Source organism: Brienomyrus brachyistius, chromosome 25 (assembly GCF_023856365.1).
Source record: "Brienomyrus brachyistius isolate T26 chromosome 25, BBRACH_0.4, whole genome shotgun sequence".
In the NCBI taxonomy this organism is placed as follows: Eukaryota; Metazoa; Chordata; class Actinopteri; order Osteoglossiformes; family Mormyridae; genus Brienomyrus; species Brienomyrus brachyistius.
The window spans coordinates 7,574,150-7,646,238 of NC_064557.1; the positions used below are offsets into that span (position 1 = coordinate 7,574,150).

Genomic DNA, 72,089 nt, shown 5'->3' on the forward strand with positions numbered 1-72,089 from the left:
CTGGAGTGCACACTGTGGACCGTTGCAGTGTGTTGCATCATGCACAGAACTCTTTCATGGCTTCGCTGCAGTGCCACCACTTCATACGCCTTCTCCTTTGTGAATCGAGCGATACCTCACAGCATTCATTGTTTCTCTTTTGCTTGTTTAATAAAACATTGCGTATGTGTTCCCTTCATATAACGTCTGCATAATTAATTAGGAAATAAGCAAAATAAATCAGCCTTAAATTTATCCCAACCATCAAAGGACTTTTAAAAAAACCGCAACGTATCATCCATGCATTTATTAGACAAGGAATTTACCTGGGCCTATGCTGAATTATGAATGATTTGTTTATTTCCTATATTTAAATCCAGGAAGTTGATAGGCCTGCAATGGACTGGCATCCCCTCAGAGATGCTTCCTGCATTGTACTTCCCGGATAAATGGATGAATATCCAGAATATTAGATGATCCACACATGCATTTGTGTACTGCGCAATGAAGGTCATTCTGCTCCCATAATCAAACGCTCGACACTTACCAACCTGCCTCAGTGCTAGACTCCACACCCTGTCCTCCCTGGGCTTTTGTCAGGATTCATAAACTGCAGGAAGCAGTACTTTAATTCTACGGATAGATCAATAGGCGAGCTCACGGTCTCTAGTGAAGACAGTCGCACTTCAGTAGAATTTTCCCCACATTTGTCAATAATAATTGCACTCTCTCCACACGCATCAGACTCCACAGCCATATCATGTGGGTGGCTGTATTATTTTTATATATATATATTTCCTGCAATGTCAGCTCTGGTTATTACTCAGGTACATCAAGCGCACAGGGCGGTCAAAGCTATGCTGCTAAACACCAGATCGATGACAATTTAGCCAAAGGAGTCACTTGCTGGGCACATAGGTAAAGGTGCAAAATAGCATTTGCATGATCTTGTGCCACTGTGTGGTGAGAGATGGGAGACCGGTGTGCTGTCTGTCTGGGCATAAAGGGATAAGTTTAAGGATTAAAACTCTGACAGAGGATGCAGAAACTGTGGAAATGTAGTCGAGTGTTTTAACATTATATTCAAAGTACTAATAATATTTCTAACTCATGCACGAAAAATGTTTTGTATTTTGCTTTCAGATTGGTACGACAAGTTAAGTTAATAGGCTGGGAATCAATAACAAATAACAAGAAGATACAATATAATTTAAAAATATAAAGCAGTTTTCTAATAACAACTTGTCTTTTTAGTTAAAAAAAGACATTTTTTCATCCGTTACATTGTTACATGCTATATTATTATATGTTAAGCACAGAATAGCACCAACTTTAAGATACTTTTCATCTTCGTATATAAATAAAAGTAAAGCACTGAATGACAGGGCCTTAGAACTCACTTAATCCTTTGCCAATACCCTGACTGTAAAAGGAAGGAATGAATTTAGGGCATGAATTTACTGCACAGTAAATGCAGTCTGGTAATTCATAGCCCTAATATAATGCGAGTTCTCCTTAACACAGATTATAAAGTATGAATGGGCTTTTGGATGACTGATTGGTACCATGGTACAGTCCAAAATGTTCTGCATCCTGCTGCTTCCAAGTTAAGAAAAACTGTTGATGCTCAGTTTCTGAATACAGGACGGATTAGTAAAAAATAAATGTTTATGTTGTGCATACAGTAATTGTATGTCGTTATTGATTTCAGTCATTGCCCATCATTTCACTTTTTCATATTGTCTTTTGGTACGTTATTAAAGGGTAATCGTGCTTTGTGGCACACTGTTTTCACATTTCGTTTCAAGAGTCTGGAAATGGCGGAAATATCGGAGGCTCTGAAGACCATGAGAGCTTCTCTCTGAAGATAATCAGATGTGCTGGCGTACAGAGAAAAGCCACACCTGGCATTTTAGCTTGTCAGTTCATGTTACACATAAAAATTGACAACTGACCCAGTGGCCTTAAATGACTTGCAAGTTTGCTATGCATTTCATTTGAATCACATGCTTTCTGTCAGCCATAAAGCAATATACGATGGAGAGTCATTTGTAGTCTTTAACTACGGTGCTTTTTGAAGTTTTTGTGTAGCATCCTTGGCAGATTCGCTTTGTCGATCTTAAGTGGCTATGAAATCACTCTGGTCCCTTTGTGTGGGATCACTTACATTGTTTGTTGGGAAAAGTCCTATCAGCTTCTACATGGTCCTGCTCTCAGTTGAAACTCCCTTATTTACTACTGAATGATGGCCAGGGCACCAATAGCTGTCATTACAGCAGAATGTGGGGGTAGAATGGATGAAGCAAATAGAAAGATAAGCAAACATACAGCCGATGGTGAAGGAGAGTAATAAGCAATGCCTGAGTAGGCTAGTCAGAGACAGATATAATGAAAGAAATAATGACTAGTGGAGTGAAACATCATGAATATTGTGCAAAGAGATTAAAGGGGCCTAATATACTGTAGCATTTAGTACATATAGCTGGAGGCTGCAGTAAATGCAATAGGTAACCATGCTCTAAATATACAAGTTGACTTACGGAGAGTGACACTGGAAGTACACTGACCAAGGATGTGCTGAATCCTGGCGTAAAGGATGTGCTGAATCCTGGTGTAAAGGATGTGCTGAATTCCAGAGTGAAGGATGTGCAGAATGCCAGAGTGAGTGATGTGCTATATTCCACACTGTGGTCACCCATGGAAGCAGAATCCACCGATTACTAAAGACAGTCGTTACATTACTGGGTAAAATTAGCAAGGCCAATGTGAAAATAAAAAAAAAAAATAATAATAATAATAAAAAAAAATATATATATATATATATATATACATTTTTCTATGTCCTTGAAATTCCTGACCTTGCAGCCCAAGGCAGATTTTTAAGTTTATAACATGCAGGTAATTTGTACATTGTATATACGAGAAATTAATCAGGGAAGTATAGATTTTCAAGAAAATCCACACAAGCACATAAAAAAATAAAAGCACTAGACTCTTGCTACTTTCTGACATTTTGGATTCTGTTTTAATAGTATTTATTAATTGTCCATTTCTTGCTTTTCTTGCTTATCAGTCATCCTGCACTTCTGAAAATGTATCAGTCATTGTACTTTAGCACATGTATCAGTCACCCCGTATTTGAGCACATGTATCAGTCACCCCGTATTTGAGCAAATGTATCAGTTACACTGTACTGTAGCACACATACTGTATAAGTTACCTTGTATTTTAGCAGATGTATCAGTTACACTGTACTTTAGCACATGTATCAGTTACCCCATATTTGAGCACATGTATCAGTCATCCTGCACTTTTGCACATTATACAAAACCCTTTTTACACCTCTCGCACCAGGACACTCTCACATACCTCATGCGCAGTTTCCACGTTCTTCCTGGTTCTGTGAGTGCTTGTGCAGTTTACATGTTCTTCCTGGTTCTGTGAGTGCTTGTGTAGTTTCCATGTTCTTCCTGGTTCTGTGAGTGCTTGTGCAGTTTCCACGTTCTTCCTGGTTCTGTGAGTGCTTGTGCAGTTTCCACGTTCTTCCTGGTTCTGTGAGTGCTTGTGCAGTTTCCATGGTCTTCCTGGTTCTGTGAGTGCTTGTGCAGTTTCCATGTTCTTCCTGGTTCTGTGAGTGCTTGTGTAGTTTCCACGTTCTTCCTGGTTCTGTGAGTGCTTGTGCAGTTTCCGCATGTGTGTGTTTGTCTCTATTGTGTGATGGATTGGAATCTCATCCTGTCTCATCACTGCGCTCTTACTGAGTACATTTATTGAATATATGATTATGGAAAATTAATGGATGAGACTGAATCACATTTTAGGTCAAGATAATATGAAAGAGAGACATTTCTAAAGGGTTCACAGTACTTAAATGAGTTACAGTTATGTTATTATATTGTGACATTTTCAGAGATCAAAATGCTGGATGCAGTTTATAATAAGGAAATGTTTTAAATTCCAAATACTTTAAATTATTATTCTTGCTGATCAGGATATTATTTATCATTAGTAATGTCTCCACTCGCAATGTTTGATGATGTTACTCAATTTGTCAGCATCTCAGTGGCTGTGCTTCATATACATTACAGTATATTGACAAAAGTATTGGGACACCTGGCCATTACACCTACAGTACAGGAACATTTATGACATCACACTCTAAATCCATAGGCATCCATATGGAGTTGGACCCCCTTTTGCAGCCATACCAGCTTCCACTCTTGCGGGAAGGCTTTCCACGAGATTTTGGAGTGTGTCAGTGGGAATTTTTCCCCATTGATCCCAAAGAGCATTTCTGAGGTCAGTCACTGATGTTGGACATGAAGGCCTGGATTGCAATCTCTGTTCTAGTTAATCCCAAAGGTGTTTACTGAGGTTGAGGTCAGAGCTATTTGTGGGACAGTCAAGTTCTTCCACCATGTCTATATGGACCTTGCTTTGTGCACTGGGGCACAGTCATACTGGATCAGAAAAGGGCCTTCCTTCCCCAAACTGTTCCTACAAAGTTGGAAGCACAGAATTGTCCAAAATGTCTCAGTATACTGTGAAGCGTTAAGAGTTACCTTTACTTGAACTAAGGGGTCTAGCCCAACCCCTGAAAAACACCCCCATACCATTATCCCTCCTCCGCCAAAATTTACAGTTGGCACAGTGCAGGCAGACAGGGAACGTTCTCCTGGCATCCGCCAAACCCAGAGTCATCCATCAGACTGGCAGACAGAGAAGCGTGATTCGTCACTCCACAGCACACATTTCCACAGCTCCAGAGTCCAGTGGTGGTGTGGTCTACTCCACTCCATCCGACGTTTGGCATTGCGTGATGTGAGGCTTGCATGCTCAGCCATGAAAGCCAATTCCATGAAGCTCCTAGTGCACGGATTTTCTGCTGGGGTTAATGCCAGAGCAAGTTTGGAATTCTGCAGTTATTGAGTCTACAGAGCATTGGCGACTTTTATACACTACGCATCTCAGCTCTCTGTGATCTCGTCTGTTACTTTACATGGTCTGCAACTTCATGGATGAGTTTCTGTTGCTCCTAAACGCTTTCCCTTTGTAATAATGCCACTTACAGTTGACAGTGAAAGATCAAGCAGGGAAAAAAATCAAAGGAACTGCCTTATTGCAAAGGTGGCATCCAATGAAAGTACCACACTTGAGTTCTTCAGAAACAACCCGTTCTTTCACCACTGTTTGTAAATCTGACTGCATGGCTGGGTGCTTGATTTTATACACCTGTGGCAAAGGGTCTGAATGAAATATCTGAATTCAGTGATTAAGAGGTATATTCACACATCCTGGGGAAAAACAAAAAGTCTGTTAGGAGAATCAGAATCTCCAAATTAGTTATTGTTCATGTGTGCATGTGTCCTGTGATGGAAAGTGATGGATGGATAGATGGAAAAATGGAAAATCCATCCATTTTGCAAAACCACTTAATCCCACAGGGGATTCAGAGCCTTTTCTGGAGGCTGTGGACACAAAACAGGGAACAACCCAGGATGGGGTGCCAACCCCTCGCAGGGCACACTCACAGCTACAGGCACAAGACAGGGAACAACCCAGGATGGGGTGCCAACCCCTCGCAGGGCGCACTCACAGCTACAGGCACAAGGCAGGGAACAACCCAGTATGGGGTGCCAACCCATCACAGGACACACTCACAGCTACAGGCACAAGGCAGGGAACAACCTAGGATGGGGTGCCAACCCCTCACAGGGCACACTCACAGCTACAGGTTCAAGGCAGGGAACAACCCAGGATGGGGTGCCAACCCATCGCAGGGCGTACTCACACACCATTTACTCACAGAAGCACACCAATGGGAAATTGGGAAAGGCATGGTTTTGGACTGGAGTACCTGGAGGAAACCCCACGACAACATGGGGAAACCATGCAGGTTCCACACTCAGAAGCCCAGAGGAGACTCAAACCCAGGTCCAAGAGAGGTGAGGCGAGAGAGCTAACCACTGCACCATCTGCCCCTAGACAGAAAATATTGCATTTAATTGAGTTTAGGTCATATGTATTCTATCTATTCTAATAAACATAAATTACCATATAGTAAAGTCATATATAATATTCATATATGCTATTTTGGTCTTGAGTTGTATAGGTCACGAATACATAGAGGTGAACTAAAACAATTTAACATTCACAACCTCATGATTTGCTTGAAAATGCTATCTATGAGTTAGTGTACATCTCAACAAAGTTTTACCTTATATTGGTGCCAAAATCAATACCATGTTTTTGAGCAATCTGTGTTTCTCGAGCAGAACTCTTACTGCTTCATGTTTCACAAACACATACTGTGGTACTCATGACCAAACACGTTTGGAAAGGTCTGGGAATGTATTACTATGCTAGTTATTCTTAGGATCAGCTAGTATTTCTGTTCCTCTAAAGAGCCATAATTTAAAAGAAAAAAAAAATGATTTCCATGAGTGGATCAGTGGTAAACTTCAGTCATTGTGTAAAGAAAACCTTTATTTATATACTCTGATTTGGTGGAAATTGCATTGTGAAAACGTTTAAATAATTCTATGGAATCTCTTCTCCCTCATGATTAGTCGGGATGAAAATAAATAAGCAAACATAAAATAAATAAACGTGTAAGTGAGTGAGTGAATGAATAAATGAATAAATAAATCAACATTTGACCTTTGGCCCTGAGAGAGTTGACTGTGAATTAATATCCTCTTTAGAGTCTGCCAACGAGATGAAAGGGTGTCATGAAATAGGAAAACTGTTAAATCAGACATGAATAATTTCTCAGGGCTTCACTTTCTTCCCCATCGGATTACTTTTCTCTTTTTTTTTAATCCATGTTACAATTATCCCTACCTAAAGTCTGAGAACTTCTTTATAAATTGAAATTTTTTATTTGAATTAACAGCTGTATTACTACATGTGCTCAGAGTAGATATGTATTGCAGCCGATAACTCGGGCTGTTCTTTGGCGGAAAAGGGCAGCACTGTCGGGGATTCCTCAGGAGAGGCCCGGATTCTTAAAAGAAGGTTCTGTTAAAACTGACGAACCCCATGGACTCTAGTGCGCTACATCTCAAAGAAGTCCAGCCGGCCGGCACGCGAGGACTGGGGAAACAGAGTGAATGCACGCTGTCGTTACAGAGGAGACCGGGAGGCGGGTTTTGGTTTTGCACATTTTTGAATAAACTCGATCAGATCGAGGGAGACACCGCAATTGTGTTTCAAAAAGAATCTCCACATTACAGTGTTCTTCAGCTTCCCTTTAAACCTTGTGTCCTTCAACCTTCCTGCACAAAACTGCAAGGCAGCTTCGCTCACGACCGCCATACCACAGCATGCTGCGCTCTCGCCATTATTTCACACCATTGCATGTTTAAGTACTTTCACTTGCAATCCCGTATCCCCCTCCAGTGTAAAATAGGTCACCGATTCTTAATGCAACTTTTAACCTCCTTCCTCAAAGGCTTGGAAGCATAATCCACAATAATGCATTGTCTACAAGCATAATTTTAACAATACTTATTTTAGAGTTTCACATAAGACATACTTTTCTTAGCGTTTGATGTATCATGAAAATTCATGCGATTTGTCTTCAGGTTATTGTAATAATTTTAGCCTTACGGGAGTGTGCGCGGGAACAGCACATCCTAATGGGAAACATGACAAATAACTTTTTGAACAAAGCACCACGTATCATAGATTTCCTTTTTTTTTACGTTTCAGGCATGTAATTGTAGGCTCCTCCGCAAATTAAAAGCTGTAAAACTTTAGATTAGTGCTGATGAATTAAATGTTGGGATTTGACCCAAATCCAAATGCGCACCTCGTCTTCATTTTTAGGTGGTATATTTTTGGGTGATAGGATTTCTTAGTTGGTAGCACTGTTACTGTACCTCACACCTCCCAGTTTGTGGGTTTTGATCATGTGTGGGGGTTGCATACTCCCCCCGTGACATGTGATCTGTATTGCTTGGGATGCTTGGTCTTCCATCCATCCATCCATCCATCCATCCATCATCACTTTCCATCACAGGACACGCACACATTCATGAACAATAACGTTGGCTAATTTGGAGATTATGATTCTCCTAACAGCCTGTTTGTTTTTCCTCAGGATGTGTGAACACACAAACATATACACGATATGGATGGTTAACCAGCTCTCAAACTTTACTGTTCATGTTCTGAATATGTTGTTTGTTTAAGTGTGTTTAAGTTAGACGGCAGTGTGACTTATTGGATTGTTTACGGCTGTAGAGTTTTCAGACTCAAATTCTTAATAATGTCCGTCACAGCGACTGCATGTATTTTTGGTCTGTTGTACATATGACGACTATAACTCCAGCACTTGAATTGCCATATTGCTTGAATTGCTGTTTTACATATGAGGTGGTTTCTATGGAAACCGAAGAAAAGAAGCAGCATTTTAAAATTCAGCCGCATTATAATGTAATAAAGACATACACGAATGTCCAGGTATTTCACCTTTTCACTAAATGTCAAACAAACTTTAACGAATAAGACGATGCAAAATATATAATGCTTAACTTTTTCAGTACATGTGCCCTTGGGTGGAGGTTAATTAATCGAGTATGAGATCCGGTAATGAAAGGTTTTATGAAACAGTTACACAGTTGTGAAACACGTGGCTTTTCCTATATTGTGTCATGCATGCCACTGTCACTGCATATGGTGTATACAATTTACACAGTTATAAGTTCTAATAGGCCACAAACTGAAAGTTACAGGGCAGATTAATGACTGAACACAACGGTACACATTTGCAAATTGATCCTCGCCACCGTAAATGTCAACAAGTTCAGCAGAGTTGGGCAGAGATGCAACACTGCGAACTGGAGTTTACCGTTTCAAATGGAAATTAAACGTCAAGTTAATACATTCTTAACCCAATGCAAAATGCAACATGTCAACAGAATCACATTTGCAGACTCTAGAATAGCCTGCTTATAGATTCTTTTGAGTACCTAAAGCAATGTGGTATTTCAGGGATGATATGTTCCTCTTTAAGAACCTCCCAGTGGAGTGAGATGGTTTGTTATGTGATTAGCATTGTGCATTGGTAGATACCTGTGTGAATCTCAAGCAAATGAATTAGATAAGGAGTCTAACAACCTATATAATAAAAGATGCTTTATGATTATTACACAATTACACTGTTGCAGGCATTTTAATATAAGATACTTATATTAGATAATAGAGCTTTTTAATTTAGAAATCTGGGACTGGTGGAAGATAGAGAGTAAGACACATTACATAGAAATAATATATGTGCAGGGTGTGTGTGTGTGTTTTAATACCATACTTAATGAAAAGGTACGGTGAATTCAGTTTAATAACACGCAGAATGAAAAGCTAGGATCCAATTGGACATAGAGCAGATATGGTCAAATCCCATAATTCTACGGAACCTATTGAACATTTGCAGGAAGGAACCAGCCTGGAGATTTAAGGGCTGGAAGAGCCAAATTTAGAATGCAACCCCCTTCAATGTCTGAATCCCACCAATACATCTTGACACTGAATCCTTGCTACAGAATTGAAAAAGCTTCATATACACTCAATACCAGCTTGCACTTCCTTTGTGATGTGCAGTGTATGTGACTAGGTAACTACATTAAAGTAAAAATCTTATATAGATATATGTTATACACTGAGTTGCCATACTTGGTACAAGATGCATTAAGAAAGTCAATAAATGATCACGTTTCTAGGGTTTGCATGTACAACAGATTTTGTGGGTCTTGTAGCCTCCACATAACTTGATTATGGATTTTGGTGGCTGTGATGAAAATACATGCACACAAATCACCTGTAAGGTCTGTTTTTACGTTTTGCAGATTACTCAGACGCAGCTGTGAATATTAAATATTTTTGAATATGCTGTTATTTTGCCTGCTCCCCTCAGATAAAATGGCACGCTCCAATTGAGCACAATGTTGGTAAAAATTATGACGTTTTGTTTGAAGAAGACTCAGATCCTCTTAATCGTTCGCATATTTGTATTTTTTATGACCCCTAGCAATTAAAGAGTAGATGTTTTTAAACTGCATTTGAATTTTTTTTTTCTATAATCCATATATTTTATCGAGAAAACACATTATTTATATAAAATGATTACCTCCTACCACTCAGCAAAGCAGAGCAATAAGCATGTTCAGATATGTCAAACACACTGTGGATTTTATTAATAAAAAACAGCTTTAGGGTCATGCCTTCTGACATTTTTGACCTCTTGTGGGCAGGGGTGCAGATCTGACCCCTAGCCCTTATTCCGTGTGTGGAGAGTTTGCATTCTCGTGTGCATTGTTTTTAATTACTACATTTTCCTCGCGAATTGCAAATTCATATGCCTTAGATGAACTGAAATCCTCTGCCACTGGATATGCTATTATTGAAAATGGGTAGGTAGCTTCTCCATTCAGAAAGCTAAATCGGCCACATGTGATAATATATGACGGTAAACTATTGTACATAATGACTCCAGAAACACAAGGTACCTTAATAACGCATTGTAATAAAGAGCATATTGTACTGACTGTCACCCATCTTGTGTAGTATTCCTGTAAGCTTATAGACAAGGAACAGAAGCAAGCGTTGCGGGTAGTTTGAAAGCTAGACTGTGTGATGCGTATGAACACTATGGATAGTGTGGAAAGACACTGGTGCTGATGTCTTATGGGAAACTTTACCTCTATCAATATACAAAAAAAGTGCCTTAGCTGGAAGAATCCTACCACCTGGAATCATGAAACTCATGTCAATGTTTTAAAGAAGAAAAAAAAACAAACATTACTTTCAGGAAACTTTTCTCTAGCGAGATGAATGTCACGGCTGATGTCTCAACCCGTTGACTAAGCGATGCTGCAGCGTTCTCTCCTTCCTTCCGGCGTACTTCACGCCATCTTCTCATTATCTCACGGTCCTGCAAGCATTGCTTGGTAACTCCACGGCGCGTACCATCGATACAAATTATCACAGTGTGTCTGAAAAGCTGACGCCACAAGATATAAGATTCGGGAAGCGGGGACCCAGGTAACAGGTAACATGAATTGATGGGGCAGTGGGTTTTATCGATTACGCAGGTAGGGCTCAAATATGCACACAAATAAATCTGTTATCATTAAAAGCAGGAGCATAAAAAATGTCTCTGTAAATGAGGTGAGAATGGTAACCCAAAGGTCTCCAAAAGGGTTAAAAATGATGGCAGTTTCTACCTTGGTAAATGAAAGTGACAAATGATATTTAGTAAAAGGGACTGATAGAAAATGTCCTTCATTCCCACACATACGTATAGATGACTGTGTTCTGTTTAATTTTATCTCATTCCGTCAGTTCTGCACTTCCTTATGTGAAATTCACATGTAATTATTTACCATGTGCTGAATGTCCTGTCAACACAGAATGCTGCCGAAAAATAAATGCAAGTTCTCTACGTTAATTACCCCTGTTGGCACCAATGACGCCTATCTGACTTTGCCAAATATAAAATCTAGGAAAGATTAATGTCACGAAACCACTGGTCGTCAGAATGCTTCACAGATTTAACGTTAACGAGTTTGAGGCAGTATTTTCTTTTAAAGATACTGTTTTTTTTTTCATTATCTCAGCCTAGCGTAGCAGTAAATGTTCTGTGTTGCGTTGCCCTTTCTCCTTGTGACTATCTATAGGCTTTAGATGATTCTTTTCCTGGTTTCTGCACACATGCAGTTGTCAGCACTGGAAGGATGATAATTATACGGCATCTTCCTTTGGGATTATCTTCGGTCCATATTGGCAAAAGCTCCTCGGCCTTTTGACTTTGTTTAAAAGGCAACCGGTCCTGCTCATTACCGTGATCACACTCTTGACTTTGCCGTAACATACGAGATTTACCACATGCTTTTCTCCCCTCAACATTACTCTGATCTCAGATGTCACAATATTTACAGGTGTGATTTCTGATGCCTGCTGCTGGAACAATTCAGCCGTTACTTAGCTGGCAGACAGTTTCCACCAACAATAGACAAAACACGGCTAAAGGTATTGTAGAACCCAAGAAACCGTATTGTCCTGTGATTTTAGATGGAACACAATGTCCGTTATATATATATATATTTAAAATTTGGATTCTATCCATCCATCCATCCATCCATTCATCCATTTTCCAAACCGCTTATCCTACTGGGTCGTGGGGGGTCCGGAGCCTATCCCGGAAGCAATGGGCACGAGGCAGGGAACAACGTTGGATGGGGGGGCACCCCATCGCAGGGCACACTCACACACCATTCACTCTCACACGCACACCTACGGGCAATTTAGCAACTCCAATTAGCCTCAGCATGTTTTTGGACTGTGGGGGGGAAACCGGAGTACCCGGAGGAAACCCCACGACGACATGGGGAGAACATGCAAACTCCACACACATGTGACCCAGGCGGAGACTTGAACCCGGGTCCCAGAAGTGTGAGGCAACAGTGCTAACCACTGCACCACCATGCCGCCCCCAATTCAAAATTATGTAATATATTGACCAGAAAATATGAGTAATGCTGAGAAGCAAACAGGAGTATTTTATAAATGTTAACCCATTACATGAAACAGCATGAAACAGACTGTGGCAGTGACAACCATGCACGACTGCTGTAATAGACTATGTGTAGCAAATGAGCCTTATAACAAAGAGTTCAGCTAAAGTTGACACATTATGTATTTACTTTTAGGGATAATTATTGAGTTGAGAGTTACAAATTCGGTATATGATACAAATAAAGAAATAATATCAAGGAGGTAGGTACATGGAAAGCTGAATAGGTTAAAGGTTAAAAATGACAAATATAGACAATGTAGTAGACTGCAAGAATGTAGAAGTTTATATCGCAAAACCAAGTCCTCCAATTCCGCCAACTTATCCCCTATACATACTCAAGAAAAGCTCTGCTACACATTGCTAGAAAATCACAGTAGTTCCACCAAACAACTGTTGACAACGCATGCAGCCTTGTTGAGAAGCAGGACAAAAATGTGCTTTGCTATTTCGGAAGGATCTCACCTTACCTGCGAAGAGAGTCAAGCGAACTGTGCGAAATTACTTTTTTTTGGCAACGTGAAATCTGCGGAACGATGTCGACTCTAAGTGCCTTTTTAATCAAAGAACGGAAGATACAAACACGATGACTTCATAAAACCCTTAAATTTCTTACATAAAGAAAGACAAGATATAAGATCCGCCTCATGCCTGTTGCTTCCGGGATAGGCTCCAGACCCCCCGCGGCCCAGTAGGATAAGCGGTTTGGAAAATGGATGGATGGAAGATGTAAGATCCACCATATATTGCCAGGGTCCTACAGCAAACAGCTGGTCTGTGACACATGCTGTTAATGATGCTTCTATTATTATTCAGAATTTCAAGCAATTTCCTATTATTACCCTAAAAAAGAAACTACTTTAGATACAAGATCTATATCATCTGCTCACTTATAGTCTCTAAGCTAAAACATAAATCTGTATACAAATTGACTCACATTTCAATCAGTTTAGAAGTATGTTGGATTTAAAACATTAATGTTAATTTATAACATTAAATGTAAAACTTGGCCAAGGTTATTCAAAGGCATCATGCGGAAAACTTGGTCATATATTAATAACCTTCAACTCTGGAGTGTCTTTAACTGGTTTGTAGAAAAAAAAATCTGTTAATTCTCTGTATCAGTGTGGCTGACTTAAATTTTCATAAATATTTTTTTTATTTTGCCTTTGGGCCTTAAAACTACTAGCTTTAATGTGTTTTAAGAATTTACTATTTTTGCAAGAATCCAGATATCCAGTTCAAAAAATGATTAGCTTTCTCGCGTCCCATCTGATCGTCATCTGCATTCCACTCGTCCAGCCCCCCGCCCCGATGGCTATCCGCCTGGCCAGATCCCTCGGCCATCTGTGGGGGGGGGAGGCGGGGTGCTGTAACACCTACATGTGATCAGCCCCAGCCACACCCACTTTCACCCAAACCGCCATCCCTCCAACGATCACCCTCCCCAGGCTACTAACAGCTATGATGCATCGCCAGTAATTACAGTCTGAATATACAACCAGCACTTCCCTTAATAAGTTGTGTAGTATTGAGTACCTGCACCTCACAGAGCTTTTCTTATGTCAACTGAGCACAATTTGTGTCTCTGACTTCCTGTTTTTCCTGGTTTTGGTTGCTTCACTGATTTCCTCGTCCTCCATTCTCCCCTTCGGATCACGCCTTTGGATTGCTTTGCTCCTCTGCCTTACTGGCTTTGACCCTGCCTGTCTCTGACTTCGATTTCAGCTCCCGAATTAAACATCCACACCTCTCTGTCTGATCGGTGCACAGTTTAAAAGGCAGCGAAGACTTATCTTACATCATCTACCTGATTATGTCACAATCTATAATTACGTCTGTACTTACAGTACAGTACAAACTTGTTTATTCCTGTTTAGCCACAGATGCTAAATGGAGTATGGATCCATAGCACAGAGCTGTTTATTAATAAATAAATTCCGTCCCTTTTACATTATATACGATTGATGTTAATTAATCAAACTTATGTGTTATATAGCTAACATTTTACGTGATGGGGACACAATGTAGTAGTGCATGCTTAATTAATGCATTTATTAACCATTAACAAAGTGTTACTGATCCCATGTTTGTTCATCATTAATAAATCATGATGGCACATGTATTCCATGCAGGAACTACAGTATATTAGTTAATTATTAGCTAATTAGTTAAATGTTAATTAAAACAGTTCCTGAACAGAATACATGAACTGTCATGATTGATAAATCGTGGAACAATCCCTCAAGTAAAGTGTGACCATTTTTTCAATTTCGTTATTGATTTCTATGTTAGACATATTGTTCAAGTCTCAGTTCTGACTTCTATACCATTTTCAAGTTAATTGCAAAATTAGAATTAAGTGGTTAAACTTCTTTTCAAGGAAATGCCATCTGTGCTCACATGTGTAGCGGTGAGCACTGCAATAAGTTAGGTGCCGTAGACAATCTGTATAAACACAAAGCATGGTGCTCCTAAAATAACAGCAGACACAGATTGTTTCACCACAATTTTCCCACGTATATGGAAAGATCAAGCAAACCTCTGTGTAAATTGCTTCAAATGTAATGGAAAATGCTAAATCATTGACCACATGTTTCTAAAACATTTTCATCCAATTTAATTTAAGCATACAGATAGAAATAAAACAGAAATGATACTGTAGACCTGTGAAAATGATATGAATGTTTAGACTCTTCAAATGAATTGTCACAATACTCCCAGGACACCTGCAGGAACACCGAAATCTGTAAATATATAATGCAGGTTAACTTTCTCATTTTCCTGTAATAGAATATTTATAAACATTTGATTTTTAATATTAAATGCTTAATCAAGTCCAATCATATGTGACGTATTTTGATTTGTCATGAAATTATATTTGCTATGAAATAATATTAAACCTCACAACTTGATACAATACTATTTCTTTTTTCTTGGTAATTTTTGTTTGCTACCTGTTTTGGAGTTTCTAACACCTCGTACACAGATGAGATTTAGGTGATTTCAGATTCCTCAGATCGCTTTGTAATTGTTGACGTTTAACTGTTATTTTTGTGAGGCAGAAAACGTCGCTCTATTCATCCACTCATCCTTCTGCCGGCCACATTTACAGCGGAGGGTCACTGTGTTTCTGGAGCCGATCCCTGGCAACAGAGAGTAACACCAGAGAACCAGGGAACACCCAGCACTGGATGCCAATCCTTTGTTGAGGAATATAATAGAAAACAGATTTATGTTTTCCTCTATGAAAACTTTTTTGCACAAGAGCTTAAACGGGCGGGGTGAATACCGAGGCTGCCGACCACTCTGCGCACTCCTTTGGCGTGGATCCTGAATTGGCTTTGAGCTGATGCAAGGCAGTGGAAACTCTTTAATTAAGACCCTGCATTGTGAGACACTATTGTGATGTGATTGTTGACCTTATTCTGAATGTCAAAGTTCAATACAACTCAGTCAAAGATGGATAGACATAAAGTAACTATGTCTCTCTTATTAATCTGCCATTGGGGTCGGATTGAATTGAACGACAAGGGAGTAGGAATACATCTCGGAAAATGGACTCCTTTTATGCGACTTAAATTTGGAATGCTCAGGCTAAATGGCCATACGGGAGGGTATCCTGTAATCCTTGTTTTTGTAATATGTCATTTAGGTCATATTATACTTTATTTGAGGTCTCACTAATATGGAGTGAGGATGATTAAGAGGAAAAGGGGAATGTGAGAGTTCAGCCACTAACAACCTCCCAACAAGGAATTATGTCAGAAATATTGGTGAGTTTGCCCCAGAATGACTCAGAAACACCTTTACTTGAACTGGACGATTGAACCAGCTTCTTATGAAAATACTTTAATGTTTAATCTCACTCAAGGAATTTACTTGCTTAGGTGATGTATTCATTAGCTGGACTGGAGTAGCTAAGAGACAGTCTAGGCCTTTTGTAGGTCGGCAAAATTTATTGTGAGGGAATGGAAAGTCCAGGGCCGATTTTTAATCACTGTTGGGTCTTGCCCTTTAGGCTTTAAGATCCTACTGCAACACTGTGTGTTTTTAAATTAGAAACTGTACACCATCCCTTGCAAAAGAGACAAAGAAAGTATGCTCATTCATAATTGCTAGGCCAGAATTGTGATTAGAAGGACTTATGTGAGAATCACTTGTTTCCAACACAACATCACATACTGTCAAACTGGTTTAGTTTAGAAACTAACTAGATTGCGTATTGTCAGACAAATAATTCAATATACAGCCAGGCAATTATTTCATTTCACAGTATCACAGACTGAAATAAAAAAAATACTTACTACATGAGTAATATGTCTCTGGATCTGTATTTATATATTTTCAACAGAAACAAAAATGTTTACTATAATAATAATAGGGGTGGCTTGGTGGTGCAGTGGTTAGCCCTGTTGCCTCACCTCTGGGACCCGGGTTCGAGTCTCCGCCTGGGTCACATGTGTGTGGAGTTTGCATGTTCTCCCCATGTCATTGTGGGGTTTCCTCCGGATACTCCGGTTTCCCCGCACAGTCCAAAAACACGCTGAGGCTAATTGGAGTTGCTAAATTGCCTGTAGGAGTGCATGTGTGAGTGCATGGTGTGTGAGTGTGCCCTGCGATGGGCTGGCCCCCATCCTGGGTTGTTCCCTGCCTCGTGCCCATTGCTTCCGGGATAGGCTCCAGACCCCCCGCGACCCAGAAGGATAAGCGGTTTGGAAAATGGATGGATGGATAGTAATAATATTCAATATTGTTAGTATTAGAATTCAATTGGTATAGAATACAGTGAAGTTTCTAGTGAGCCATCATATTCCGAAGCTAATACAAATGGTAAAAAATACATTGTCTTTTGTCTAAGATGCAAAAAACATAATTGATAGCCCTGTTATTGTTGGAGAGCTCTTCCTGCAAAGAGGTATGGATTCATTTAAAATAGACACCATGTTGATTTGCCATTGCTTGTGACATTGGCAACAACGATCTGTAGAACAGGACTTTAAAAAAGAGTGAGCTACCTTGACTGATTGATTTGCTGAGGATTTATATTTATAATGGGATTTTTGCCTGCTCTCATGTTACAAGTCTACCTCCTTAGATATATCCTGTACTGCCCTGATTCTACCCAGGAGAATGCCCTGGGATAGCACTAATACCAAACGTAAGTGATGGAGGATAAACACTAACTGCTCTAGTGAATCGGTAAACAGTTAGTTATAAAGTGTAACACAGCCAATAACCCATTAGCCCATTATAGTTTAGAATAGTGAGTGCAGTTATTGAGGCTTTTATTGCACATTTTGATTGGCACACGCAACTACTACTGTTTGATTTATAGAATTGGATGTTTATTAGCGACATTGTTATTACGATGCAGCAGCGTTAGGATGACCTGAATGCAGACTGGGAGCAAGTGCAACCCTTCGCAGGGGAGTTTATTGGAGAGGACAGGCTAAGCAACATATGCGAACAGAGAACAATGACTGAACAGGAAGCACAGAACTAGGAGACAGTTTTATACATTTTATACATAATTAACAGAATGGTGAACACGAGGCAGCTGGGGCTGGTTAACAAGAGGGCAGGAACAAGAGGAAAGACTAACAAGCTTCAGGAGCACCTGATTAGCGGCCAAGCCCAAGGGAAATACTGGGAACAGACAACCAGAGTGGGGCTGGATGTGATAATATCCTCCCCCTCCAATTGGCACACTCCGGGCGCGCCAAGTAAATCAGGATGGAACCCAAGCGATCGGACGAGAGGACAGGCCAGGACATGGGGCAGGACCATGAACATTGGACAGAGTTAGACATCAGATGCTTAGACCCAGGACTGGAGATCTAGGGAGACAAAATATAATCAAAAACATGACCGGACAGACTATACTTACGAAGATGACGGCGGACAACATTGGGGGCCAGTCAGGACATTATTTGCAGCAGGGGACTGACAGAAGCAGGGTGAGGGACAGTAGGGCTGACAGACTGGACAAATAGGCCGAGACAGGGACAGGACTGACATGTGGAGGGATCACCAGGATAGGGACTGAGACACCAGTGCAGAGGGGGGCATGGACCAGGGCAAGATGACAGGACAGTGGAAAGACTAGGGAAAATGCAAAACCACATGGGAGAAAAGGGAAGAGTACAAGGTGGGAGAGGGAGTGAGGCTAGGCTGGAGAACCTGGCCGATTCAAAGACACTAGGCATTGGTTTCACAGCACGTTTCCCCTTTGGCGTTGGTGGATCCATACGGCCGGGCGGCACCATGCAGTCAGTAGAGTAGGGTGACATCCTGGGAGTCTTGAGGCTGGAATCGGGACAGGAACCAAGGCAGGAGGCTAGGCAAGGACTGGAATGGGAGCAGGAGGATGCTGAGGGGACAGTTTCCACAAGACCTTCTCAGCCAGGGCAAGCTGCTTGCAAAAGCAGCGACGGGAGCAGGAAGGGGAACAAGAGGATCTTAGGGGGGCCAGAAGTGAAGGAGTCAGAACTGGCCCATCTGCCATGGATGGTGTCTCCCCATCTCCCTCGTCAGGAGACAGATACTTGACCCACCCCTTTTCAGAACCTTCCCCAGTACCGGGGAGTCAGGGACTGATGTGAAACAAGTTCTGTACAGGGGTCCATGACTCATAATTCAGATCAGTGCCCAGAGGGTCCCATTCAAGTTCTGATCCTGACTCCTCCAGGTCGTGAGAGGGTGGCATGCTGGTCACAGATTGTTGGCTGCTGGCATGTCAGATCCAGGGCTGGTGTTAGCCAGCAGAAGATGTTGATAATGTGGCTACCAGGCATCTTGCGAAGGGTTTCAGGAGAGAACCCAGTTACGACATGGCAGACTCTGGTGAGAGGCCCAGTGACGGAGAAGGCTCCTTCTCTCCAAATCCCACCGTACCTGTCTCCCCATGACCTCCTCCAGGACAGCCCTAGTACAAGCTATTGGGGGGTATAGGGAGGAGGTGCTAATCTGGTGGGAGCCTAAGGAGCATTGACCACATCCTGGGTGGCTGATAGCAGGCAAGTGACCGCTGGTGAGTAGGTAGGAGCCAATGAAGTGGCGACAGCCACAGGAGAGCAGGCAGGAGTTAACGAGGTGGTGAGGCGATGGCATGTGAGCAGGGGGGAGCCGTTTGGGGCATGGCGATTGCTGAGTAGGCAGGCGAGCAGATGGGAGCCATCTAGGCAATGACTGCACCCGGATCAGGGACTTGCAAAGCAGTGGCCTTGTCTGGGCCGGACAACAGTGGAGAAGCTGCCTTGTCTGGGCGGGACACCAGCAGAGAAGCAGCCTCTTCAAAGCCGGCGGCCTTTTCGGATGCTTGTGGAGTGGTGACGGACTTTTCTGGCAGAATGCCAGTGAAGATGAACTTGGCATGGGAGGCACTGGTTTGGTTCTCTGGGGGGCTGTGCTCCCTTTTTTGTTGCTGCATCCCTTGCCTAGAAGTTGGGACTTGTATGTCCTCCTGTTGTACGTCCCCTCTCTTATGGGAGGTGGAATGGGAAGAGGCGGTAGGAAAGTGAGCAAAGGATTGGGTTGCTCGCTCGCATAGCACCTCCCTCAGGTCTTCCACTATCTGCTACAACTCCTGGGAGGACAAGCGTGGGGAAAAGGCTGCCATCCCCTGACTAATTTGATCCAGCAGCTGGATCGCCTTTGGACAAGTCCATGTGTGGAGGTCCTCTACCAACCACCAGTATAGCTCCTTCAAGGTGAAGACCTCAGTGGCCGAGACACACGAGGTAGAGCCGGTCTGTCCCGGGGCTCAGGAGAGGCAGACAAAGCAGCTCAGTGCGACGCTGCAGTGCCTGGCTGCATCGTTCTCTGTAGTCTGCAGTCAGCAGACAAGATGTCGGATTCATCCTCTCCAGAGTCACTCCTCTTCCAAAAGTAGTTGGCCTCTTTACCAAACGAACTTTCCACAGGGCTCTTCCGGGTTATTGTCCGATGTTGAGTCATGGAGCAAGCCATCATCCAGGAGTGAACCCATTATAGGTGAAGTCCCTGGTGGGTCCAGGTCGCTTTCTTCACGATAGTACAAGCATCTGTAGCATTTCAGGGACGAGCCAGGGAACTAAGGGTATTCAAATCCTTTCGAAGAACAGTTACGGGGTCGTCGTTGCAGTTTGGTCATTCTGTGACAAAGCAGCAGGGAAACAACGACCCAATTGCAGATTGGGAGCAAGTGCAACCTCTCGCAGGGGAGTTTATTGGGGAAAACAGGCTAGGCAACATACACAGACAGAAAGCAATGACGAAACAGGGAGCACAGGACTAGCAGACACTTTTATACACAATTAACAGAGAAGCAAACATGAGGCAGCTGTGACTGATTAACAAGAGGGAAGGAATGAGAGGTAAGACTAACAAGCAGTCACGCCCAAGGGAAATGCAGGGAACAGACACGCAGGGCGGGGCTTGACGTGACAATTGTCGATTTTATCATTTTGCTTAGGGTTGTAATAGAGATACTTAGCTCAAGATTTAAGTTCAGGTAAGAAATTAACCATTTAACTACTACTTTCTTTTGTATTGTGTCTACTGGAGCGGTGAGGGAGACCTACTTAGTCCAGATAGGCATCGATAAGTTCAGTTTTTGGCTGCCTCTGCCCCATATAACTCAATCATTTTTAGTATATAGTTTAGCTCAAGTAACCTCCATACCAACCCTGAGTACCGTCTTATTACCTCGACCCACACTCATAAAGGTCACTATGAGTATCTTGTATTGGCACTTGGTCTGATGAATGCCCCTTCTGTTTTCCACATCTAAGAGTCTGCCACACTATCCATTCCTACTTTCTGAAATGACTGTCAGTGCAATTTGCTCTCTTGCTCTCCTACTTCCTGCATCCAGGATTATCGATGGCAGCTGTCTATGTGGTTCATCGTCTACTGAACTCCCACAATTTTCCCCTCACTATGCGTACTGTTTTTATCGATGTAAAGCACTTGGTCAGCCACTGGTTGTTTTTAATAGTGCTATATAAATAGAATGACTTGACTTGACAAACTCGAGTACCTTGTCGACTATGAGGATTATGATGCCAAGGAATGTATCTGGGTTAAAGTCCAGGGTATTCTAGATCCAAACCTTCATTACCAGTATCTGAAAACCAGCTACCAGGCCTTAGAGCTGACCTATTGATTCCTCTGGGGGCACTGTTGTACCATAGTCTGCAAACCCCTTAAAGTATCCTTCTGGTGTTTCAGGGAAGAGCACAAATGTCTGACATCTGAAAGAACTAGCACTTAACAAGCTGTAACGAATGTATATGAACAACTAAGCACTGGAGCTTGCCATTCAGAACTGACTGAGTCGCTGTACAGGATATACCAGTATGAATCAAACAAAAAAAAATCATTTAACTGGCAAAGAAAAACAAGTGTTTACAGTTTTGTTGTATTTTTCTAATATTTTTAGGTCTAGATAGCAAGATAATCACAACACAAGGACAATCTATGGACAAAAAGTATTGAAAATTATTAATAGTATGTGACAGGATGAGGTCCTCCCCAATTATTGTAGCATAGATATAGTTTGGCTGTAGAGAGCAGTCAGCTAGATAACCTTTATATACCAGAAAAACAACAGCAGATGCCCGGCTGCTGTGCTCACCGCAGCAGACAAGGCAGAATCCCTTTCCTGAGGGTAGCCTTCCCCTGGTGGTAAGGAACATACTTCAGCTGGAAATTCATCCATGTGAGTGGGACGTTACTGCGTGGAGAAGTTGTCGGCGATGTCTGTTGGGTGCTGTGCAGAAGGAGAAATAAAGACAGTGGAAGTGAGATGAAAACAGGGATGTTTTGCTGTTTGTTGGGGTTTGCCGGCTAACCCCCGCAAGATCGAGAGATTCCTGCTTAGCCTGCAGTGACAGTCATGTCTTCCGATTGTTTATTTATTTATTTATTTGTTCAGTTATTTGTTTGTTCGTTTATTTGTTTATTTATTTAGTTATTTGTTTGTTCGTTTGGTTGTTTGTTTGTTTATTTATTTATTTATTTGTTCAGTTATTTGTTTGTTCGTTTGGTTGTTTGTTTATTTGAAGGGCCTACTGGCAGCCTACAACAGTTTAGCTATCTGTTCATTTTCATTCCCCCCCCTTCTTCTTCCAATTGCTTTGGTCTAGCTCCTTCTTTAATTGCTATTACAGGGTGAAATGCATCTTTAGTGAGGTGTGTGTCAGTGTATTGATGCCTAAGGAGAGATGCAAAGTGGACTTACAATATGGTTAGTCTTTTTTTTTTAAATATGTGCATGTGTTCAGACCTAAGAGGTTTTAATATGTGCGTGTGTCAAAATCATCTTGCCAATGTAGCAGATATTACTCACTGCTCAATATAATGTCTAACTTGTGAGGTTTGGCATAGCCAGCCACGTCAGAGTATAAAGTCCGCGGGGCGCCATAGAGTCATGCAAGACGAAAGAAACAAAGATTACTGCAGAGACTGGGGAAAGGGCTCGCAGTTCACGCTGTAGGCAGGAATACGTCGAACATGTTTTGACAGAGTAGCTATCGACAGAATGGGGTTCTCCTTCAGCTTCCAAATTGACGGTATGTCATTCTCATCGAGAATGATGGACTTATTCTTTAAATATCTGTCGACTTGCTCAGTGCCCAGGTCCGTGTCATCGCTGATGTCCTCCTGCTGGCTGAGTGGTAGAGTGTCTCTCCTCTCCTGCCGTCACACATCTGGTTGCATAGCAGTTGCACTTGCATCTACCTCGTCACCCCCAGTAGGAAAGGGGGCAGTCCTCTCTAAAAGCACTACAGTAAATCTCAGCCTGCTTTTTCCTGGATATCAATTACTGCTGAAATGTCGCCACTAGCAAGAACAAAAAAACAAGAAATAGCAACAAATTATTTTCAGGGTGACCACATTGAGTGACTTTTCGGGTGACCAGTTCTTCAAAACATCAAATAAGGGGATGGGCGAGACCTCATCTCAATCCTTCAAAATCTGAGTGTGGTTTGGGCTGTAAAACATTTCAACGTATGCCCTCTAAGTTCAAGAGCGCATGTTTTCCACAAGGCTAACCCGTCGCTGCTGGAGTATTTTGACCCCGTGCTTGTCTGATCAATCAAAAGCGACCTGTGTGCCCTTTATTGTGTTACTAATCCACAATAGGAGCGCTATATGATAGGGTATTGAATCCAGTCTTGGGAATCTCCAGTTTTGATTCAATGATGGGAATTTTTTAGTCCACCTCAGCTTCCAGTTTACTTCGAGGGAGAGCTGGCTAAGTGTAATCCAGACGCAAAGTCAGGGAAATGTCACATCACTTTTCTAGTCACAGTTTCACTCTTTCCACTCCTAGCTTATATGAAATTAATTTAATTCTGAATTAGACACTTGACCCGGGGCCTGTATAATAAAGCCCGGATTTCTTCCCTAGCTGGATAACTTGCCGGATTTAAGGTTCCCCATTTTAAATGGCGTTTATCTTTGTTGACAGACTGCCTTAAATCCAACAAGTTATCTAGTTAACCAACAAATTTCACTTTGCGATACAGGCCCCAGGATAAGCAATTGGAAGAGGACTGGAAAAGTTATTTTATAAATAGATTCCCCCAGTTGGCCCAGTTTACCCCCTTACTTGAAGTCTGCATATACTGGTGTAAAAATATCCTATAAAATGGATATTGTGACTCTGACCACAATCAATATGTAATCATTGTGTCAAAATTTAACATTCATGTTTATTGCTCTTAATACATCAGTCACACTCAGTAAATATATAGAAAGAAGTTTTTAATTCTATATTATTATTATTATTATTATTGTCTTTTAGTGTGAGACCTCTGTTTTATGGTCAAGCTTCCTTTGTAGTTCAGTATAGTCTTTTCTGGAAACTTTGATGTGTTTTTCTGTCACAGCTAAAATAGATTTTGATTGCTTCATTTGCATCGCCTATTTTCCTTCACGCATATGAAGACCTAATTATTGTTTTGCACGCTGGCAGTCTATGCGGTGAAGACTCGGCATTTTACGACATCACTGCCAACTTTCCCCTCGTCGTTAGTCATATCACCAAAACCGCATAATCATAATCATTTTCATTGTTAAGTAATCAGTATGCGGAAGCGCTGATCCACATCGTTCTCATGAAGCAATGCAGAAGGTTCCTCCTTGACCTTAATTTAACATCAAGCTGTGTTTGGTAAAGAAACCTTGTTTCACAAACGGAGGGATTCGTCAGTTAGCTGAGGACGGTTTCGAGGGGAAATAGAGATCTGTCATGAGGTCCGATTTGAAGCAACATCTAAGCTGACCTAAAATTCCACATTTATTATATAATGAGGATCTTCCTAAGATCTCACACAGGATATACTTTGGATACACTGTGTGCTTCTGCCAAAGGGAGTTTTGATTGATGGATATGGAATATATGCAGATATCATATCCTCTTGCTCATTGATATGATATTACACGTGAAACTAGCATTTTTCAAAATCTGTGTTCTTCAAATAAAATAAACCATAATTAAGGCAGCGGTTACTTTATTAGTCTTTAAGTATTGGTCCTCTTTTTCGAAAATAATATTTTTATGTTCATTGTATTTTTTTAAACAGTGGTTTTTTAAACACTGTTGCCTCGCACCTCTGGGACCCGGGTTCGAGCCTCCCCATGTCATCCTGAGCTTCCCCTTGGGTACTCTGGTCCCCACTCCCCCAACTGTCCAAAAACGTTTGAACAGGACAAATAGGTTCCAAAATTTGATGGATGGATCAACTTATTTTTCTGAAACAAGTGTAAAAATGATGACATTATTTCACCTGAACCTGTCCTGTAAACTTATTTCATCAGTAAAACTTGCATGACTGACAAAATGTCAACAACAAGCTAAAGGTCGTCACTGACATCTGCCAAGCAAATACGCCATAGAATCTAAGTAAATAAATGTAGCGTTTCTATAATATCATAGATATGATACTGTAAAAATGACACTTGCAATGTACAACTCATCTATCACTACGACTATTGAATTACATGATAATTAAAAATTGATTATCTATTGCTAGGGTAGAAACTTATCATAATCATCCTTGAAACCTATGAGTCTAAATCTGGTGTAATGCAAAGATCCATATTTATTTATAAGCATAATGGGTTTACAGACCTATCTGTTTGTATATTGCCTTTGATCAATACATACCCACATTTCACTACAGCTTGTGTACTGTTGCTCAGAACAGTAGCAAAGCATCCATCCATCCACCCATTATCTTGCGCTTAATCCGAGGTCGGGTCGCGGGGGCAGCAGTCTCAGCAGGGAGGCCCAGACTTCCTTTCCCTGGCTACTTCATCCAGTTCCTCTGGGGGGATCCCGAGGTGTTCCCAGGCCAGCCGAGAGACATAGTCCCTCCAGCGTGTCCTGGGTCTTCCCCGGGGCCTCCTCCCAGTGGGACATGCCCGGATCACCTCACCAGGGAGGCATCCTAGTCAGATGCCCGAGTCACCTCATCTGACTCCTCTCAATGTGGAGGACCAGCGGCTCTACTCTGAGTCCCTCCCGAATGACTGAGCTCCTCACCCTATCTCTAAGGGAGAGCCCAGCCACCATGCGGAGGAAACTCATTTCGGCCACTTGCACTCGCGATCTCGTTCTGTCGGTCACTACCCATAGCTCATGACCATAGGTGAGGGTAGGAACATAGATCGACTGGTAAATCGAGAGCTTTGCCTTTTGGCTCAGCTCTTTCTTCACCATGACAGACCGATACAGTGCCCACATCACTGCTGACGCCACACTGATCTGCCTGTCGATCTCCCGTTCCATCGTTCCCTCACTTGTGAACAAGACCCCGAGATACTTAAACTCCTCCACTTGGGGGAGGACCCCATCCCCAACCCGGAGAGAGCATTCTACCTTTTTCCAGCTGAGGACCATGGTCTCGGATTTGGAGGTGCTGATTCTCATCCCAACCACTTTACACTCAGCTGTGAACTGTACCAGTGAGAGCTGAAGGTCACGGTCCGATGAAGCCAACAGAACCACATCATCTGCAAAAAGCAGAAACCTAATCCTGAGGTCACCAAACCAGACACCTTCCACGCCCTGGCCGCGCCTAGAAATTCTGTCCATAAGAACTATGAACAGAATCGGTGACAAAGGGCAGCCCTGACGGAGTCCAACGCTTACCGGAAACGAGTCCGACTTATTGCCGCCCATGCGGAATAGGCTCTGGCACCAGTCATACAGTGAACGAACCGCCCTTAAAAGGAAGCCCAGCAACACATACTCCCGGAGCACCCCCCACACGACTCCCCGAGGGACACGGTCGACTGCCTTCTCCACGTCCACAAAACACATGAAGACTGGTTGGGCAAACTCCCATGAACCCTCCAAAACCCTGCAGAGAGTATAGAGCTGGTCCAACATTTCCACGGCCAGGGCAAAAACCACAATGCTCCTCCTGAATCCGAGGTTCGACAATCCGGCGGACCCTCCTCTCCAGAACCCTCGAATAGACCTTACCAGGGAGGCTGAGGAGTGTGATACCCCTATAGTTGGAGCACATCGTCTGGTCCCCCTTCTTAAAGAGGGGTACCACCACCCCGGTCTGCCAGTCCAGAGGCACTGCCCCCGATGTCCACGCGATGCTGCAGATGCATGTCAACCAGAACAGCCCCATAGCACCCAAAGCCTTAAAGAACTCCGGGCGAATCTCATCCACCCCCTTGGCCCAGCCACTGAGGAGATTTTTAACCACCTCAGCCATCTCCACCCCAGAGATAGGGGAGTCCACCCCCAAATCCCCACACTCTGCTTCCGCATTAGAAGGCGTGTCGGTGGGATTGAGGAGGTCTTCAACGTACTCCCTCCACCGACCCAAAACAACCCTCAGCAGCGCCCCATCCCCACCATAAACAGTGTTGATGCTGCACCGCTTTCCCGCCCGGAGCTGCCGGATGGTGGACCAGAATCTTCTCAAATTCGTCCTGAAGTCATTCTCCATGGCCTCACCAAACTCCTCCCACACCCGAGTTTTTGCCTCAGCAACCGCCAAAGCCGCATCCCGCTTGGCCTGCCGGTAGCTGTCAGCTGCATCTGGAGTCCCACAGGCCAAAAAGGCTCGATAGGACTCCTTCTTCAGCTTGACGGCATCCCTCACCACCAGTGTCCACCAGCCGGCTCGGGGACTGCACCAGCTCAGACTCCTTCTCCATCAGAGAGGTGACATTCCATGTCCCTAGAGCTAGCTTCTGCAGCCGAGGACCGGACCGCCAAGGTCCCCGCCTTCGGCCGCAGCCCAACTCACACGGCACACGACCCCATTGGCCCCTCCTACAGGTGGTTGGATGGGGAACCCACGTGCCTTGTTCGACTATAGGTGTAGGCCTGGCCACCAGGCGCTCGCCATCAAGCCCCACCCCCTGACCTGGCTCTGATGACCCACGTTCGGGCAAGGGAAACCGTGGATCCAAAATCTTTTTCTTCATTAGGGGTCTTCTGAGCCCTTCTAAGTATATATATATATATATATATATATATATATATATATATATATACACAGTACTGTGCAAAAGTCTTAGGCAGGCAAAGAAAATGATGTTTAGATTATCCTCATGTTGGTGTAAAACTATGATATTATGCCTGTCAAAGTGTGTCAGCTTCACCATTTCAGAACCTCTGCTAAAATCGTCCTAGTCTTTGCAGCGACCGTCCAGTGCAGCCATGTATTTTTTGACTTGGCCACTAGCACACCTCATACAGCTGGTCAGTCTGTTACTGACTTTTTAAACCAATATATTTAATTATTTAATTGAGCTGCTGGTGAAATCGTGGAGCAGCTGAGGTGCCCCTGAGGAGAAGTTTGGGAACTGGAGCGGTGTTCATCTAGCCATCCAACTAGATGTCAGTAACTTTTTAGAAAACAGAAGAAATTATTACTAGTTTTTATTGTGTTACTCTTAATTTGCACATGTTCTAATGTTAAATTGTGTTTTTTGTTCAAAGCTAAAGTACACTTGCTACCCAGATAAACAGCTTTAAACATGTCTTTGGACTGCCTAAGACTTTTGCACAGTACTGTATATATATTTACAACTATACATGCATATGTATATACAAAACTTTCAAATGCAATCTTTCAACACATATCCAAACAAATGGTGAGAACTTTATTGAATCCAATTAAGAAGCTTTTATGTTAATTGGATTAGCATTAACGCCCTGTCATATCCAAGAATTTATCCAGGTGCAAATTCTTTGACAAATGAGAACAAAATTGCCTTATAATTGGTCTCTGCCTGTACGCCATTAAAATAACTAGGACTTTTTTTTACATAAAACCCCACATTTCTTGGAGGTTTTGGGAGTCAGGTTTTGATTTAGGCTGAAATGCTGTGAAAAATGTGGTTTAAATGTGGTAGTAGCAAATGTACAGGTTATGAAATGGACAGAAAATATTTAAAAACTCTTTGGGTATTTTGTTATATCCTAAAAGATCTGCCCGAAGTAAATTTTTGGGACATTTAGGAAAGGGAATTGCAGAGGGTGTAACGTTCTCAAGGACTTTTATTTGTCATTGTGTAAGTGGGTTACACTACTACAAGGAAAGTGTGGGTTAGGTAATGGGGGAAACATTCTAAAACTTCTTGTGCATCTTGGTGCATCTTAAAAAAAGTACCCAAAAGGCAATATTTAGGACAGGGAATTGCAGAGGGTGTGTGAAATCAAGTATTTGTGCATCTATCCAAATTACTGCCTAGATTGCAACATTTTTTCTTTTCATCTCCTTCAAATGCTGTTTCTTGGTCATTTTTGTAGCTCTATGAGATTTATTTGGCAGATGTAACATGAGGAGCAAATGCTCCATTTGCTTGATTTTTTTTTTTTTTTTTTTTTTTTTTTTTTTTTTTTTTTCCCCCTCCCGGCCACTGAGGTTCCTTGGCTAACCACTGGCATCCTGTCGAGCAGATCAGAGGGCGCGAGATCTTGCCATCAAAACACCTGATGGATCCCAGAACACGTTTCTTTTCAGTAGTTTGCCTCATGCTGATTAGGACATCATGCTTGGAGAAGGAGGATTCTTATCAACCTTCCACATAGCCTTTACTTTCTCAGTCACTCCAATAATGCTGTTTAGACCAATATTTTAACCGGTTCATTTCAAACATTTTAGAATGAAGTAACAGAAACCTATCATTGTTTTTGGGCTCATTTAGAAGCTGAAAGGCTTATCTTGCAATCCAAATGTCCCTTCAATTACAGTACATGTTTAATGATATATACAGTATATGATAAAGGACTCAAGATTTGTTTTAATGCTGCAGTTTGTTGTTTAGTAAACACATAATGTTGATTTTGGTGTTTCATTGAACAGTATCATTATCTCAAAGCACTGGATGTACTCTAATAAAATGCATTTAAATAATATAGCAAAAAAACCATTATTGCGTAGCGAGAGCGTATTCTGTGTCCTTACCGAATGTCATTCACCCATATGTTTCTGAAACCTGCCACTTAAATATCATTTACCAATGCGCCACTGACTTTAGAAGTGATTTATTTATTTTTTTTGCTATATGCTGACAATGCGCTTGGCCATGCCGTATTTAAAAAAAACCGTCACTCCTATGAGGGGGAAGCGCGGGCAAAATGCTATTTTAACGACGTTTGCGCATGGCGTGAAAATCAGCAATGCACTGGTGCGAAAGTAGCGAAACCGCTCTGCGTAGCGTTTTGTGGCGTTGGAAAATGGGGCCAAAAACGAGTGACTTTCCAAGCACAAAGTGATAAGACCTGTACATTTTGAACCTTTATGCTTCTTTTTCGCTGCTACCGTGAACTGCGCCGTACCACAAACTAGTAGTTTTCCAATGTAAAGTATCCAAGCCACACCTGAACTGCAACTGTGCTGACATGGCCCTGCTGGTAGTGTGACACGACTGAGCTGCTTGTGTCACCACCGTCTGATTGGTCGAGATGCATTGACGGTATTGTCGTACTGTGTTTGGATTATCTGAAGGAAAAGGGGTATATATTCTATGTATCATTCATTATAAGTGTCACACATCGCGGTATTGATGCATTCCTCAGAACCAGACCAACTTGTAACCTCCTACTAAAAAAAAAATGTACTGAACAGAATGGATTCGTAAGGCAAATGCTAATTCTGCTAGTGTTTGATGCTAACATAAGATGGTGATTCTCACTAACTGGCTAGCAGAAATTAGCCTATAGTAAATCGTGATTTACAGTCGTGTGAACCGTAAATAAGCATCTCTTCTGTTTTCGATTTGCTGTCGCTCTCTAAACCCGGCAACTAATTTCCTGAGCCGACTGTCCCGCTGCGGGAAAACAGAAGCAGGTGGGACCCATACTGCAACTAGTCTTCACAGTACAGCTTGGGTATAGGATGATTCCTGTATGTTAGCGACACGACGCTGTGAGTCCTGGTGATATGAGTGGTTGCATAATCATAGCCAAACTCAGTGACGACCTCGACTGCTGTCAGATCAGGCGGCAAAACCAAGGATGCGGGGAAGGTCATTGTCCTACACAGTGTGATCACATTGCTGGCGTTTCTAAATGAGCTTTTAGCAGTTTGTTGCACACAGTCCTGGCAGCTGTAGCTGAACTTGCCTCTGAACTGATATGTTTTGCATTTGGCGCGGTTGCAGCTTGGCAATCTTAGATTTGCATGTCTTGTAAATCCTGAATTGTGAGAACTGTTCTCATTTTATTTATTTGGTGAATGGGGCGTGGTTGGTATTTGTGTAAGCATTGACATTACTATACCAGCGTTCTATACCCAGTCTTCGGGGAGCCCTGGTTGGCCCACATTTTTGCTCCCTGCCAGGTTAGTCTGGTTACAATGATGGGAAACCCTGCACTGTACAGTTGAGAGGAAAACAACAAAGTTGTAAAGCCTTTGGAAATATCTGGCGTTCTATGTGAATGTCTTGCAAAATGTCATAATGCAGTCTTAAATGGTAATAGGAGTAAGGTGTTACAATCAGTTCAGCAGTGCATTTGACTTGAACTGCGGGTATCCACTCTTTGCAGGAGTTCTGAGTGTAATATCTTTTTTTTATCAAGCCATTTAGATGAGGCTAGAAAGAGTTGCTGAAGCTTTTTTATAGAAAGGATTAGCAAAAGATTTATGGGCCCCCATTGGTCCAGTCAGGCAGACAGTATACAAATGTAAAAAATTTACAGTTGCCATTCTAGTAGGGGGCCCTTCTGCAAGGATCAACGCCAGGGAACACCTTGGGGGGTCAACTAAAGACCTTCAGATAATTCCTACAGCTGATACTGTATGTGTTAGAGTACAATAATAAAGATTGAATGAGACTGGTGTTTATGAAGAAAATTACTTCTCAGCAAAAATAAACTATATTGTAATGATGTTCCACGGCACTACTGGGCGTAATGTTCTCAAGACAAATGTGATGAATGTTGACCTTTTTGGTAAACATACATGGCATTGTGTTTGGAGCGAACAAGACACTGAGTTCCAGTGCAAAAATCCCCCTATGCCAACTGCGAAGCGTGCAGGAGGCAGTCAAAAGATGTTTCAGCCTTAGGCTGTGGAAGACCTCAGTGAAGCATCAATGAATCCCAAGCCGTATCATGAAATGCCAGGGTGTCTGTCCGGAATCTAGAACTCAGTCTGCTTATGCAACGTGATGACGATCCAGAATACAGTAAAAATGAATCAACAGAATGGATCAAACAAGAAACTCCATGTTTTAGAATGTTCAAGTAATGACCTTTAGTCCCATTTAAGCACTCAGGTGTGATCTGAAGCAGACAGTTTCAGCAAGAATCCAAAATGTACATAGGCTATGACAGGTTTTTGTGTGTGAGTGTGTTTTATACTATGACTTGAATGAAGGTCACATGTTAGGAGCTGGTAATGCAGAAATCAAGATAACATAGGGTTTGCAAACTATTTCATCTCATAACTTTGTATCTTACCATACAGGCTCTACTACAGTGACAATTCCAGCTCCTCATTTCCCACAACTCCTGTTGTCAGAGCTTGTGGCAATTTTACTAACATAAACATGTCCTAAGGGGCGGAACAAAAAATGATTGGGTCAGAGAGCACCAATCAGATTGTAGGAGGTGAGTCAAAGCAACCAGAGGTGCTGGGATCAAGATACCTCATTGGTTGGTCTTGCCTCCTCTAGTTGCTTGCACCCACCTCCTCTACAATCTGACTGGTTCTCCCTCTGAACCAATCACTTTTCATTCTGTCCTCAGAACATATCTGTGTAAGCAAAACTCCAATGAGTATTATGAGAAGTCAGCTTGATTGAACTGCCAACATTTTAACCTGAAAATCCTGCACCTCCATCACTGTACATTTCTGATGTAAGGGCAGAACGGAAGGTCTCTCTGTCTGGTGGGTGGATGGCAGTGTTGTGTCTGTGGATGTTGACATGTGGTGATTATCAGAAATTGCCAACATGCCTTCATATAAAGAGAGATAATTACGATGTTCTTGCAAATAAAGAATGTGCTTTTTTTTTTATTATTCTGCTTTGTTGCAGCCCTTTCACATGCCTGATATGACAAAGGATGGAAGCTGAATCGGGGAACAGGCCCAAATTTCAATGGACTGTTGTGCCAAGACATGCCTAAACAAAGTTGGTGAAGAGAAGAGTAATATTTTGCAGTATAAGAGACAAAAAAAAATCAATGTGTGTTTTTAAGGTCCATTTTTATTTTGCTTGGCTTATCTTTTATATGTCCTTGTTCGTCTCCTAGACACTGCAATACCCCGTTTTCTCCAGTGCAAACAAATGATGGCTTTTTGTGTATTTTCAGATGGTTCTTTTTCTTCCTACGAATGAAATGAATTTTGATTAAGGAGACTGATATGGTGGGAGGTGCCTAAGACGCTGACCATGTGGTGGCATGAATTATTAAGTACGAGGTTTAGCGTAGTTTATTTTCAGGAACAGCAATCTGTGTTTAGTAAAGAAAAAAGCAGCAGTTGTTTCTGGTTGTTTATCGGGCTGAACTGCGTCTGTGGCTATAGGGACATCCTCTGCAATTACAAAGCAGTTATTGTGAAGGAGGAACAAATATCCGTCCTCAGAGCTCTTGTCCGGGTTGGGGTTGCACTGGGGTTAGGGGCTTGTCCCTGGCAGCATAAGGGCATAAGGCATGGATACACCCACACACACTCGCTCAGTGGACTCAGTATCTGTGCCTGTGGTCAGAAGTTCGCCGGTTTGAGCCCCAGCCTCGGCAGAATAGTCACATGTCTATGGGCTCTTGAGCGAGACCCTTAACCCACAGCTCCACGGGTGCTGCACATTGGCTGACCCTGTGCTGTGACCCCTCCCAAGATATGGAAAGCAAGATGGAGTAGGCAAAGAGGGACTGATTACTCGTACATGTCTAAATGGCAAATAAAGGATCTATCATTTTATCGATAATGCGCAATGGGCAGTGGAGATGCCAGTTAGCACACGTCCTACATGAAGGCATGTTGGCATGTCTTGGCCTAACGGGAAAGAGGAATCAGAGAAACCCGGAGGAAAGTCGCCACGACGTGGAAAAACCGCGCAAACCCCACAGGCAGAGAGCCGAAGCCAGATTTGAAGGCGGGAGGCAACAAAGCTACTCACTGAGCCGAAGGAAACGACGTGTTGCTGGCCCCAAAACTTTTTTTTCTGAATAGGAATCTCCTGAAGGAAACAAAAAGGAAGAAAAGGCAAAACAATGATGAATATTGGTGTGATTTGAAATTCAAGAGGCTTTCAGTGAGAAGGTACGAGCGCGTTTTACCTTAGCAGACAGCGGCACAGTGGGAAGGTGTTGGAGAGACGAGCGGTGAGAATTGCTCCAGTCAGGCAGGCAAACAAAACCATATGACAGAGGGATAGGGCATAAAATAAGAGCTATTCAGGAAGCAGTTTCCCTTTGCAGGCCTGACAGGGACCGAGCAGGGGCTGCGAGAGCAAAGACGGGTGCAGCCATGAAAGAGAGAGAGCAGATTCAGCTGTTAGGGGGCAATGCAAACACATCAACAACGCCGGTCACCTAACGGGACAGTCGTACCCTCCTGCCATCTTGCAGAGTCACTCGGCACTGAGGTCATTCTCAGACCCCTCTGCCACATTGAGTGTTATGGACTTGGGCGCCTGACAATCGCGTGACGGCTGGCACGTTATCATGTAGCTGGTGTATGAATATGCCACCATCTTTTGAAGACCAGTGTATTAATGCTCACCATGAGACTGGCAACAATGACCATATGGTATATATTGCTCATCAAACCAAATAGAAGTTTTTTGTTTTTTTTTATTATTATTTAGTAATCATGCTAACCAAATGTGTTAATGTGTACTATGAGATGCACGATCTGTTTAACTGCACAACAGATTTGTACTTTGCAGAACTCAGTGGATACTTTTTAAATTCACGATGTTACATGCAAATCTGATCCCGTTTGCGAAACTCATGTCTGCAGTCTTGTGCTTTAACTTTGCAGAAAGTTGTGATATGTTACTGTATGTATTCGTTTCATATTATAAGTTGATCTGAAATTTGACACTCGCTGAAATTTGTTACACAAGTATATGTTAGTTTTGTAACTCTTTGCAAGTTGCATAAATTAACATATTTCCATGTTAAATTGGTTTTTAAAGTGTATTAAACTTTTTTCCTGTGACCTTGAGCGGAATTAACGGTTACTCCATCCATCCATCCTTTGTGTACTGTGTACTTGTCTGCCAATCACTGTCTACAAAAATGTTTATTTCCTACAGATGTTGTGTGGCAGGACCTGCTATAAAGTACTTCTGAGTGAATGCCTGCATAACACAACTGCTTTTGACAAAAACTGATCCTTCAATATTTTTTTCCATTGCGAGCTCTCGGAAAGATATCTTATTCACGTTATTTTTATGGTAATTAAAAGAATAATTTAATAGCAATTTATTATTGCTGGTATTATCAAACTATGCATTCCAGGAATGCCGACTAATTTTTCTACATAGGTATATTTTGTATCTAAGTTGAATATTTATTTTAAATAAAACATTAGCTACTTATTTTATTGGTCTTTTTTTTATAAATAATAAATAATTTTTGGTCATTTTAAAATACTTCATTCTAATCGGCTTGTTGGACAGATTCCTGCCATGAGTCAGTCTTGTTAACGTGGTTTGGGGGAAGGGAGCCAGTCGTTTATTTTTCAGCCTGTAATTTTTCTGCATTTCTCTTTGTATAAGACCACCTGGATCGTCCTGTAATAGCCAGTTATGCAGATGGAATAAACTAAGCATGTTTATGGCAAAAATCTGGCAAGTGTTACTCTGATGCGGTGCATTAAATATTCTTTGGGAGTCATGGACACCCTATCAGGATAGAGACAGGAGTGCTATTTTGTGTTAAATTATATAGATAGATGTTTTATTTTTATATAATATATATATCTGCCTGTCTTTTGCTTTTATTTTTTTTGGCTGTTTGTTTTTCTGCCCATTAAAATGGCTTTTGGTTATTATGAAAAATATTTATGATACGTAACGTTAATATGCATATCTTTTCAAAATACGGTGCATGTAGATTTTGCTATCAGATAACAGCTCTGCGACGGACTGGCACCCTTGTAAGTGCGCACCCCTGCCTTGCGTTCTGTGGCACCTGGGATAAGCTCCAGGTTCCCGGCGATTCTGTACTGGATCAGTGACTGGATGGAGGGATGGATGGAGGGATGGGTGGGCAGATGGACGGGTGCATGGATGGATAACGATAACGATTTCTGGAGAGTTGGCTTTCATTTTTTACCTTTGGATTGTGAGAGGGTTTTTCTTTTTCTTTTACATACATATGCACGACGACAAGCACATGTGACCAACATTAACTGTATACAAAGAAAGTTGAAAAGAGAAGGAATGATAGTTAATGATATTATTCTAATACTTAGGTCTGCCAAAACTTAAACCTCAGAGAAAGGCAGTGATACAATCCTTCGTGTGTAATCAGCCTTTACCTTCCTATTGATTTCAAACCAATCTGGGACCAAAGGTTTCTCGGAACCATTCCTGGTTTATGTGTGTGTGAGTGTGTATTTCCAATAAGATACACGCAGGGATCCCACTCTCCTGTTATTGTAAACCTCAATGTAATATTCTGGATTAATATTTCAAGGCCCTTCATTATTGACCAGTATGTTCCAGGAATGCATTGAGAGGTCAGTAATACCAAGTTCTGCGGTAAAGTACTGCTACCAAATCTTCCTCGGTCGGAAAAGTACCATAAAAATAATGTGATGACATTAATAAATAGCAAATATTAAATACATCCGCTGGAAGTGCAACATGTGCTGTAGACATTAAATTTGTACTTAGAAATGTTAACATCTATCCTGTGTATTCAACTTTTAAGCTTGAATGTGTTGTACATTGTCCATTGACTTGTACAACTTGCCCCTGATCTGCTTTGAAATGAATCAACCTGATTCATTCCCAGTGAAATGCAGCTCCCTTTTTCATACAGTACTCAGGACAGATCGATGTCCTAACTAGCCCTGCAAATGAGCTGACCACTACACCCATTCATCCATTTATAACAACTGGCTATCCAGCAAGGGCTTGCAAGCGATTTTGAGAAACGGGGGTTGCAAGGTGCCCCGAGTGAGGAATTGCTTGCCAATAGCACATAAATACAATCTATTACAGTACGATCCACAAGAATACGAGCAGCACCAACAAACGGGCAATCGTGGAGTTTAAGAGCAGCGCTTTGTGAAGCTGCGTGCTGCCCATAACCACAGTGAAATCGAATGAGATCTCATCAGTAAGCCATGTCCTATACTGAGCCTCTGGATAGTGTCTCCAGTATCGCGGAGCTCTAAAATTCTTGAGATATAGCTGGAAATGTCCTGTGTAAATAATGCCTGTTGTGGTGGGATGGAGGGATTCTGAAGACCCCTCCTGGGGTGTCTTTACTGGGGGGATTGGAAACAAAAACATCGGTCAAGAATCAAAGGAACCGAAACCGGCTGAAGACGAAAACACACATGCACGCACGCTCAGAGAGGGAGAGAGAGAGACATGCACGCACGCTCAGAGAGAGAGAGAGAGAGAGACAGGCACGCACGCTCAGAGAGAGAGAGAGAGAGAGAGAGAGAGACAGGCACGCACGCTCAGAGAGAGAGAGAGAGAGAGACAGGCACGCACGCTCAGAGAGAGAGAGAGAGAGAGACAGGCACGCACGCTCAGAGAGAGAGAGAGAGAGAGACAGGCACGCACGCTCAGAGAGAGAGAGAGAGAGAGACAGGCACGCACGCTCAGAGAGAGAGAGAGAGAGAGACAGGCACGCACGCTCAGAGAGAGAGAGAGACAGGCACGCACGCTGAGAGAGAGAGAGACAGGCACGCACGCTGAGAGAGAGAGAGACAGGCACGCACGCTCAGAGAGAGAGAGAGAGAGAGAGAGAGACAGGCACGCACGCTCAGAGAGAGAGAGAGAGAGAGAGAGAGAGAGAGAGAGAGACAGACAGACACGCACACAGTAAAGGGCTCCAGAGATGCTGGGAAACAAATAACAAATCCCCTTGGGGGTCGCTAGCTGGGGGGGCACTCTCCAGCGGCGTCGTCCCAGGTATCTTACAGAATAGGGCTGCTCAGCTGACAGTCTGTTCTGGCTGGTTGTCTACTGTAGACGACCGATCTTCTACCCGATCTGGTGCAGTTGATTATTCACCGTTCCCCCAGGAATCGAGCTGCAACATTTAACATTCCCTGCATTGAAAAACCATGCATAAAATTATTTAAAAATACAATATGTAGTAATATTTTATTTATATAATTGAATCTCCATTTCAAAAATTGATTATGTTTACATATTTATGGATTTCAATAATTTCTGCTTTACGGAGTCAATCGCTCCAGCTTTGCTGTAGCATTTGCCACTTATAGATCTTTTGAATAAAGCATATGCTCTTCCATTCAGCTTTGAAAGGTCACAATGGGACAGCATAATCACACACTGGTAATGTGCAGCTAGCTGACCTTTATCGTTGCATCAAGGTTTGATAGCAGAATGAGCCATTTGATTTGCTGCACTCAGTTGCAGTTTTTTTTTTAATACCGTGGAGGTCATACAAGTTCAGAAGTTAACAAGGGTCACGCTGCCTTTCCTGTGTTTGAACTGCTTTTAACGCAGAGTCGCCAAACTGACGACACAGAGTAGCGTTGTTTTCTTTTATGGTGGCCAAATTTGGAGTGGGCCATCTGCACGGTTCTGAACAACTGAGCGACAGCCAAGAAAAGAGAGGAGTAAATAAGAAGACGTCCTTCTGTCTCTGGTCATGGATTGAGAAGTATGATATTTCCCAGGGAACCATTCTTCTCTATTTTTTTTTCCCATACATGGCTAATTGATCACACACACACACACACACACACACACACACACGCGCACACACACACACAATCATTTTATAAAGGACACATAGCGACACATGCATGGCTCGGGTAAATCTCTCTAATTTTCTGTGGTAAGAGGTGTTGACTCTAGGCCACATGAACAAAACGCGGAATCACAGGTATTTTAAAACGTCTCCCTAAAAATAGCATCTGTGGAGTAATTGGTGCTTTTCAAACGCTTCTCTCTTACACTTCCCAGGAGACTACACTGCAATAGCAGATAGACACTTATAATAGTGCCTAAAGTGGACGTATGACAAAACAAAACGGCAAATGAACAAACAATTGTAAAACAATCTTACGTTACTTAAAAGCTGATGGACTTTGCAAACGCAGGAGCACAGCTAACAAACAAGAGCCCTGCAGCAGCTTTGCTGCGGACAAAGCAGGAGAACTGGGGCGTTTATGATGTGCAACAAGTACAGGCGAAAATACGGAATTCTGTTACTCTTCGCTTTTTCAGACTTTAAGTGTGAAGGCAACAAAAAAGTGGCTTACGGCTACGTGGAGGCTTTGCATACTTACTGTACGTGTTAGCCGAATATTTACATTTTTAACAATGTAACGAGTTTCACCACTGTCAGATCCATTTGTTAAGCTGAATAGAAAACTGCGAAGGCCGGTAAGCTGCTACGCATGTTTCCGTTAGTTTGAAACGGAGGAACATTTTAATAGTCATCATTCACGGCACTTTATTTTAAATGCCAATTGCCTTTCTGAGTAATTTATTATTATAACTAAAATATATGGGTGGTAGTGGGGGTCAATTTGTAGCAAGTAACGTAATAGGCTTCCGAGATAAATTAATGTGTTTAAGGATTAAAATAACATTAAACCACTTAAGATGCGTCTTCTTTTTCTACACTGTGATGCTGTTCTGGCCAATAGCTAAGTGACATCACACTGAAGTGCTCTGTAGATGTTTTATTTGTCATTATCCATTATGATCATCGGTGCCAGCTCAACACTTTACATTAAATGTAAACGGTACGCGCTGAATGAATATTAAATAGCATTTGATACAACTGTGCTGTATTACTACTGGCACTTCCAAATACCAAATCATCTGTTCAATATTGGCAATGATGGGATTTTAATATTAAGCCCTCTACAGGTCAAAAGGGAGTAGTGCATGCTGAATGAATCGCTTGGAACTGCAATAGAAAAGGGCTTCCAATCTGAACTAAACATTTTAGTTGAAACGGTACGATTTGCCTTATGGTGGCAGTTTATATTCTCCAGTAACTGTTTTATGTGCGATTATTTGCTCATTTAGCCTTAATGAGATATGGCGCGAGGAGTAAGGCGTGAAGGGCAAAGAATATGGTCCGGTGCACCCCACTGCCCGCGTGGGAAGTCTGACTGGTGTTTTTTTTTTTTTTTCCTTTTTTAATCTACATACATGTTCCACTCCTGCATAAGGGGACCCCCGCCGATCTGAGCTGCAAGCTTTAACGGATAGTCTGTGGTGCTGGGGGGGGCGTGGAAGAACATGGAGACTTGTGTTTTACACCACCTAGTGGAGCATTATTAGCATGGACTAAATCCACAAGAGATTATCGGCAGCTAATGCCCTCTAAATAAGAAGGGATTCACTTTTATTTAACTCGGTGACTGTTTAAGCAGAGCTAAATGCACGCCAAGGTCACCCCTTTTTTGCATTTTTATGTTTAAATATCCGAAGATTAAGGGCTATTAGTGGATGTTCCCCTAGTGGGAGACCATCGACTCCGACAAAGGCTGGGTTTAATCTCCAAATGGTGTACATTTTAAAGTATTAAACTGCAGGAGCAAAACTAATATAAAAAATCTTGTAATATTACTGTTAATATTTTTTTTTCTTGGAAATTAGGAAGTTTAACCATAATTCTTTTGAGAAGAATTGAACTTCTTTTAAAAAAAGACACGAGTGCCATTTTATTGTTTGCGCTGTAATGTGTGATATTGGGCATGGCTGTAGTGCGGCATTAGCACTGCATGCCCAGTGCCGATCGCAAGGTGAGAGGCAAACAGCCGCCGCCAAGGGAAGATGCCATGACAGGCGCCGGGGAAACGGGTGTGCGGCTGCGAGTCACACCGGGAGCCGCCGCAATTAACGGGTCTTTTGATCGCAGCCCGGGACTCCGCGCCGCAAGGGGAGGCATCCCGCCCGCAGGGGGGCTGGGGCGATCCCGCGGAACAGGCGTTTCCCCGGAGCCGGCCAGATGTTTAGGAAAGGAAACGGGAACATCCTGCCCCCCCGCCCCCATCCGTGGCGGTGCGCCTCAGCTCCGGCGCTTCTTACTTACTCGCCGGAATTAAATGCATGGGCGCTAATTCCACTCGCCCAGACGAACATCAGAATCTGTTTTTGTGCATGAGAAAGGGATGGCTGGAGGTAAAAAAAAAAAAGAAGAAAAAAAACGGATATGAAAGGGATTAAGATGAGTCATGCATCCATAGAAATGTGTCATGAATATGAATATACCTGCTGTTTGTGAACTTGGGTACAACCAGTGGCTGCAACAACCCAGTGAAAAAGCTCAACAGAATAATGTAACTATGTGTTTATTGTTATTAATTCCTGTAGCATTACAGTCGTCATTCTGTCTGTACTGTATCCGGAATATCGAGCAGCTAAACAAGCAAATGTGCTAAAAATCAATAGATGAAATTCACTGTTAAGCCACGTTGCAGACCGTCACGTTATTTGTGTGCTTGCTTACCAATGCTAATAGCAGCAGGGTGGGGAAAAGTTTATACACGATCATTCAGTTTCAATTAAAAATTTTCAACGGGTGCGAATAAATTTTCTGTATTGTACTGTACTGCTTAGATAAGTAGCCTGGCTTTACTTTTTGTATAATCTTTTATCGTTTTTTTTTAACATTCAAATTAATAACGTTGGTATACATATTACACAAATTCCATATTTATAGAAAACATAATTAAATAGGCACAGTTTTTAAAAGTTAGTTTCAACATTTGACCTAAATAAATCCTGAATACAGGTTTTATTTCGATTTTAAAACCACGGCCATACGACATTCTTCATTACAAACATGAAACTACACTCCCGAAACCAGGGGTGCTGTATTGCGAGAGCACCGAGTAACAGGGGCCCTAAAAGCGGAAATATGGAAAATGTTTGGATTGGTCAGGGTTGGGGGCCCAATAAGATATGATTTCATGGGGCCCAAAATCTGCAGCAGCGCCCCCTGCTTGCAACTATTAATATGCATGCGATTTATGCAAATGGAGGTAGGCGATCTCTGCTTCAATTCTAAATGTTATTTATATGCAAGCCCATTGTTTTATTAATTTTTTTACAGTATTATCTTCTTCATGAGGCTTAGTCAGTCCCACCATTACACACAGAGGGCTGGGGCCAAGGAGCCACACAGCCCCCGTGATTCAGGCCCCTAGGATGCTTTTCAGTGAGAGAAATGTAAAAGTTACTAAAGACGAATTCATATAGCCTCACACCTTAATAGCAATGTAACATGCTGATAAAAGAGAGTTTCACCCCTGCATAAATGTATATAATTACCACAGAAATGCCATTTTACATCTTTGACAGTATCCCTTCTGTTTCTACAGGATAGTCAGTTTAAACACCGTTTTTCTTTATGAAACTGAATGCTGTTGCCTTGGAAACCAAAAATGTCTCTTCAACATGCGTCAGTAATCCTTTAAAAAAAAAAACTTATCAACACCTTTCCATTTACAAACCTGTTATTTCTAATGTTTCAAGAATCAAGGTAGTTTGTTATCCTGCTAATGTAACTGTGTGTCCTTGGTAGATGGGTGGCTGGGGGGGTTGTAGAGCACAAGTTAGCAAAAAGCTTCGGTATCAATTAAGTACATGGACACTCCAGTCTTCTCCTGTTTTGGGATGATGGTTTAGTGCGTGGTTGTGGTTTAAATCACCTCGGAACATGTCCAGCATTCTCCCAGAAATTCCCAAGCCTTGGATAACTTCAGTGAGTCAGTATCTGCCATCCTAATATTGATTAAAATACAGTGGGGATTCTGGACCATTTCAATTTGGGGGGGCAGATGCAGTTTGACCTTAATGTCCATATATTACTTACACTAGATCGCCAGCATTTAAGGAATGAGACAATTCTGAAAAGCGACGTTATTTCTGCACAGCTTTTACAAATGTGTACCTCACTCTGATTTCTTGTTTAGACTGTCTTGCTTCCACAGACTTGATTATTTTGTTTGTGTCGTTAACTTCGCTTTTCACCAGCTGAAGCAACTCGACCACCAGCTCCACTCCATTGGGAGTCTATCACGAGAATCCACCTGTGTTTGCGTTTCGCCTCTTCTCAGCGCACAAAAGTTTAACCCTTATATAAAAATGTGAATAATAAAAATAATAGTAGTAATATATTTATTTCAGACCCAAGTCGCATATGTATTTAGGCGGGGCACAGGGGGGGTATGCATGTTGTCATAGGGGGCACTGGCCCCCACCTTGCCCTCCACACCACAGAACCGCCCCTGACAAAATGAAAACAAGCGGGAAACAGGACAAATGCACGATTCTCAACAGCATCTCTGTGGCCCACACATGGAGGGGGGGAATTCATGTGGAAGGAGGTCAGATCTTGTGTCGAGGTTCAAAACCAGTAGGAGTGGAGAAGCCTCTGGCCTCATTCGGATAATGTCTGATCGACCAGTAATAATGGGCATCTGCCAAAATTATTCCATCATCCTACCTTCGCTTCTCTTACCCTTGGAATTTCATTTAGTTCCTCCAAGACATTACTTAAATATCACTGCTAACACATTTAGAGACGGAAAGGACCTAATTATTCTGTCTGCCTTTTAATTTATATCTGAAGGATGCTATGTTATCTTGCCTAGAATTAAAAAAAAAAAAAAACCTGTTTTCATCAGCTGATTCTAAAGAAATGGTCTTAGGCTCCATGTGGAGGATTCTGGGAAAGGGGAGAGCGGGACAGAGATTTTAATTGTAGTTTGGCGTAAGGAAAAACTTGCCAAGGTAAGAAGTAAGCTACTGAAAAAACAACTAGTTCTGTGTATGGGAAAGGAAATATAGAAGAAAGTTTTCCTTACATTTGCAGTAAAATAGTTCTCAGTTCGTATCAAATTAACTTGCCGCTTGCTTTGAAGTTTCTTGTGTTTGCGAGATATTCTTGTGCGACCCTTGCCTGCACTCATTTGGCTGGCCGTGCATGATGCAACCTGCTATATTTCCTGCAGGTCTCCGCCCCTCCAGCATGCCACAGTAAGCGGCAAGAAATCACACAGAAAAGGACTTCAGTTGCAATTTCACGCCATCCGCGTGGCGTAGAAAGAAATGATCTCTCCTTCTCGACTGACCACTCGGCGTGGTAAACTCCCTGCACGCTCTCCAACATCTGAAACGCTGCCAATCCCTGCTACTGTGGAGGCCCACGCTCTACACACAGGTGCGCAAGTCAGTCTAGGGGGAGAAGGAGAGAAAGATGGGATGCATCACCGTGTGGTAGGTACTCGACGCAAGCTCTGTTCCCTATGAATTGTGCGTGTGTGTGTGTCGGAAGGGCTGCTTTCAAACCTAAAACGGAAACAGCAGAGAGACACTTTCAGTGAACTCTCCCTTCCAGCAGTATGACATAGACACACACATAAACCCCCCCCCCCCCCCCCCGGCAAATAATAATAAAAAAAAAACACAGAACTGGAACATTAACCCCTGCATCTCAGATTTCAGAAATGCGGCCACTAGTAGCTACAACAAACGTAAGTCCATAGAGGAAAAAAAGTTTATTCTAAAATATCAGAGGCCTAAAGTTACAAAGACAAATAAATAAATGATAAATCATTCCTAACAGTGTATGGTCGGATAAAACGAGCCACTTCAGAGAGTCCCACACCCACATTTAAACAACTGTTTGTTCTTTAAACAGGTGCCTCCATTGTTTGCCTTCCCCACGCAATCAAAACATGTAACATCAGAACAATAAGCAGAAAGTGAATGATAAAACATCGCTATCGCTAAGGTGTAATATACTAATGAAATGATATAAATACCTCAGTATATGGAGAAATATAGATATGTAATATTAAAACCATGCTTCTGGGCAATATCTTGCAAATTTAAATGTGTGTCTTGGGAAAGAGTAGATTTTTATATACCCTGAAGACAGTGATGCTCAATCATCAAGTGCTTTGACCTCAGCTGCTTTGAGTTTCTTCGCCTCCAGCTGCCATTGGTCATCTATGTGACCTGTGTTTCCTCCTTTTGCCCCTGTTATGACCTTATTGGGGGTGTCACTTTCTGCACTGCTCTCTCCGTACGGCAAAGAAGGGGACAGGGGTACATATATCCCCACCTACACCTTTTTGACTCTCTCTTGCACTCTCGCCCACTGCGTCCTGAACCCTGTGCCGCTCCGCACCAGAGCGGTTGAAGACCCTGCCCCTTTCTGATCAACTAAACATCCGCACTATCGCTTGCCGTCAATCATCTGTCAGCTCCTGTGCGTCGTCACACACAGGCACATTTTTTGTAAAGAAGGGAGGAGTTGTGAACTAAATATAATGATTTTAACACAAGGTTATGATCTCAGGTTTTAATGGAGTAGAAATGTGTGCTTTAACTTGTATTGATTTGGTAACCGCTCAAACGTTTGGGGGAAGCTCTATTGAACTCCTGGAAGAAAGCAGTTTCTCACATGATGACCTGAACCACATTTTGGCTTCATTTGTAGGGCCTGTATCGGATTCAGAATTTCGCAGCTGCAAGGACACAGTGCTACTTACTGAGCTAAGCATGGGATATTCTGTGTCTTTATTATTAGTATAATGTATGTAAGACTACAGTGATCTTCACCAATGGCTAGTTGACATTTTAGCCTACATGTTGCAGGTAGTGTAACTAACAGTATAAAACATAAATGACTAATGATTCTGTTCATCCAAGTAACCAGTTATCCTCATCAGGGTCTATAGCCGATGGAGTACTTTGGGTTTCAACATTGGTAGGGACCAAATCAGCCCCAAATTCTCTACCCGCAGAAACACAAAAGGTGCTTCCACAATATTGGTATGGACACGTCTACACCCTTGTCTGGAGCCTACAGGGCATAAGGCCAAGGGATGTTATCTTAGATAGGATGCCAATGTAATTTTCCTATTTAATGTAAGTATTATTACATTTTTTTTATTCAATTTGTATATGTATAGGACGGCCCGGTAATGCAGTGGTTAGTATTGTCGCCTCACACCTATAAGACCAGGGTTCCAGTTCCCGCCGTGGCTCCATGTGTGTGGGGTTTGCATGTTCTCCACGTGTCACTGTGGGGTTTCCCTCAGGTACTTCTCCACAGACCAAAAGCATGCTGAGGTGAACTGGAGTTACCAAATTGCCCATACAGTAGGTATACATGTGTGAGTGTGTGTGTGTGTCCTGTGATGGGTTGGTACCCCATCCTGGGTTGTTCCCTGCCTTGTGTCTCTAGGACCAGTGTTTTTTTTATCTTTATGTTTTTTTTTTTTAATTATTTTTCCCATAACAAAAGCATTAGGTTATTTTTAAATGGATGTAAGGACATTTGTTGGCCACTGAATCTATTGACTGCAGCCTTGTCGAAACGTGCATCTTTTTCAAACAAATTCAGCACTGAAAAGTACAGAGCAGAGATGATGACATAACCTGTTGAGTTTCCGTCAATGCAGTCACTTTAGCGTGATCACAGCAGTGGATTGAAATGAATATGAAGTTTTCCCACTTTGCTTGGTATTCAGTCATTGTTTAGTTGGCTCACGTGGGCTATACACCCACCAGCACTGGTAAGAGTCTGCTAAACAAACACCATGTATCCCCTCTGTCAGTGCAGGAAACAAGCCATGCATTATGCTGTTTCCACAAGAGGCACTGAGATTCATACTCACAGGTATTTCTGTAACCCCTGGTGAATTATGAATGATGCTGAATAAAATATATGTAGGTGATGCACCATGCTTCCGCATAGAACTCTATCGACTGATTAGAGCGTAACATGTTGCATCCTATAGCCTGCAGGTTGCAATTCCCATGCACTGCAGTTTGATTGCAATAGAATGTGGCAGTGTCGCATTGATTTTTAGTTCAGTATTTATTTCATAATTTGCAAAATGTTGCAGAAGATTACCTGCAAATCTTTAACATTTTTATGCTCACTAGGTCCCAGTTTTTGTATTATTCAAAACATTGTTATGCATGCCCTGCTCACACCCCCCCCCCCCCACCCCCCGCTGTATCCAGGAGGTGTTGATTAACACCCATCCAGTCATGTGGATCTGTGCGCTTTCACAGATGATGCAAATCTGACTTATTTATGTATTTAGCGCTATACACTCGGCAGATTCTACAAGTTGTTTATGAGTAACCAGAAGCGTAAACATACACGAGTACTGATACTCCCTGCCCAATCGCGTGCCCAATAGTCCCCCGCCCAATCACATGCATCTGTTCACCTTCCCAAAAGATACAAATGTAGCAGTTGTCATTTATGCATTTGGCACTATACACTCTACAAGTCATTTGAGTAAGAAGTAATGTAGAAATCGTAGTATCCTTACTCCCCATCCTATCATGTGGATTCGTTCCTGACAGACACAAATCTTAGTTATGTATGTAGTTGGGATTACACCCTGTGTAGATTCCTGAACATTACCCTCTTTATTAAGGAGGCAAACTGAAGACCAAAGTTATTCCTATGACCTAATAAGATGACTTTTGTGAGGTTCTACTAAACTTAAATGTCTCATTACTAAACTCATAATACAAAATAGAAACAAACTGACAATGTCACTCTAAGCCAGTTATTAAGAATTTTACATTCTAAAGAAACACAAAGCAACGTGATTCACAGCACGTTCCTGCAAAGCCATTTACCGTTGACTTCGAGATAGCCATGAACCACTAACCTGTAAAATACAGTAAATCTTAATCATGCCTGAATTACATTTTAATGTGAACTTCTGAATCATAATTGTTCTGTAGAATGTACACTATGTTTCATGGCTATCGATGTGGAGAGTCATTTGTGGTGGAACAGGGAAAGAACTAAGCTATACTGGGCTTTGACACCCCTGGTTTAGGGCAAATTCAGCCACGTAGATTTTTTATTTTTTCCCAAAATTCAATTAATTTTAGGAGGAGGATTTCAATCAACAGCTGTTGCATCTACTGTTAAAATCAGATTTGTAGAGCTAGTTATGACTACAGCAAATTACAAGTAGTCATAAATGATTATTCTTTCTGTACTACAAACGTAAGATGTGATATTAGTATTAAAGTGAAGTATATGTGAGTGTTTTGCATATGTATATGTGGGTTAAAATCATTCTGTAATCCCCTCCTCAGGTTTAATTTTCTGATAGGTCTCTCTGGAATAGGTTTCTCTCCGGAATGTGCCACGCAAGTTCCTGACAAGTTGAATAGAAGCGTCAATTACCTGGTTGCCTGGTAACTTGTGGGAGGTAATTTGCGTTTGAAACTTTCAACAATGGCTGAATTATAGAAAATTAAGGGGAAAGTATTTCGGAACGATGAACAAACATTCTAAAGGTTTTCAGCACAAAATATCAAAATAACTTGGAGAACTCGCCATAAAAACATGCAAACATTTTAATATTAACACTGACCATGAAGCAAGTTACCTCCATTAAATTACAAATTGCAAAATAATAATTAGGAATTATTGGCATAAATAATTAACGATTCTTAATATTAAATTTTAAACAAGTGTAACCAATATTTTTAGAATAGAGGGTCAAGAGTCTAGTGGAGTCAAGTTTTTATGAAGAATGAGAATGTTGCAGGATATAATTGCAGAAGAAGGTGATGGACAGTGGGGGCCAAGTTCCTGTTCGCTCCCCGCATCTCCCCCCAAAATGCTATCTTTGAAGGAAACATGAAATCTTCACTGTGCCAGTTTCCAGGTCGTTCATCCATGACCTGAAGATGAACCACAGCGGGTCACAGGGGAAAAACAAGAAAACGCTACTCAAATGCTGATACCGGTCGAGTCAGAAACCAGAAATAAAAGGCCTTATGGCTAAGTATGTTATGGGAAGATTTGTTGGTTTGAAGCAATAATCTGTCAAAAAGAGGAGCCCACACAGAAATTCATTCACAAAGCAAATACGATTTTTTTGTTCTGGACGACATGCTTTTGAATTCTGCCAGGAAAGTTAATATTTCGGCACGATTAGTCATTGTTCAGTGTTTAACTACAAAATGTATTCAAGACGTGTATTATTGGTAAATTGGTAAGTTTACAGACATTATGTCATAGTGACATTGTGTTACCGACATGGACAACAGCAACATGTGACTCATATTTTGTTAAGCCAACAAAATGTTGGATGAATTGTGTTATGTTAAACGGGAGCAAATGGCATAACGCTGTACTGTAGCGCCAGCAGAGGCGGCCAAATCGGGTTAGAGCTGTGTGTGCGTTAAGTGTCCGTCCCTACAGGAGAGAGGGCAGGCGGCGGGAACTCCGACATGAAGCACCTGAAGCCGGAACACCTGCTCCACTTCGGGAGCGTAGCGGCTGATGAATTAGCCAGGGACTCTGCTTGGGATTTACTACCCCAATTCCGAGATTGATAGACTAATGCCACTAAATGCAAGGTAGATGAGTATAAGAATAGATAAGATAAGCTATGCTAAGCTAAGCTAAGATAAAGAAACTTTAGGAATCCAATGGGAAATTCTTGTGCATTCAGCAGCAAGGCAGGGAACAACCCAGGATGGGGCACCAACCCATCACAGGGCACAAGACAGGGAACAACCCAGGATGGGGCACCAACCCATCACAGGGCACAAGGCAGGGAACAACCCAGGATGGGGCACCAACCCATCACAGAGCACAAGGCAGGGAACAACCCAGGATGGGGCACCAACCCATCACAGGGCACAAGGCAGGGAACAACCCAGGATGGGGCACCAACCCATCACAGGGCACACTCACATACCATTCACACACAAATGCACTCCTACAGGCAATTTGGTAACGTCAATTAGCCTCAGCATGTCTTTGGACTGTGGGGGGAAACCGGAGTACCCGGAGGAAACCCCACGACGACATGGGGAGAACATGCAAACTCCAGACTCATGGAGCTATAGTGGAAACTCGAACCCTGTGCATATTATAGACAATTATATAATTATAATATTTACTTATGGTGTGTATAATATGCCTCGTGACATCGTGTGAGCAATTTGTGATACCTCAATTCAGTATTGTAATTTATATTTTTATTACCTATAAAAGGATTTAAAAACGACTTAACTCTCTTTTTGACACACCAAGCCATGTAGACCACAGGGAGTTAAATCTTCATTCTTCATAAATGTCAAGGGGGATTTTTCAGCAGCTGAGCAGCACTGCAAGGTGTGTTAATGGAGGCAGCCAGACACACACGGAGTGCGCAGTGGCTGGCCGTCCAGTGCGCTCCTGAAATGAGGTGATACAGACGGCTTTTTAAAGCTTTTACGGGGCTACCAGCTACTGAGCTAGGCAATCATAAAAGCCATTGTCTGCCTCGCGTGCAACTTTTAATGTGTTCCATTTGATTTAATGCCGATGATAGGTGGGACAGGGTAGGGAAAGTGGGGCAGGAGTGTCCTCACTTTTTGAATAATCCTGGAGAATCTAATTCTGAGTAGAAATGGCATTTGTAACAGAATGAAAATGGTAAAGGGGGTGGGGGGGGGGGGGGGGCTAGCACAAATACTCAGTCGTCTGGGCAAGAAGAATGCAATGTTTGATTGCTTTCTGTATTTCAAACTGTATAGGAGATAGGGTTAGGGAGGGAGGGGGTGGTTCTCAAAAACTCTATTTTGTGACGGTAAATGCATGCCTATATTTTACAATTAACCTTTTTTTCCCAATTGGCTCGTACTCCACACAGGTAGCCTGGGCATCTCAGGACGCAGGGCAGGCGCACACACACACACGCAGAAGCCCACGCAGCCAGCAATTAAAAACCTGAAGGAAGGTCTCTTGAATAGCGCGCACAGTCAGAGTCCGATTCGACCCCACGGCCCTGGAGGTGTAAGAAAATAAGTACGGCTGGAACACTTTGTTGCCTTGTTAATAGGTAATGGTATCCGAGGCTGTTTACTGTGCTCTTTATTCTAGTAAAAATCAGAAAACCCAAAAAGCAAAGAGAATGAACTGGGAAACATTCAGGGTGGTGGCCTGACACCACTGGGGTCACGCGATGATTCCGGCAGCCAGTTCTGTGTGTGGATTTCACATGTTCTCCCCAAGGGCTTAGGTTTGGTTTCTGCATTGGTAGGGACCAAATCAGCCCCGAACCCCAACCCAAACACACATGGTACTCCAACAGTATTGGTAGAAACATATCCATACTGGGGGCAACATGGTGGTGCAGTGGTTAGCACTGTTGCCTCACACCTCTGGGACCCGGGTTCGAGTCTCCGCCTGGGTCACATGTGTGTGGAGTTTGCATGTTCTCCCCATGTCGTCGTGGGGTTTCCTCCGGTTTCCCCCCACAGTCCAAAAACACGCTGAGGCTAATTGGAGTTGCTAAATTGCCTGTAGGAGTGCATGTGAGAGTGAATGGTGTGTGAGTGTGCCCTGCGATGGACTGCCCCCCCCATCCTGGGTTGTTCCCTGCCTCGTGCCCATTGCTTCCGGGATAGGCTCCGGACCCTCGCGACCCAGTAGGATAAGCGGTTTGGAAAATGTATGGATGGATGGATATTCGTACTGTCCACACCCGAATCTATGGCCCTAGTTCTCCTGTGTTTGTGGATGCTCTACTTCCTACATACTGGTAGGAAACTGGCATCACTAAATTGCTTATAGTGCACGAATGGTGTGTTTCCAGTGACACACTGGCATCACGTCCAGGTTTTCTGATTCCTTGCAAACGCTGTGGACTCAGAGCCCTGTACCAGACAATGGAAAATGGATGGATGAAAAGGCCTACTTTTTTTTGGTGGGGGGGAGACACAAGAATAGGTGTTACAGCGACACCCAGTAATGCACTATGACATCCTTCGGGAAAATTGCAACAGGAAATGGATGGAAGGATGACGTAAGATGTAAGCAAAAGGAGCCACCTGACACAGGGTTAGAAAGGAGGACGAGGGATTTATTCGGGGACCGGAGGCGACGTTACTATCTGATGAGCTTTCAGACTTGATCGGTTTGACTCCAGCTGCGTCTCTTTAAACCCCAGATAACATTATTACTTCCGACTGATGTTTAATAAAACTTTCCACATGTAAACTAAATCCATGACACCTCTGTCCTCTCTATTATGTTCACAGGTTATACCTACAGACCATCATGATATTACACTCTTGGTAGAAGCCTGCAATATAGATGGGGAAGGAGTGATAGCAAGTCATCTGATTCTGGTTTTTCATACTGATTCACTTCATCCATCTCCCATTCACGTTCAGAGGTAGCAGCTGACGTGTTCCCCAGTCTCCCAGTCTCCCATCACAAGTTGGCCTGACCGATGCCTGACACTTACCTGGGCTCCCACGGCAGGTCCTAGACACGCTTGCTGAAATGAGTTTTTCTTTCTAATCGTAAGCCATGCTGATGGTTCTGTGATTGAAACACCACCACTTAAGTCCTCAGAATGTGCCCAATTTATTTGTTTGTTACTCTGTGAATAGCTTTGAATCTCAGCCATCTATCTTCCACACGGTAATCCACCATATAAGGTCCTGAAGCCAATCAGAGGAAGTGCAGGGATCAAGGCAGGTCATCCGTCCATCCATCCATCTTCCAACCTTGCATTCTGGTCAACGGATACAATGTGTGTGTGTGTGTGTGTGTGTGTGTGTGTGTGTGTGTGTTGTCCAGGTATACCTTACCAAATGTCCCCACAAAGTAATGAATACCCATTTTTTTTATCTTATGTGGACCAGTTTCCTCTAATGCAATGAAAAAACTAAGAATGCAAAAACTCTTGCATTTTGTTTGCTTACTTATTGTTATAGTTAGGGCAGGCTGGGGGTTAAGGTTGTCATAGTTAGCATTAGCACTGTTCACCTAGAAATGAATCAGCGGTTCCCAAAAAGATACGATTACACAACTGTGTGTGTGCATTTATTAATCTAACAATCATTTTAATCATCTTTTTTTAATTGGTAGAGGGATATCTAACCTGAACCATATCATATTTATGACATAATGGGAAAAGTTGCAGTTCGTTTTTTTAAACTGAAATTCTGACTGTATACTGTTTTTTATACTGGAATGAAATGACAAACCTGGCATTAGCATACGCAAAGGAATTGACCTGAATGAGACATCCTGACCTGGATAGCAGTCAGGACACAGGGGTTAGAAACCCTGTTGTTTCGAAAGGTCGTTAGATGTTTATAGCCACCATCTGTCTGGAGCTGTTTGAACAATTTATCCATATGTTATTTATGCCAGAGCAATATTTAGAGTCTCAGGGCCTACATGGATTTCAGACATTCTTGGTCTGACATCTATTAACTTGTTTCTACTGGTTTGGAATCACTGTTAGTCACATGATCTGGGTGTGAGTCAGTGGGACTGACTTCAACAACATGACCTAATATAAACAGCGAGAGTCATGCATTAGCATTGCTGGACATTTCCAGGAACATCTTAAAATGAGAAAAGGTTGTTTTTTAAGCATTAAAATACTGGAAATTAAAACGGGGATTAATTTCGGTGTTTCACTGATGGTTTTGCGTACAAATTAATGTGCAGTCGAGTACGCTTTAATTTCATCAGTGCGACATGTATCCACTCAATACTAATTGTCTAATAAATAATTTTGTTTCTGCCCTTGAGCCACTGGTTCGCACAAAGATCCGGCACACTGTATGCAGTGTGATTAACGTCATCTGAGTAAATAGCTATGCAGTGTTAAGTGCACTATAATAAATGGTAAATTACACATTTACACAAGAGCAGGGTTAATGTTACAGCTAAAACTGAATTTGGAATTATAATTTATTTTTAATAAATTGAGTTTAAATTAAAACGGTACGATGGTTACTAGTAATCAGATTGAGCAAATCCATATGTCTATCTATCTATTCAGCACATTGAGACGTAGATTTATTGATGGATTAAAATGTAAACTGGCAATATAATAGAAATTTATTTTATAGAAAGATTTTTAACAGCCAACAAATAAACACATCAACTCCCGTTATGCTGGTAGCAGTTGCTATTGATATATTCCATACGTTGCCCAATAACTAGTAACCATATTCTCACTGCTGTTTGGCTGTTCTTTGAAACCTTTTGGCAGTACTGACTGACTAACTGACAGTCTAACACTCTTCCGTCTTGTAAATACAATTTTCTTTTTCTTTTCTTCTATTTCCCGCTAGAGCGACGCTTCTGCTGCTCTGGAGCAGCCCGTGTGGGTTTTCTCAAAGTTTAGAAGCAACAGGCATTTGAGAAAGGTAAAAAATGGCGAGGGCTGATACGGTGACACATTGGGCGATCTGCAGTAAATCATAATTTACCGTAATACAATGCGGATGATTTAGCATAGCAGAAATGTATTCTGATCGCCGACAGTTAGCATTTTCACGGTAACTTCAAATGTTAACGTATTTAGCTTGCTACAGTCGATCATTGAATTTCATGCCCTGTAGTTTCACTCAGTGCTGCTTACTGAATTCACACGCAGGTCCTCTGAAAGATAGTTGCTGAGATTCTCGTGAGGGAATGAAAATAGACAGACCCCAAAAAAATTCATTCTGTATATTTAGTCTTAGTTTGGTCCAGTCTGAATAAATTACACCTTCAGAGTTTATAATGTAGCCTAATAATGTAAATGTCTATAATTACACTGCTCACGTACTCTTTGGACGCCTGCTTAATTCAGTAAAAATATTGCAAATTCATTGTTTTTCTAAAAAAAAATCTCAAATTTTATTTACAAAAATATATACATTACATTAGAAATAACCAAGAGTTTTAAGTAAAACATTCGTTTCAAGTAATAAACTGAAATTCAAGTTTGAGTTCTGAAGCAGCTGTTCTGAGTTTAAAAGTTCATTGACAAACAGTCTCTTTGGGGGGGCTTTTAATTAGTAACACCTTTGTAGTAACATAAAATACCAAACATTTGTGTTTAGTATCCCCTTGGGAGCCAATGGCTACGGCTGCAATTAACAGCAAACTTGTAAGAACAGAACTGAATGAGTCAATCAACAAAAATGACCCGATAAAAAGAAAATGTTACCGTGGAAAATATGCTCCGATACGTTAAATCCTGCTTGCCAAATTTATGAAACCAATAAATTTGCAACAATTTCTAGAATTAAGCAAGTGTCCCTAGACCTCCTCTGTGCGCTGCATACAGTATAAATATATTTTAAGTCACCCGGCTGTTAGTGTTTGTCAAGAGATTCCATGGGTAATACTACTGAATCCACACTTTTTTTTTCTTTTTTTCATTAATTGCCTCCGCTAAAATTCTCCCCCCATGTGCTAAAGAGAAGAGAGAAATTCTCCCCCATTGTGAAAAATTAATTTCAAGCTAACAACAGTTAGCGACATTGTGTGCCTTCGGCTAGCTAACTATTGCTAGGATAAGGGTAAGATTTGTGCGTATTGTAGCCTATCGTTCATGTTTGTATCCAACTTCGCTACCTTCAGCTGTTGAAGTGACGTGAAACCAGGCATGCAAGGCTGTGTTTATGTTTGTTGTGGCGCCGGGGGGTGGGGAGGGGGGTGGGAGTGAGGAGGCCGAGAGTAAACAGCTGAATAAATGCCATGTAACGATTTTCACAGGGGTGCAAATAGACACACTAATATTTTAATTTGTCATTTCTAAAGAGCAGGACCCAAATTCCTAATTGATGCTGCTTTCTTTCTCATTTTTTTTTTACAATAATTTTGTAAACACCCATCCATCCATGTTCTGTACCCGCTTCTCCTGCTCAGGGTTGCCAGCAGCTTGCAAAACTACAGGCTCACCATCCAGCAAACATTTTGGTAAAAGCATTTAGTGATGAAACCGCCTCATCGATGGCTTTCAGTTACCAATGCAGGGCAAATAAAGTATGACAAATAAACAGTACAGGCAAATATGGCAACTCCAGCATGATTCGCGTTGGCACCAGTTGGCCCCAGTACGCGGCAAACCCAAAGACAATTAGGACTGCCCGCCGGCTGGCTTTTTTTTCTGGCAATGAAAAACCAGCAAAGGGAAAAATATCTAATCTACTCGAACATACATATGTAATGGAGAGAAAATTTTAGCATATTTGCAATTATATCCTTCCTAGGTTACAAGTATAAAGCAGAGCGGAAAAACATGTTATCAGGCCCACGTTAATTACTGTGATTAATTAGTATTATTGCATAGTCATTTTCTGTGAAGGGAATTCCAATTATGTTGAGCCATCCCAGAACCACGAAGCATTTCTGCCCCGTTCATAAGAGTAAGACAGATTTTCTTCTCTGGGATACATTCCCCAAAAACCATCGTTGCTAACTCTCTTAGCAGGTTAAGTAACTGTATCCACGAAGCGGTTCCAACTATAAGTTCCTTCCGGAAGCTGCTGGGAACTGCGGTCCCTGGTCTCTTGTCTTTTTGATTCCCAGCTGAAATCCACGTTTGCCTGCTGTCAGTCCCAATCCTATCCCACCATCCATCCATACAAGCGCATTTGCTGGTGAGGGTTACTGAAACCTGTGGCTTAGTCCAGGTAGTATAGGGGAGAACATGCAATCTCCCGAAACAGACAGTGGGTGTGGGTCCCAAACCCCCAACCCAGGAGGTGTTAGGTACTGTGCTCCCCCAAATAAAGGAAAGGTTTCTTGTTAGGCTTGATTGCCCTTGCAGTAATAGTCAGTTTCATGGATGGATGGATGGATGGATGGATGGATGGATGGGGTGGTGCCAGAGCACACAAGGTGAGCTTTCCTCCAGCGTAGATATTCATAAAGCAGATCAGCTAATCACATGCGCCACTTAAGACAGGCTGAACATGCAAGTGTGCTGACAAAAGGATGAGAGGGTCAAGTGTGGAGTTTACGCAAACTTGTTATCTCCAGCATTTCTACGGAATCCAGAGGGGGGGTCTCTTAAAAGAATGAAATCTTTCTACACAGGGAGCCTGACATGAAAAGACCATTGATAAAACTTACATATAGTCCTGGTAAAAAATCAGTTTTTTATAGATCAATGCATCTGCTTAGCAAAAACCGGTGAGGAAAATGTGTGGCTGGAGGAATTTAGTGACTTTGTTATGCTGCCTCTGTGTATCTGTGAGTTGACAGCTAGCAATTATGGTAATATTAAGCTTAAACACAGGCGCTGTTGAGCCTAAAGTACATTATACAGGTTAAGTTTAATGAGAGGGCATGTTGGCCGACTGAGGTGTAGCATCGTTCACGTGAGGAATTCATGTGCTTCCATGGACACACATACTCAATACTTAGCACTGTACCATGATTGAGCTGCTAATGACTGCAGGGGATTATGGGATTGTTAAAGATTGTCTGTGTGTGTGTTCCCGTGGCTTTGAATGTCAGATTACTGAACCTTATAATTATTCTAGATAGACCGCAGGTAATTGTATTCTAATTTTAAGCAACCTGCCAACCTCTTTATAAAACATGACCAAAGTGACAAGATAAAGACAAACAGAAGGTACACCTCAGAAGGCTTTTACAGTGATGTTATTTCAAAAGTTTTTGCACACTGTGTCGAGATATATTTGAAATTGCTGTAATTAGTTAGATAATTTCTGCTTTTTTTTTCTAGGGCCTTATCTTAAAATTCCCACAAAGCGGTCGGATGATTATTCAATTCATGTTGAAATAATTCAAAGAACAATGCTTCCCATTGCTTATACTCTACAGCGGGTTCTAGAATTTCAGGTTTTATACATATTAAAATTGTCTGAACACCATGCCAACAACCGTTGCTTGTTAGCAAATTATTTTAGCTCGTTTACATTACATTTATTAATTCAACCGATGTTTTTATCCGAAGTAACTTACAATTGAGAAATCAGTCAGCCAGTCCACCTAGTTGTATTGGTGTTTATTTATTTTCCAAGTGCTTTTTATTATTGTGTTGATTCTTGAATGAGGACAATAAGCTGATTCTTGATGTTTACGTCGCACTCATTCTGTGCACATTATCGCAGTGCCGGAAGCTTATTACCATCTACTCGTTGGCTGACTTTCTTCTTCATCACAATTGTATGTCAAATTACAGCTTGCAACGATACGCATCTTGGCGACAAATATACCACATAAGATTTAATTTTCTTTATCTAACACGCCTGTAGTGAAATGAGTATTTATGTAAAATCTTACACACATGGTTTGTTCGCTCAGATAAGGATCAAAACAAAAAAGAAATTAATCAATTTTTTCAAACTAATCTATCCAAAATACAACTAAAGAACAAAAAAGATATTCATTACGGCCCCTCCCCCTTTTTTAATATATTGATACTCATTTAAGAGTGATTATACCTTTTTATTGGCACCTTAGGTCATGTTGATGCACAGAAATCCCATATTGTATTTTCATGCCAGGAGATTCTATATAAACACAAAAAAATTAACTTCATTGAAAATGTACAGTCTTCACACCCTGTGCTTTAGCATGCATGACACAGCCACCTTTCACTTATGGTCTTGCATAAAAGTTATCTTACAGTTATCGATGGATTTTGCGCAGGATACATTCTAGAATAAGAGTGATGTATGGGTGATTTATGGGAATTTGCTTTAGCAAAAATAAGCTTATTCCATGCATCAGTATGCACGTTACATTCATAAATAGACAGACAGACAGATTCAGACAGACCCCAGCCACTGGAAAAACCTCACACTGTTCAGTCCAGACTAGTGTGGTGCTTAGGTGTCACCCACTGCATGGCTGCCTTTGGGTCTCATCCCTGAGGTGGTTCGTCATGCGGTGGGTGCAGCATCGCGTCGTATGACTGCTTGCTCCTTAGCTCTCTCTAGTATGGAGCCTGTGGGTTATTGGCTAAGCATTCTATCACACACACAATCCCTCCATACTTGCCCCCTTGGCTTGCGCTATAAAGTCCAGGAAGCCAGATGTATCTCTCCTCCACAGCCATTGTTGCTTCTGAAGGCCAACATTCGGCACCAACGTCCTCTGGCAGGGAAACGCAATTAAATTTTCCTCTCACTGGGACAGTAGGGGATCTTGAGCAGATATTCAAGAAAGGTTAGAGTGTTTTTAAGTGCATCTATTTTCAGTGACCCCTTATCCTGTTCAGGGTCGGGTCGTGGGGGTCTAGAGCCTATGGGCGCTAGGCAGGGAACAATCCAGGATGGACCACTAACCCATTATAAGACACTCACACAGGCACACCTATGGGCAATTTGGTAACTCTACCTCACCTCATGTCTTTGGACTGTGGGGGGGGGGGGCATTGGAGTACCTGGAGGAAACCCCAGACTGACACAGGGAGAACATGCAAACTGCACACACAGGGGGCCATGGCGGAGACTCGAACCCGGGTCCCACAAGTGGGAGGCGACAGTGATATCACAACGCCACCGTGCTTGTGTGTTTAAAATAATCGTCTTGCAACTTGACAGAAGAATTACACAGCTATTCATTCATCCATCCATCCATCCATCTATCCATCTACCCACCCATCCTTCTACCCACTTATCTTGGTCAGGGGGGCAGGGGACCTGGAGCCTATCAAAGACTGCGCAGTCCTAGGGTGCACCTTCAATGGGATGGATATACAAATATATGAGTTATAAATATGACTTTTGTGCCATATGTCCTATTTGCTAAAACTGGCGGTATTGTTCTAACATGGGACAAGATACCGAATAATCCACAGCATGCTGTCAGGTTTCCTGCCCGACGGTACCAGAGCCCGTTGGACAGAACACTGCAGGAAACCGGAAACCTCTGGGACCGTAAGGCTGCTGACTGGACAGAAGGTTCTGGAACAAGGTGTGCAGGAGGAGGACTAGCGGTAGAGCCAGGGGAGAACAGAGCAGGACTCGGTACGACAAGATGGCAAAACGAGCAGACGGATGACAAAATAAGAAGCTGCAAACTCAGATGGACCGGATGGGTCCGGACTGTGACATCGTGCACTTTGGGACCAACAACGCGGAGCCTTCAGCCATGTGCTCCGGCCAACCCTAAGCACGAGACTTCCGGTATTTATTAAGCCCGCAGGTGATATGGGCGTAGCTATATATAGATGCGTTATTTTGCAAGGTTATGCCGTAATTACTTGACATAAGACCATGCAAATGTAGCCATTAACCATTTCCATTGATCTATGTTACTAAGTTACAGCTTTGGTATATTTTTAAACATATTCTAAAACATATGCAACTGAGTTTATATGTTTCTCTTGCTCAATAGGCTTTCGTGTCAAAAACCCAGGTGCTGATATTGAAGCTGGAACAAGTTTTGAATTTATTTCTCTTCCCCATCTGTGTTGATGTCAATGGCAGTATTTTATTTGCATTTGACATCTTTTCTGTTATGTCATGTGACACTTTCGATATTTCAATTATTTCCAAAAAAAGATCATAAGAAAAACATACTTGGATTTATTGTGGGTTAAGTCGCAAAATACGATTCGCAATGATCAGTTTAAAGCCAGAACTGAGATCAAAGATTTTTAATGACCAATTAGTTCAAGCCCGTTATTTAATGAATTAAAATGTTTTAAGTGGTATTTAGTAACTTGAACTTATGTTCAAACTGTACTCTACTGTACTTCTACCACAGTACAGACATTATTCTTGTTAAAAAAATTCCACATTCATTTTATACACAGCAGCTAATCACTAAAACATATTGTATTTGCATTTTGGTTTCATCCCTACTTTTGAATTTTAACCTCATAAAACCTGCATAATTTCCATATATAAAAACCTGCATCTCTAGGAAATTATAATTTTTTTTCCAGTAATGTAGTTTTCAGTAAACAGCATGACTTTCAGTATATAATTGTTTTACCGCGAATATAAAAGGGCCCAGGATCCCTTTTAAATGACTATCTTCTATCGCTAAGTGGTAGAGCTGTGTATAGCGGACTTGCTTAGAGAATTCCTCCTTTTAACGACATTAACTTTTAATGTATTCCCAGTATAAGTTATGCTTATCGTGTTATCTTCAAGTTTCTTTGTGACTCTCAGCTGCTTTTTTAACTTGCTGTTTTAGCAAAGTATAGGTTCACTTATCCAAATCTGCCCGGACAGTTACACATAAAACGACACCTCGGAATCCGTTGATGGTGATTTTATTAGGAACGACAATGTTTTCTCGCGAAAAGAATAAACGCGTTCCTGCCAATATGAATGTATTATCTGTCACGTTTTCCTTTTTTAAAACTTCTGCTTTGGGAAACTCTGCTTATTTTGGTCTTTTATTAAGTTACAAATGCTTCACAAAGCCGGAGTCTACAGTTGGTCTAAGGGTGCCCAAATGACAAGCCTTTAATGGCATTCTTCTGATGCAACCCTTGAGGAAATGTGTGCCACACATTCAGGCTCCTTGGCAGGCTGCTGTGAGAGATGGCTTCCCAGGGAATAAGGATTCCGAGAGACAGAATACCCTGGAGAAGATTTGCTGCAACGATGCTCAGTTGTAAGGCAAAGAGTAGAGGGAAAAAAAATACACATGCCCACACACACACACACACACACACACACCAAAAAGACAAATGTTTCATTGAAATCTGGAATGTCAGTTCTTTGAAAGTTTGGAATCATTATTTTATTGTTTCTAGACGTTCATTCTGCACTATATCGACAAGATGCTTGATCTATTTCCTTGCTGTCAGTTCAAGGTTATAAATGTCACTGAAGCTAATCGGACAACATTAATTATGCGTCTGCGTAAAACAACTCCTTTCCAAGTGGCACTGCAGGAGTTAATCAGCAGTGAGGACCTTCATCCTTAGATGCTTATCATACAATGCGGGGGCGGGGCGGGGGGGGGGGGGAGCACAGCTAAACAGCTGTCACTGTAATGAGCATCGCAGCTCTGTAGGTTGATTCCACACATAGGTCACTGGAGTATCAGCAGAGGATTTGAAAAACCTTTTCGAGAGAGCAGTGTTACGCTGGTCCGACTGCAGATTGCTCCATATTTCTGCGCTTGCGAGGGGAAGCACCTTTGACAGGCAGATTTGATGTAACTTGTCCCTTGCGTCCCTTAGCTACGCAGCAAGCGGATTGCCCAGAGCAAGGCCTAATAAAGTGTCACAGTAGCTTTGGCGAGCACAAAAAAATAGCACGCAGACCACTGACCCTCCATTGAGCTGATCCCCAGTGCTGTCGATCTAGCAGCTCCGCAGCTGCTCACAACTTAACATTTATGCATAACCCTGATGTCTTTGCAATGCTGGCTACTGTCTTCTTCCCTTTTAATATGTAAGCGCTTTTTTTCAATATTTCAATTTGGGATTTCAAAATAGCTGTGCATGTATTATAATAACAATTCACTTCAAATAAACATTCGATATTCAAATATTTGTAGGCCTCACTGCTTAAGTGCTCACATGCAATTATAATTTACAAACAAATGCAATTCTTATATAAGCAAAATCCACAATAACAGTCAAGAAAATAGATTAACCCATATTAATCTAAAATGCGAGAAAAGAAGGCTTTGTAGGAATTCTCCCGGTTGTTTTTAATGCTACGCCAGACACGTAGCTCTCGATTCCTGCTATTCTCTGTCAGGCTACACTGTGCATTGTGCAAGGCTTTCAATAACACCCGCTCTATATTCAATTGCAGCCTCGATTATTTGAATCCATCTGAAAAGGAAAGTTGACCTATATATTGGTTAAACGTGCGTCGGATTGACAGGAAACTTTGGGTCCACTTTGATTCGTATCAGCAAGTTCATTTGGTGCCTGCAAACCTATTCAATCAAACCAAGATGAATTCAGCCTGAACCTTACTGGAGATGTTTTGCTGTATGTTTCACATGCAGAAATGAAAGTCTGGCGGAAACTACCGCAGAGTCATATAGGATTTCTTGTGTCCTTTTATAATAATCACAATTGACATCAAACTGGACAGGACAGCTTGTTTTTTCGATTTAATGACATAAAAAATAAAAAAAGAATTATTTAAACAGCAGCAGGGTACTTTTGGCAAAATAACAATGCCATTGTTAATTGGTTAACACAAAATAAAACATTTTTATTTTTGCAATTTTTTTCTTTTACCTTTTATGGCCGTGGGTGTCTGCATGTCCCTAACATGCTGTAACAATCAGAGCCGTACTAGTTAAGAAAAATGCTTTTCATGAAAATGCTTTTATGCGATGAAAATGGACGAGTGGGAGGCACCTGTCAAACATATTAGCTTTAAATTATATGAACCAATAAAAGCTTATTAACGTTAAACTGAACACGCTGTTGCACACAGGAGCAATTGTAATAAACAAATGTGTGTGTTACTATATGCATTAATGCAGAATGACTACAGCTGCTCCAGTTAGCAATGGCAGAAAAGAGGTTCTGACACTGGTGGTGGGTAGGATTATCATACACTGTCAATGGCTATTTAGTTATAGTAATATGTTCCTACCACACTGACGAGTCTTGGCCGCCCCCCCTCAGCGCCCCCCACCCTGTCTCCGGATCGTGGTCTTTCCCTCCTCGGATCTCTCTCAGCAGATGCTCCCCAATGCTCACCCTCAGCGCCCCTCAAGCCTTATCGTCTGGCCTTAATGCTTTGGCCCTTTTCAAAGTCACCCAGATCTCTATCCTTCGTTCATGTCTTCTGCATTAAACATAACAACAACCAAATATAATCTTACCATCTAATATATATCGCAACTTGACACAGCATTTTTACAAGGTAGTCGTTGTTATTTGCTTCACATAGGGGTGGTTATAATGTATTGGCTGTTTGGTGTACATCCTCTTCATTTACCCACTAATTGAGGTATATTTCACTTAGCGACGATATATAAAGTTCTCTTGGACTGTAGTTGGCTCATTAGTTTACACGTTTAATTTCATGCTCTTCCGGTAAGTGCATTCTCTCCACTGCTAGCAAGACCAACATCCCTGCCAAAAGTGGAGAGTAGTTGACCTTTGGGCTGCTGATTGGTGTCCCCGCCTGCTCCCTTCTTCATGCGGCCAATCAGCTGCCGCCGTGTGGGTGGGCTGAGCATCAACTAGGGGTGGATCCCTCAGCACAGGCTGTTACTTCCTTTAAGGACGCTGTGAGATGGTTAGGAGTGGACTGGACCCTCCCAGGAGGCACACTGGTAATTTATTACACCAGATATGGCTACTGGTAACTGGTAAATTACAATCTGGGCGGTCGGGCGTTAACCAGCATCGTACCCTGAGGTTAATTTGATCCAGATATTTTTTAAAACATTCTTACTCTATCCACAGCTAGCGTCAGTTTCCCAGGGCGACGGAGGGAATTTTACCTGGTATTTCTCTCCATGGGAGGAAATGCAGCAAAAGGGCCGTATAGGAAATAACTCATATTGTTGCTGTTAATATAGAGGATATAAATCACATTTTAATCTGAGGTGGCTTTAATCTATCACAGAGGATAATGGCTATTATTAAATCTGAAGAGGAATAAATCTTTATGCTATAAGTGGTGATAGAAAATATGAAAATCATCCTTGCTCTGTATTAAGGTAGCTAAGTAATGCTGTTAGTCGTTGGTTGTGTTTTGCTGGCAAATTTTATCACTGTTGACAGCTGAAGTTTGATTTTATTTATTTTTTTTTGCTTTCCTTTTTGCACCTTCCTGTAAATTGCTGATGGCTTGGAAACTACAGTGTCAGTATCATCCACAGCTGACAAGCTCCCCAACTGATAGCAACTTTTCTTTTTGGCAAGGACATTTCGTGGATATCAAGCATTCCCCATTGTCTCCTTTACAGGAAACAACATCGGGAATTCAAAGGATTTTAACAGTTGGGACGTCCAACATCATTTAAAAGCAACTATCCAGCTGGCCTCTGTCACAGAAGTCGATTGGGCTGTTACTTTGAATACAGAAGCTGTGACACCTAACCGGCATTAATCTTTAATCCTTTCCCACCGGCCCTGAAAAGAGAGAGAGAGGTAGATAATGTTAACACCTTGGCCGGCATTGATTTTTCACTCTGCCAAAGCACAGTTAAATTTGGAGTTATTATTATTATTATTATTATTATTATTATTTATTATTATTAGTATTAGTAGTAGCAGTAGTAGTACTGGTGGTGGTAATATAATGTAAAAGGTGGAGAAAAAGTGGAGCAGAATGAAGTAAAGACAATGGGGGGGGGGGTGCAACTGACAGTAAGTGGTCTTCAGCACCATGGACAGTGGTCACCACACTCAGGTCATTGTCTCATGCAGTGCCACAGAATAGTTGTCATCCAATCAAGGCAGCAGTCTTGGGACAGGCCAAACTGTGCCTCCGAGCCCCTGCAGCACAGCATGTGGGTGCCGGCAGTGTAAGTAATGGCCTGTGCTGCTCTGCCCGCCTGGAGACTCAGCCTGGGCCACACCTGTCCTCAGGACGGGCAGAGGCACAGAAATCATGCTGTAACTAGAACAGCACTCTATGGCTGCTAGTAGCAATAAACAGAGTGGCAGACACATTGCACAAGGATGCCCAGAATATCGCACCCTTCTTTCTTTTAATGACAAAATAATTATGTACGAGTGCAGAGATTCAAAACAAAAAAGGAACTTTAAATCTTTGTTTGGCTTAAGACACTTTTCATTCTTTTGTTTACATCTTCTTGTGTCCACACAGTCGATCTGAAACTGCAAGTTGAAGTCAAACATATTAAACATATTAAATGGATAGTTTCACAAGCACTTGAGATGCATTTTCCAGCTCTCATCCTCAGCCTGTATTATACCAAGTAGGCTGGAGTTACTCATGATTATGATACAAGGTACTCATTACAACAGGAAGTGATGTAACAGCTCTTACTTTACTTAGTGTTCAAGGCCTCATTCAACTATTTTGCCTCATTGGTTACCATTAAGACATAGTCTATTCTATTACATTTAATTCCCTTACATCTGTTACACATTTTGTCCACCCTTTAACCTGAAACCTGAGACTCTGTTGCAGCATCATGGATTTACTGCTATCATTTAAAAAAAAATAAAAACTCCCTTTTGCTTGCTAATTACAAGCAATGATGATAATTCCTCACTCAAGCATTCCTGGCACCCCAATGCTGATCTATCACTGCGTAGCGCAAGTCACGTGGACAATGATGTTCCCACAGTCATGCTGGCGGCTGGAGGGGCTCCACCCTCATCTTTATCGCGGCGCTATTTTTACGCGCACTAATTTATGCTAATTGCAGTCAGTGTGCTCTGCTCTGTTGCGTAGTCTTAAGTAGCTTGGGCATAATGTACCATTACCAAGATGCTAAAGCTAGCCATCAGTAGCATTGTACCTTATCAACAAGTACTGTAGCTGTATACCTTGCCGTAAATCATGATACCTTTAAATCTTACCCAATAACAAGATTGCAAAACAGTGTCCTGAGGTTGTGAATGTATTTTCATCTCAACAGGTTAGTCAACAAGAATCCAGTGATGTATCGAGTCGTGTAGCATAAAGACAGCATATCAAATTAACTTAAAAGTGAAACATAATGTTATTAACCTTCAACCTCCATTATCCTTGTAATTACAAACTGTGATAAGTAAAGTAAATGATGCATGTGTTACCAGTGCTTCCCATGGGGTAAAATATGAAAATTTCACATTTTAAATGCATTAAGCAATTAATAAGAAAATTTGGTTAATGAATATTGCAATTAGCAACTTTGATATTGCACATATGCACAAACATGCACGCACATACACAAATACACACGCATAGGTGAGAGACACCTATGGGATGCAGAAATTTAGGTCAATGTCACAAATATCGGATCATACTGCTTCCACTATATAATTGTTTTCAGTTTTTTTTATATATGAAACAACTACATGAACAATGATTTACTGTAAGAATTTTCAGCATTACGATTAAAGTCAGGGTTTTTTGTTATTTGGGAAAAGCCTTTCGATTGACCGCGACGCTAATGACGGTTTGGCTGAAGCCTCTGGTTCATCAGACGACACAAAGTCCTTTTTCTTCCTGCCAGATCCTCATTCAAGTGCACAAAATTGAAGCTGACACAAATTTTGCATAGTCCGGCCAACACGAAATCAGGGCTGACAGTGTCAAATGTTTCTAGGATGTCTTGGAATGTAGCTGAAGTAATCTGCCCCCGTCTTTATTAACCTAGAGGAAATGCCTCTGTGTTTTATTTATTTATTTGCTTTTTTGACTCCTTGTGACTTCAGGAAGGAGAATGTTTCAGTTTACAATATTTAAATTCAATTAGAAAAAGCAAAACGCTACCAAAATACCTATGGGATTATCGCTTGTACAGAGAAGCCAGGTGTTTTGTACTGTAGCTCCTCCTGTACCTGAATCTATATGCAAATACTCTAACGGTATTGAGTTCAGCATATTTAGTGCATCTTTAATATGCTTTGATGTCTCTCTATAATACATTCTTTATTTTTTTGTGATACTACAAGATGTATTCATTAAATGCTTTAATTAGATAAAAATGTTCATGTTTTATTCTATTCCACTTTTTCTCTTGATCTCCAGTGTCATTTTCTGCAGTAATGCGATGCAAATCCTTAAAATGATTGTACTGCTACCATTAGCTGTGAGATCCGGACTCAGAAGCGAAGGACTAATATTTAAACTGGTGAGAGTTCTAGTCTTCATTTAAGAGCTATATGCTTCACAGAGTAACAAGAAAAACTGTATAAAACTTCAGGAAATATGCGGTATGAAATCTCAGACCCAGACTATAAAATTATCATCCAAACACAATGAGCTTTAGAACAGGCACAGCAAAGATGGGAGAACTTCTACACATGCAGAATCTGTTTGTGGAGGAAGTAGGTAGACCAAGGAGGTTAAAATACTGCAGAATGTAGTGGAGACGCAGGGCCAATAACAAGGCATTTACGTCTGGTGACAAGGTAGCACAGCAGTGATTGGACAGATGGACAGTGAGACTGGAGGTTATGGGAGGTAAACTTTGGAATGTCTGTTAAAGGCACGCAAAAGGGGACAATCATTCACCATAGTTCTTAAAGTGATTCCACCAAGAAAATGAAATGAAATAAAACTCTAAAGAGGACAAGATAGTGTTAAATTGGTTCAACCAGGAATGTTAATTTCACTTTATGGATATGTGGGATTTTACATAAGATCACTGAAGATACTGAGCTAGTCCCCTATGAAATCTTATTTTAAAATTTCAGCTAATAAATGTATACAGTATTATTGTCAATAGTTTATCTGTTATACCGGTTTTATATCTAAATAATGATCTTACATAAAACATTTAATATCCTTCAGAGTGCTGAACACAGGGAGAGTCGAAGCCTTCATGGTGCAGAATAATGTTACGATTTACCCTCAATTCCACATGAACAGCAACAGCAATTAGGAACAGTGATGGTTTAATTCTCCATTTCCTGATAACAGGACATTCGGCAGGTTTAAGTACAGTTTACACAACCGTTAGGGATATAATGCGTATAATAATAAGTAATACAGAGATGAAAAGTAATTATAACAGCACATTTTTTGTCTTTGCAATTTGTAAGAATAACTCAAAGGAATCCGACCATTAGGAATCAGAGGTGAATATTTAAAGGTTCTTGCATCCATCAGCTTCGCTCCCTGGAAAAGTAACTGTTTATGTGAATATAACAAATTATATTTGGCTATGATGAAAACTTAAGGTTGTCCTAGATCTGTTCAGCATTCCAGAGTTATTGAAGGAGTCAGGATTAATGAGTTCTACATATCTGCATTGGATTCTTTTAAATTACACTGCGCTACATTTTATTTTAATATAATCGCATGTAACCTCAAATAAGCTGAAGTAAACTACATCTCACCTCAGTGTTTCAAAGAAAAAACAGCCCACTCTAAAAGAGGGGTGAAAATGATGCAAAACGTACCAATACATTTTAGTCATTAGGATTTTATTTTATTCAGTCTGAAGGACTCTTCCTCCCCTTAGACTTATACAGGAATGAAATATCATTAAGTATTTCAGAGTGTGTGACTCTCCAAATTTGCCTGTGTGGGCAAGACCGAACTTGTCGGAAATTGATTATATACTGAAAACTGACATAAGAACAAGGACTCTATTATGATAAGGGTCACTGGAGTATGAAAAACGGCAATTATATGATCACAGAGCTCCATGTTCTAATTGTACACTCATTGTTCTGATGAAACGGCCCCCTTTTTCCCTGAGTTGTTACCTGTTTTGGCTCTTCTACTTCATTGTTATGCTAAATAAAGCCGTCACCCTCGTTTGGACGCTGCACAACTTTATCAGTTTGTCTGTTTTTTTGCACTCAACCAGCCACTAAGCTCTGTGTGACTGTGCCAGAACTGGCCCGTCTATGTCTAAACCTGTACTAAAGGTTCACGGATGTGAGAATATTCATTTTAGGAAGAAATAAATAAACTCCAGAATATTAAAAATAAAGGTTTAGGTTAAAAACTAGGCTAGCTGTTTCCTTATAACTTTCTCCAAGTAGTTTTCCTCGGTGTCCTTTGCTGGATTAGACAGCTAAAATATTCTTGGTTTTTCATACACAGTAGCTCTAACTGTATATGTTGACTAATTACTATCTAGCCAGGGAGTTTCTCATTATGCTCCAGTCGTTTAAAAAGCCAAAATGAAGTATATTAGTAAAACTTCTGCTTGTTTTTGGGGGAACCAGGAAAAAAAAACCTCCATCTATCTTCCTAACTGCTCAGTGCTGCTGAAGGGGATTCTGGCAGCGTGAGAAACAGTCCGTCGTCACAAAGCAATCAGGCTTCGTTACCTGTGTTAATTGTGTGATCTTTTGAAAGCAACACAAGAGAGGAAGACCACGATGCACACAAACAGATACACAGACACACACACACAAGATGTAGGACATATCTGCTGAAAGAAAATGCAAAGCAGGCAAGGTGTGCAGGATGGGATAACATTAAAGGCTGGGGGTTGCTGTTTTCAGCTGTGGTATAACTGATTTGTTTCCATAGCAATGAAATCACCGATGTTTTCTGTTGATTCCATTTTAGGGAATTCCATTGACTCGTCCACTCTGCCTGCCATTTTAATTTCTTTTTAATATCCCCTACTTTCACGTCTTCCGCTAAATTAAATCCCACCGAATGGGGATTACGCATCTTAAATAACGGCGTGGCGAGCTAAATCCGCCCAGAATTTGTATTTTATTCCCAAAAATATCTTCTCAAAATTTGTCCTTTCCTAGGACTGCACCCTTAACCCAATGTCCATCCTCACAGCATGTGCTTTGGGGGTGTTTTAAAAAGTATAGCATGATATCCCATCCCCCCCCCCCCCCCCCCCCCACACACACACACACCCACGAACCCCCATTCGTGGTACCATAGTTAGCATTTCATTTCATGCTCATTGCTCTAACCCTAATACTCCCATTTTATTTGCAAATTTTTAACTCGTGCTCCTCCATTCTTCCCTCTGTGCGGAGTACAACAGGGCCACCTTTTCATTGTACGTAGACCTTTCGCCTGGAGCCGCATTTCCTCGTAACTTTTTTTACGAGCTCCATCGCACAGCCATCTGTCTTCATCCCGCCTCGTGATTCATGTTTCTCAGATTGTTTCACCCGTCTTCATATCTGAAAAGGACACCTCTACGATTGCTTCTACTGTCTTTCAGCTCAAACACATCCCCTGCCTGCTCTTTCTATTCAGTTTATTTCATGCTCTCGCACTGCCATATTTGTCAGGGTCTGTCGTCTTTCGTGTCTTCTCCCCGTTTGGCCAGCAGGTGTCGCTGGCCATCCTGTCCTCCCCAATGTCAGTCTTTAGTGTTTTCCCCTGCTCCTTAGATGGCTGCATAGCTCAGCGAGTTGAGCATGTGGTTACCTGTAATCCCCTCAGTTGTGCGTTCTATTTTTGTAGATTGTGTTCCCTAGTCTTTCATTTGTATCAGTTTTTTAGTTCTTGTGTTTTGTGATTTGTATTCGGTTTTGGTTTTTTGCTTTGCTTCCGTTTTACCTGCCTTTGGTATTTTCCCTGTGTTTAGATGCTGTTTCCTGGTTTCTTTGTCAGTTCTTAGTTTCCCTGTTAGAGTTCCTTGATTTAATTATTCATTTCACCTGTTGCCTGTTTTTCCAGCCTTGGCACCAGCTGCTGCCCCTGCGGTGCTCGAGTTGCAGCACTGACCCCCTGGGCCAGTTTCTCTTCCCGACCTGCATAGACTCTGTGATGTCTGTTCCCTGAGTGCCTACTGTGGCACATGCGTGGCCTTCAAATGTTCCAGGTCTCCTGTAGATGCCCTACCTCGGATTGCCAAGTTGCCTAGAAAGGGGAGGAAAGCCCCTGCAGTTGTTCCAGAATTGTAGCCTCCGTTTCCATGTGACCCAGCTCTCCCCCCCATCTGCCTCCGGGTGTCCCAGCTAAAATGCCTGCGGGCTGGAGAGATTCCGCCGGCAGCTGATGAACTGGGCCCAGGGTCTCTTGTCTCCCGAGTCTCCAGCATCCTCCACCGCGATATCCGAGTCCTGCCCTGTTTTCTTGTGGAGTCATTCTGTCAATGAGCATGCGGCTACCTGTAATCTGCTATCGCGTGTTCTTGTATTTGTGTATTTGTAGATTTTTAGACTATCCACAAACTTCACCCAGGAAAAGGCTCTTCTGCAGAATTCCTGCTTGTTCCCTGCAGAAACTTTCCTGATGTTTGTTCGCCTTCTACTCAGGTCATTCTTAAAAGGAAACATGGCTGCTATTCATGGAGAGCCGCTCATGTATCTTAATAATGCTTGTTCTTGCTACCATATGCAGTTCATGTATAACTTAAGCAGGCTTTAATGTTGACTAACCTTCCAGTGTCCTCATTTAGGCAGGAATGACCCCTTCTTACTTTTCTATGGTCTCTCTATCTCTCCCTCTCTCTGCCATGGACCTGACACAGTTTAAGTAAATGTGCTGTTTGAAGGACGCTGGTTATGGTCCAGATATTAATTAATAATTTGCTTTCAGACTGACCTTATTGTAACTCTCACACTACTGAGAACAATTTTGG

General features: G+C 41.8%; 1 long non-coding RNA gene across 1 annotated transcript; it reads right to left on the reverse strand.

Moving 5' to 3' along the window:
* Window positions 1–17,928: 17,928 nt before the first annotated feature.
* Window positions 17,929–34,782, reverse strand: LOC125720760 (uncharacterized). Its single transcript, XR_007385565.1, has 4 exons — window positions 34,311–34,782; window positions 34,151–34,210; window positions 22,173–22,307; window positions 17,929–18,393 (listed from the first exon to the last, which is right to left on the reverse strand). It is a non-coding gene; the product is annotated as an uncharacterized LOC125720760 (long non-coding RNA).
* Window positions 34,783–72,089: the final 37,307 nt, after the last annotated feature.